The sequence below is a fragment of the Mytilus californianus genome, unplaced genomic scaffold, assembly GCF_021869535.1.
Source record: "Mytilus californianus isolate M0D057914Y unplaced genomic scaffold, xbMytCali1.0.p SCAF_7, whole genome shotgun sequence".
Taxonomy (NCBI): Eukaryota; Metazoa; Mollusca; class Bivalvia; order Mytilida; family Mytilidae; genus Mytilus; species Mytilus californianus.
In genome coordinates, this window is record NW_026262723.1 from 8,154,945 (window position 1) to 8,207,546 (window position 52,602).

The 52,602-nt window shown below is 33.2% G+C and overlaps 2 protein-coding genes and 1 long non-coding RNA gene across 3 annotated transcripts; 1 reads left to right on the forward strand and 2 right to left on the reverse strand.

The window, feature by feature from the left end:
• Positions 1 to 26,142: 26,142 nt before the first annotated feature.
• LOC127710150 (DCN1-like protein 3) lies at positions 26,143 to 32,065 on the forward strand. Its single transcript, XM_052215886.1, has 2 exons — positions 26,143 to 26,303; positions 30,235 to 32,065. Exon 2 carries the CDS (start codon positions 30,267 to 30,269, stop codon positions 31,143 to 31,145), a length of 879 nt encoding a protein of 292 aa, XP_052071846.1. The 5' UTR covers positions 26,143 to 26,303; positions 30,235 to 30,266; the 3' UTR covers positions 31,146 to 32,065.
• Positions 32,066 to 40,918: 8,853 nt separating this feature from the next.
• Positions 40,919 to 41,960, reverse strand: LOC127707504 (uncharacterized). Its single transcript, XR_007984943.1, has 2 exons — positions 41,695 to 41,960; positions 40,919 to 41,369 (listed from the first exon to the last, which is right to left on the reverse strand). It is a non-coding gene; the product is annotated as an uncharacterized LOC127707504 (long non-coding RNA).
• A 431-nt stretch (positions 41,961 to 42,391) lies between these two features.
• Positions 42,392 to 44,653, reverse strand: LOC127708187 (salivary glue protein Sgs-3-like). Its single transcript, XM_052213036.1, has 2 exons — positions 44,647 to 44,653; positions 42,392 to 43,209 (listed from the first exon to the last, which is right to left on the reverse strand). The coding sequence occupies exons 1-2, from the start codon at positions 44,651 to 44,653 to the stop codon at positions 42,392 to 42,394; spliced, it is 825 nt and encodes a 274-aa protein (XP_052068996.1).
• Positions 44,654 to 52,602: the final 7,949 nt, after the last annotated feature.

A 52,602-nucleotide genomic window follows, 5' to 3' on the forward strand; every position in this document is an offset into this window, starting at 1 on the left:
AATAACATAAAATCCGTATTTTCATGCCAGTACCAAAGTACTGGCTACTGGGCTGGTGATACCCTCGGGGACTATCAGTCCACCAGCAGAGGCATCTACCCAGTGGTAGTAATAACATAAACGGTACCAATTTTTCTGCACCAGATGCCCATTTCGACAATCAATGTCTCTTCAGTGATGCTCGAGGCCAAAATATTTGAAAATCCAAAGCTTATTAAAAATATGAAGAGATATAAACAAAAAAGGACCAAAAAGAATAGCCAAAGCCGGGCAAGGAATCAGAGCTTTGCATGAGGGAGATACATGAGGTTAATATAAGGTAATCTATTATGTTACACAACTGTAGCGACGGGATGTTTCTCAGACTAAAACTGTCACTTTAAATTTCCATAGCATTATTTGTCTGAAGCATTTCCAGAAATCGAAATAATTAATAATTAAAAATAAGAAGAAGTGGCATAATTGCCAATGACACAACTCTCCACAAGAGACCAAATGACACAGAATTTAGCAACTATAGGTCACCGTACGGCCTTCAACAATGAGTTAAACCTATACCGAATATTCAGCTATAAAAGGCCCCGAAATGACAAATGTAAAACAATTCAAACGAGAAAACTAACGGCATGATTTATGTACAAAATAATGAACGAAAAACAAATAATGCATACAGACATGTTTGGAGTTACATGATTAATACTTGAATAAAAGTCTTAATATCGATTTACTACAAGATGATGTTTACATTTCAAAGTTAATTCCTTTCTCAATCTATATTTGTTTTATGCCAGCATGTTTGATTTCTGATCGGCATTACACATAACAAAATACTAACGAATATTAAGAAAAAGGAGTTATATAATCAGAACAAAATAGATTCAATTTATTCTGTGAATGGTTTCCAAAACGAGTTTCCAAGAAGAAACGTGTATTTTCAATAGGGTCAACATATCTTGTAAAATTGTGGAGGCGACTTTGAAGGAATTAGATTTGAACCGGTGACGAGTTGTACCAAGTGACTGACAACCAAAACATCAACAACCGTTGAATTGAAATCGAAATGTATGTTTTTTTAATTGAAATATAGTAATGAATAAATGTTTGCTAGGCAAAACTACAAAATTAACCTGAAGTAAATATGTAAAAAGTTATTTAAATATAAAAAACTAATACAACCTTCCTCAGAGTTAGATCCATGACCCTAAATATTTGTTTGTATGGTAAGTATAACGAGTAGAATAATGTTCCGTAGAATTCAGATTTTCCATTTATATATATTAATAACCAATGATATTTACATTGATTTAATCACTTAAAAGAGTAAATTTTAAAATTAAAAAGATCTGTTATATAAACGAAATCCGGGATGTAAGAATATTTATATATGTTAGATGAAAAGTTATTTACATACAATTGTTTTCATTTTACGGATTTTATTAATCGTAACTACATCTAAGAAGATTAATTGAATGACATCACTAACAGGACTTGTTAAATTGTGAAATAGTGTTTACATCTTTGTATAGGTAATTCTATTGTCTAAGGTGATTTCCCTTTAGGAATCCTTTGCCAGTGGTATATAATTGATTTGTTTTAATAGTTGCATATCGGTGACGCTATCAACTTCAGTTTCCCGGATATTCCTTACAACCCCACTGAGTTTATGTATGAGATATACTGTAGGCCATTTTAGACAAATTAGAACTGATATCTTAAATTCTGCATTTGACAGAGTGGAGAACGGCATGATTTCATATCAGCAGGTTAAGTATCTTGAGATTGTGTTTGTAACAGCGAGCATTGATGCATTATAATTATGGTTTTACCGTAGTTGTATTTCCTATCTGTTTTCCGCCATTATAGACTGCTTTACACTGTTAAGTGTTTTCCTTTGCACGGATTTTCATTCAACGTTTTTTTAATTTTTTATATATTTTATGTCCCCCTCCGCTGATCGTGATTAAAAAGGATGCGGTTTAGACCTTAAAAAATAAGCATCCTCAAGATGTGCATGTGCTTGTCTTAAGACTGTTATCTTGTCAGTGATTATTCTTTGTGCAGGTCTATATTATGTGTTTTCATTGCTGTATTATTTAGTTTTATGCGATATTTATCTATTTATAATATTTATTGGCAAATTATTTTTTATTCCTCATATTTTAAAACTATATGATCATGATGATTATCTATTTTTTGGCCATTATTCTCTATTTTCTAAAAACTTCCACACTCTCTTTTGTTATATCTTATAATTTTTGTCCATTTGATGACGATGGCAGATTTATTTTATAGTCTGTGTTAATTTTAATCATTACTGTATTAGAATCCGGTGATTTGAAGGTTGACATGTCTGTCTAGTGTTATGAATGCATGTTGATCCCTTAGACAAGACGGCCTTTGTGTTTTTGTATCGTTGTGTTGCTGTATCATTGGCATACAGCCATCATCTATTATTCATATTTCAGATGATGTTTTTATTCTTGATATGTATACCATGTGATATTCGAGTACTGGTTCCTACTAACTGAAAATCTCGAGTGTATTAAACATAATGAATATATTTATTTAAAATAATGTTTAAACATAACTGCATTAGAACAAAATGACAAATTCTAAAATATACAACAAAGGAGATGATTTCAACTTTGATTTTGCAAACGTTAAAACAAAGGGTTCTTTAACAGAGTAACATGTTGTATAGAATGTAACGTGTTGAATACTTTCTAAATAATGGCACTGTCGCTGCCAACATCTTATCTGCAAATATATTCTGTTTCTCGTTAAAATAAATAGTTTTAGACGCAATTTCTCGTCACTCTTTTTTTAATGTCGTAAATAGTATTACAATCTCGCAAAATATATATATTTCAACTGGGGAAAGTTCATTCATCTTTCAATAGTAAGATTTACAGGCGTGGAATTCTAATTCAGTTAAAAAGATTATTTCATCAGGTTGTCTGGCGATTTTGAATACTTGCTGACCTCACATGAATCGCCTGCCGATTTAACTTGAGTTATACTGGAAATCTTCATAATACTTGCTGGGAATAGTGTTTTCTCATTTTTTATGGAACAGTTTACCCAAAAGCTGTGGCATTTTTACCTTGTTTATTTAATTGTGTGCCGTCTTTAATTTCCTTGTTTACGTTATTGGGCTGTGCAATGTTTTATTCGTTGTTGTTTGTCTTTGTTTGGACGTCTATTTTCTAAATGTTATCGGTTGTCAGTAGTTGGTATGGTCTGTTGTATTGTCCTATATTTGTGATAATTCATGATATCCTTTTCACGTATTATCAAGGATTCTATTTAAAGCATTCTCAATATAATCAATAGATACCGAACTTTATATCAATTCATCTGCTAGCTAAGAGTAAATTCAGTTGAAAATGAATGTCTGTATTTCTAATGTTATCAATCTGCAACCGATTATTAGACTTTACCTTTTGAAGATTACTTAGAATTTGAAGTTCAAACATTCATTTCTAGGTTAAAACGCGCCTCTGGCGTACAGAATTTTAATCCTTGGATCTATGATGAGTTTATTTCCCCGAAATAAACGGTGAACAATACTACCAACAATCATCATTTTCATATTCAGTATATATATTAGTCACTCAGGAAAAGTTCAAAAAGGAATAACAACCTTGCAAACAAGTACCTGTAACTCATGCTCACATTTTTAGAAACGTTTTCTTGCAAGATACTGTTATATTCACTTTTTTTACGGGTCCTTTGTCATATATTGTCTTTGGTTTCGACCATGTGGGATTTAATATCATTTTACACATAACAAAAGACTCACAGATATTAAAAATATATATAATCATACAGATATAGTAACTGTTTTATCTGTGAAAGGTTTTTTACACAGGGAAGGGCAAGTTCCAGATGCATAGGAACCAAACCTTTCAACAAATGTTGAAATATATATGTATCAACTTTTAAATAAAGAAATTATATTAAAAAAATATTTGTCTTACATGTAAATAATACTAAATGTACCTGTAGTACATATCGGATTAGTCACAAGAAAAAAAAAGTACAAACTTCCACAGAGTAAGACCCCTGCCCTAACTGGTGTTCAGTGTAAATATAATGCATGCGAGTAGAATATTGTCCTGGAGATATTCAGATTTCCTATTTGTATATCTAACTGATGAATAAAAAATTAATTGCCATTAATAAATATTCCGTATCAACTTCACAATTTTTATTTATTAATATTACTTTTACTGTTAAGTCTGTTTTTTGTTATATACATTTGACGTGACTCTGTACTTATGTATCCGTCATACTTTGAACCACAAAATTATTTTATTTATTAATATTACTTTTACTGTTAAGTCTGTTTTTTGTGATATTCATTTTACGTGACTCTGTACTTATGTATCCCGTCATACTTTGAACGACAAAATTATTTTATGTCTACCTGTGCGAATTTCAAACGCGCGATTTTACGCCAGTACTTAAAACCTTCCATCCTTTATGGGTGGATTTTACATAGATAAAAAAAATCGTATAATAAAAAAGCAAAATTATATATATAATGAGGATGTTAAATTTGATGTATGCCTTTTTGTGCTTCTTCGTTACATTTGTTTGTTTTTAAGATGTGATTAAGATGATAACACAATGTTGACTGCTGTACCCCTATTTTTGACATTTTTACCTATTGTGTCTGTTTGTTTTGTCCACACATCGTTGTCAATATAATGGAATTTGATGCGACTGTCATACAAGTGAGAGGTTTAGCTAGCTATAAAACCAGGTTCAATCCACCATTTCTACATAAGGAAATGCCTGTACCAAGTCAGGAATATGACGGTTGTTATCCATTCGTTTGATGTGTTTGAGCTTTTGATTTTGCCATTTGATTAGGGACTTTCCTTTTTGAATTTTCCTCGGAGCTCAGTATTTTTGTGATTTTACTTTTTATTATCCCTTTGGTATTTTCGCCTCTCTTTCACTGTTTTGTTGAGTTGATAAATGTTTAAACAGTTCGGTGCATTAAATCAAAAATAGTCCCTAGTCAAAAGTACCGAAACTGTGAAGGGAAAGATTTGGTTATATGCTTAACTCCCATCCCCAACCCCCTCGATTTACTGAACATAACCCCTTTATTGTTAATTTGTCAAAGCATTATGACCAAGGCAGTATGATACTTATTCCATTATCTTCTCCGGTGGTGGTATTTACAAACTTTCTAATACAATTCATTCGATCTTTAATGAAAATAACTTAATAATTTTCAAACATAATGGTCACCAATGAAAACAAACTACTAAGTCATTTATCACAAGAGGAGGTACAACCTATAAACAAGTGTTCTCGCTTCTACAGTTCACTTACTGTTGTGACAGACTCCTCGGCGCTGTCCTCGTAGTCCGCCAAAGATTCACAATGTTTTCCTTTCGGGGATTAACAATCTGCTCTATCAACCCCAAGCTTTATTTAATTTATTATTCTGAATGTTATTATTGACTATAACTATGACGTCATATGTACATAGCAACCATCTGTATTTATTAAAGCGCGCAATCGATAAAACATCTCCGAGAAGGGTAACACAATATAAGCTTTGGGGGTAGACAAATTATCGCGTATGATAAATACAAAAACCATTTCCGGTGTGCTATAGTATACATGGTATAATAATAACCGCATTTCAAGTTATATTGATAAATACTTTATTATATTGACAACATGTATGCAACGTGTTTGAGAAACATACAAAAAAACACAAAACCAACAAAAACAAAATCAGACACATAACCAAAAACTTACAAATACATATACGCGAACGATAAAAAGGTACCTCGTGTACATGACTGCACACTTTTAAATAATTTTCAGTATAAAACTTCTTGACAGATGTTGTTCTGAATTTACTATAGTTTATTCATTTTATTAGAATACTGGAGATCATTAAGCAGTAATAAGATACACGTATTATTTGTTGCTTTCTGCGTATTTTCAGATCCGATGCAAAGTAAACATAAAATATAATCAAAGCATTATGACCAAGGCAGTATGATACTTATTCCATTATCTTCTCCGGTGGTGGTATTTCTTGATGTCTTATTCGTGATGTTAAGTTAAGGAAATAATGCGATTGTTATGACAATATTTTTTTTCTCTCAACCAACTGCCAAATAAACTATAATAAGATCTTACTCATGTGTTGAAGGTTAATGGATAATATGATAATCATTTATGGCGATTTGCGAATTTCATTATGACTCAGATGTTCATATTGACTTACAGTTCATGCTATTGTATAGGATAAATTCCATGTCGTTGTATTGTTTAAATTTCATGCCATTGTATAGACTAAATTTAATGCCATTGTTTGGACTAAATTTCATGCCATTGTATGGACTAAATTTCATGCCATTTTGTATTCGATGTAAATGCTTTAAAAGAAATTCAGTTTCTGATGTGATGTGCTCAACATGGACCAAAGTTCTTAAAATGTGTAAACTGATGAAAACAAAAACGTTTAGGACACTTTTCAACAAAACAACGGTGTTTATGAGAAATAAATGTTCTTTCCCTTTCGTTTCTTGTTTATTTTAATTAAAATAAACTGACAACGCCATGGCTGAAAAAGAAAAAGAACCAACTGACAAACAGTACACATAAAATAAAAAAATAAAGACTGACAATACGAACCCCACCAAAAACTGGGAGTTGGGCCTCAGGTGCTCCGGAAGATTAATCTGTATAACCAGAACTGCCAGTCAATGCACAACTTCAAAATATGGAATGTGATATCCACCACTTCACGCGAATACAAATCATATAAATGTTTTTTTTTCACACTATTAAAAGTTATTTTCACACTACTAAAAGTTCTATCCACCACAATATCGTATGAGAATTAATTTTCAACCATTGATATGCATTCAGACTAAAAATATTTTCAGAATTGTTTAAAGATTTTTTTCGACAACGCATGTTAACAGTCATTGCTATTATCATTGCGAAACGTGTTTAAATAAAGCACAACAATGCACGCCTGCAAGTATGATCGACTGGTTTAAAGGGTACTTACAAAACTGGTCATATTAAGTGTTCCTTTAACATAAAATGGTACGATGAATATCAATTAGACTTCAAAAATTATGTATGGACGCATTCCCATTCCATGGTGTAAATTTAGAAAAAAACGAAATTGGAGGAAATTAGTGTACCTAAGCCTAACTCCTTATTTCGTTGTCATTGTGGTCTGAAGTGGATATATATGTTATATTAAACTTTGGCAATTCATAATTCTACTTTGTTAAAATAATTTTGAGCTTTTGATTTTGCCATTTGATTAGGGACTTTCTTTTTTGAATTTTCCTCGGAGTTCAGTATTTTTGTGATTTTACTTTTTTAAGAATTGCCAAAAACAAAATTTTAATATAACACATATAAAAGTTTGATTAAGCCATTCATCGTAAATATAAAGGAAACAGCCTTAATTAAGAATATGTCCATGTCAGATAATAGGATTTTAGGCTATTATTACAGAAACCTATTTTCCAAACCTCATAGGAGATCCTTATCATGTTCACGATTTAATTGTTTCCACTTTAAATGAATGATTTTTAAGTCTTAAATTTGAAGGGTTTCTTTTTGATTTAAAGCTTAAATCCAGATGCTTGTTTGTCTTGTTGTTGTTTATGATAGTATTTTCTTTTGCTGTAAGCAGTTATTGGTTCTCTCTCAACTACAACACGAAATGCAGTATGTATATTTTTATTAGATACATAATTAGTTTCTGTTTAACCAAGATTGCACTTTTTTCCTATCGTTAAGATTTGTTTCCAAGCTTCTAATGTTAGAGGATCTGAGGAACTGTAAACTTTACGCAAAGCCGACAAGTTGGATAAATAGACATCACAGGATGCACAATCCCGGTAGCATTTAACTTGTGTGTCAAACGCATACGTCTTCAACTCATTACATTTCTGTCCTGGCCCCAAAGATTCTTCATATTTTCCTATAAGAGCTTTTCTTAAACAAGTCTTAATACAGTCAATCGATCTTTTTCCAGCTTTTGTAAAACTAGAGGAGAATAGTTTTATTCTGTTACAGTACTTGTAGCCATATGCAATAAGATACTCAGATGAACCGCATTGTCGTTGTTGTTCAAAGCATCTGTAAAATTGGCAATCGCCACTTTTCGCTTTAGCGACACATTCAGGATCAACCGATGCTATAATAATAAGGGAATACAATATTTAGCATTGGTAAAACTAATGTGTAAGTTTGCATGCGTTTGTTTTATATGTTACAGCAGAATAGTTAAAAATCATTTATATATTCAAGACTGTCTTTCTTGATGAACTTCATGCTACTTACATGTATCTACTAAGTACAGTTCAGGGCGTTGTGATTTTTACAGTCATAAAGGAGGTTTGCCATGTCCCATTTTTGAATTACTTTTGTTATCACTTTTATCTTCTGCTTATAGTAAATATTAATAAAGTCATCATAGATACCAGGAACAAAATTGTGTACGCCAGACACGTGTTTTGTCTATATACAAAAGACTCATCAGTGACACTCGAATCAAAAAAGTTTAAAAGGCCAAATAAGGTACGAAGTTGAACAATGAGGACCTTAAATTACAAACAGTTTTGCAAATACAGCTAAGGTTATCTATTCTATTAAACAACTGTAGCGACGTGATGTTTCTCAGACAAAAACTGTCACTTTAAATTTCAATACCATTATTTGTCTGAAGCATTTCCAGAAATCAAAATAATTAATCTTGCATTTGCGTCCATTGTTTAACATTAGAAATACTTAATGCATGAAAACATGTCTGAAGTTACATGATTCATGCTTGAATAAAAGTCTTAGTATCGATTTACGACAAGATGATGTTTACATGTCAGAGTTAATTCCCTTAAAGATCCCTTCTCAATCTATATTTGTTTTATGCCAGCATGTTTGATTTCTGATCGGCATTACACATAACAAAATACTCAGGAATATTAAGAAAAAAGTGTTATATAATCAGAACCAAATAGGTTCAATTTATTCTGTGAACAGTTTCCAAAAAGAGTTTCCGGAAGTAAAATTTGTAAAAAGTTGAAATATAAAAATTAGAACAAACTTTCACAGAGTAAAATTCATTTCCCTAACGATTTGTTTGTATAGTAAATATAATGCAGTAAAAGCAGAGCTATATTTCGGAGAATTCAGATTGATAATATTTACATTAATTTAATCACTTTAAAGAGTAAATAAAAATTTAAAAGATGTTACAAAAACCAAATCCAGAATGAAAGAATATTTATACAAGTTATATGAAAGATTAATTATATGCAATTGCTTTCACTTTAAGTAAATATCATCACTACAACTGAGATGATTAATTGATAGAAAGCACTAATAGGACATGTTAAATTGTACAATAATGTTTACATAATCAATTAGGTAATTCAACAGTCTAAGGTGATTTCCCTTAAAGAATTCTATCTAGTTGTTATCAGCATCTTATCTGCAAATATATTCTGAATCCCGTTAACAAAAACAATTTGAGACGCAATTTCTCATCCCTCATTTCTAAATGTCGGATATAGAATTTACTTACTGGCCTCACTTGAATCGTCTCTCCATTTGATCTGAATTGTATTAGAAACCTCAATGAAACTTGTTGGGAATTTTTTTTTCTCATTTTGTTCGAACAATCGGTTTTCAACCAAAAGCTATGGGTCGCTTCCTGTAGTAGCACATTTTGATTGTCCTTATTTAATTGTGTGCAGTCTTTAATTTCCTTGTTTTTGTACTTGGGCTATATATATAAGAAGATGTGGTATGAGTGCCAATGAGACAACTCTCCATCCAAGTCAAAGATATAATAGACTTGGAAGGGTTTTAAGGTGGTACATAACACTACAGGGAGATAACTCTGTGAAAATCAGCTGAACGTTTTAATCACGTTCTTATGTTAAGGAAATATTAAGCTTCTCAATGATTAGTGTTTGTCAAACTGCTATATATCCAATGAAAATTTTCCGATAAAGTGTGTGGTTCAAGTTTTTTGAAATTTTTATATTTTTGTCAAAGGGTCAAAGTTAATATTTTGTCAAAATTTTATGAAAATTAAACGAGCCAAATTAATTTTAGTCAAGGTGTTTGGTACCACCTTAATTGTGTGTTTAACTTGTTCGACATATGGTAAAGTTGGTATCGATGATGAGTTTATTGGAGGTACGTACACATGTTGTTTACTTTTTCGACATATGGTAAAGTTGGTATCGATGATGAGTTTATTGGAGGTACGTACACACGTTAAAGTGTTTTACCACATTGTATGCCTGTACCAAGTCAGATCATCTGTGCAATGCTTTATTCGTTGTTGTCTGTCTTCGTTTGGACGTCCATTTTCTAAAAGGTATTGGTTGTCAGTAGTTGGTATGGTCTGTTGTATTGTCCAATATTTATGGTCATTTATGTTATCCTTTTTAAGTATTAAGGATTCTATTTAAAGCATACTCAGTTTAATTAATAGATACCGAACTTAATATCAACTCATCTGCTAGATAAGAATAAATTCAGTTGTAAATGAACTAGTCATTCTTTCTGTATTTCTAATGTTATCAACCTCCAAACGATTAATAGGATTGATTATAATGTCAAGTTCAAAAATTCATTTTCAAGTAGAAGCGCACGTCTGGTGTACAACATTTTAATCCAGTAATCTGGTATCTATGATGAGTTCATTTCCCCCCCCTCCCCCCCCCCCCCCCGAAATAAATATTAAACAATGTCAACAGTAATCATCATTGTTTATATTCAGTATGAATTTTAATTAATTCGAACACTGCTTTATCTTAGTGAAATTGTACAGCAATCTTATATTTTAATAAATACATAATAGAAAAACAAAGGATATGGGGTATCCTTCCATGACACAAAATCAGTACATGCACAGCAAAAAACACACAAAAAGCAAAGGAACAGCGCTTTTATTACTGTTCTTCATCACAAAGTCACAGTGAGCCCTTCAACACAGAGCAAAAAAACAAAACCGTGTTTTTTTAATAGTGTCAACAGCTTATATACAACTGTCACAAGTGGTGGTCATCTTGTTAAAATAGAATATACACACGGGACGGCAAGTTCCAAGTGCATAAGAACCAAACCTTACAACAAACATTGAAATAGATATCTATCAACTTTTGAATGAAGGAATTATATTAAAACAATATTGTTCTTACATGTACAGAAAACAAAATTTACCTGTAACAAAGTCAAAAGTCACAAGAAAAACAAGTACAAACTTCCACAGAGTAAGATCCATGCCCTCACTTGTGTGCAGTGTGCGTAGAATGATTCAGATTAGAATATTGTCCTGGAGAATTCAGATTTCCTCTTTATATATCTTACTGATGAATTAAAAAATATTTGCCATTAATTTTGATAAATTTAAGTTGTAAATATCAACATAAATCAGATGCGAAAAACACAATTAAAAAAAAACAAATCCGGTATGTTTTAAGACTATTCAAATAAAATTTTATTTATTACACACTTAAATATATTGTATTCACAATTATGTAATTCTGACAACAACAACAAAAAAACAGTAAACAAATCCGGTATTTTGTAAGAATATTCAAATAGAATACCATTTATTACGCATACATGATTTTCGAAAGTATTTTTGGACTAAAAGAGAGAGGCTTAAGATACCAACAGGAACATTCAAACTCATAAGTCAAAAATAAACTGACAACGCCATGGCAAAAAAATAAAAAGACCAAAATACAAACAACAGTATGCAAAACACAACATAGAAAAATAAAGACTGAGAAATCTAAGATGGTCTTAGGACATATTTTAGTCCTATGTGATATTTTTGAAAATACCTCAAGTTAAGAAAAATCCTAAAGTTATGACATCAAAATGCATGTCTTAAGTTGGTATCAGGATGGTCAGAAATATTTTTCTCTAATATTATCCTGTAATGTGTACATGTTTTCCATGAATTCATCTAACGGTTCAAATGAAATGTTTAGTACACGTACATGTCATAAAGAGCTGTTCATACTGATCATGAAAGGAGCATATGGAAAAATTGGTCGTTCATGGAATATGTTCGTCGTTGATCTGCGGTTTGCATGTTGTGTCGACTATTATATTATTTGTTTGTGCGTTTCTCTGTGATGAATGTTCTTGCGTGTGTTTGTGCTGTATTTCTGTCACGTAGTGTTGTCATTTTAGCGATATTTTTTTAAATTGTCATAAAGCGGGAGGTTTTACTAGCCATTAAACCAGGTTCAACCCACTTTTTTTTCTTAAAATGTCCTGTACCAAGCCAGGAATATGGCAGTTGTTATCAAATAGTTCGTTTATATGTATGTTGGCGTTTGGTTTTGTTGCACTTCAATGTTCATGTTATTCCCTTGTTTTCCTCTTATAGTTGATGTGTTTCCCTCGGTTTTAGTTTTTAACCCGGATTTGGTTTCCCTCAATCGATGTACGACTTTTGTTCACCGGTATACTACTGTTGCCTTTATTTATGCTGCACATGTGCATAGGCACGACGTGCAAAAATTGTACCCTGATTTTCAAAGTCCCTGGATCCTCGATATCTTTTTAAATATAACTTTTCCAAAAAATGAAAGACTTCAAATATAATTTTATATTATATTACTAATATCCAACCACAAAAACGTCAATTAAACAGCAAATTGATGGCTATAATGACTTTTATTTATTTATTTATTTATTCTGCTTTTATATTAATTTTATTATCGACTAAATCATCATATGAATTGTTATTATTATATAATAACCATAGTGTTATTATTAAAGTAAATTAGATATAGTGTTTCAGTGTAGAAGAAGAAAGAATGCCTTCAAATAGATAATATAAATTAGAATTGTCCATCCTTATTAGAACAGCTTTGATTTACAGTCTAAGACGTATTCTAGGATGGTCTTATGATATTTCTAAAATCAGTCATAATAAGTGTCTTAGGACATGTCTTACGATACTTTCGAAAAAGAAGTCCCCTGCTGGTTAAATAAGGTTAATGGTTTTCAATGTCATTTATAAGGGAATTTAGAAAATTGTTACTAATTTAACAATAAATGGCAACAACACGTTATAAATTTAATGCGTCCGAGGCGCTTTTCTGGATTTATCTTCATAAGGAACGCCCAGAGTCGAATATTTGAAAGCCAAGGATGTATAATGAAACAGTTGAGGGTCCAAATAACCAAAATGGACCTTAAAATAGCCAAATCCATCTAAGGTCAACTTTGCCTGAGGGAGTTGAAACCGTAATTTCTATATATTTTCAAAATGTACAAACGGAAAATTTTAGAAAGGTTTGTTATAAATCACGCCAGTACCGAAGTAATCAGTCTAACTATTGAGCTGATGATACCCACGGGAACTGATAGTCCACCAGCAGAGGTATCGACCCTGTGCTGTGAAAAAAAAGAAGAAAACAACACGTTATAAATTTCATGCGTACGACGCACTTTTCTGGATTTACCTTCTTCTTGAACCCCCAGAGCAGAATATTTGAAAGTCAAGGATGTATAAGAACCGAAACAGTTGAAGAGATATAGGTGCTCCTCGTCATCTAATATTTTAACAACTTTTCAAATACTGTGTACTCTTGGAATTTTCTTGTATCAACATATTTCGATTTCCAAGTTGTAGTCACTTATACGGGACTTAGTTTAAACTTGACAACTATTCTTAAGTAGTCTTCCAACGTACTTTAATTTGTAAGTTTCCTACAAAGATGAAGTTTTGAAAGTTTTTCAAAAGTGATTTTATCATATTTTTCTTTAACAATATATTTAATTGTTTTGTCCCCCCCCCCCCCTATTTTTTTTGTAAGGTTTATCAAATTCAACATGTTCTTCTTCATCAATATTTAACTCTGTTTTGTGGAGGTATACATGTACTATGTATGTATTTCGACTTCAAGCATCGACTATTTTTTTTCTGAAATAAAAGCATCTTTAACAAGAGAATGTAAGTATATTATTATTGTTTTGATTATGCAGGCTTTTTTTTATCTATTTTCCTGGTTTTATGTAGTAAAATAATTTTCGTTGTATTGTTTTTCCTGAAACTTTTCTTTACACACATGTACGTAAACCGGTTGTACGTAACTGTTGGTATTCAACTGATCGAAAGAGTGGAGATTTGAGATAAAAAAAAACAACCGCTACCACATGTTGATGTGCCGGACTCATAAATTGATATGAATCATTTGTTTTGCTACTTATAAACAAGTCACAGGATATAGTTTGTCCTATAGATGTGTCCATTACAATATTGCCTCATTTGTTTTCAAAACTAGGGGTACAATAGTTACTTAAAAATCTACGATAACACTACATTAATCAAAGTACTGAAGTACTGAAAATCGGATGACCGCAAGTTCTTGAGGATGGTCAAAAGCACTTGTCTCAGAAAAAAAACAACATATCTCTTTACCTGAAACTGAGGTTAATGTACAGAGATATATTTTTTTCTGAGACAAGTTCGTGCGTGGATGATGAATAAATGACAGGAAATTCAACTTCACCGTAATAACTATTATATTGTAGTGATACAAATCAGTATACAGTATACACTGATTTGTTGTTATACATTATATTAAAATAACAGTTACATATATATATGATTTGCATCCATTTGTATATCATTCTATTCTACTTTTCTAATAATAGTGCAATGCAAGTGCATAGTGGACACTGTTCTGTAAAAATTCGATTTTTCTAAGATTGGATACTAATAGGCATTCATATTTTCCCGCAAAAACAATTACAGAGTTACCGGTCCTTGCCGGTATTGTCGCAAAACGTTCTTTGAGATATTCTTCCGCATGCTTTAACACAATTTTTCGGTACGTGTGCATTGATATTATCAATGATTTTTTACTTATATATATATATATCTAACTACAAAACATTTTCATAGTATTAATTTATGTTGTAAACAAAAATATTTTTATCAGTATGCATTGAAGAGATGTATTTATATCAAACAATAAGGAATGTTATTTTGCACTCGTTTATGTGCGCATATTTATCATGTTTATAGATCGGTTACAAACCCAAAACTAATTTACATAATGGAAATCTAGGCGATAGCAATACATCGGAATTACCTCAAGGTCATCGCGATGTAAAAATGACAGACTGGGCAATATAATATCATTCTCTTTGGAAGGATAATCAACTCTAGCTCTACTTTCTGTGGGTGGTCTGGTAAGAAGTATCAAAATGGAAAGTAGCACAGATTAAGTCTACGACAAACGTAACATATTATAGATGCATTAAAGCCGTTCGCCTAATTCCGTAAACAATGGAAATAACAATGCGAATACTAGTATTGAACGTCGATATAATAACCGTTGTATTTTTCCAGTGAATATGTTTTAAAGACAATTTTATGAATGAATTTGTATCTGATTATACGATTAAAAGCAATTTTGCGGTAATTTAAGTTCGGACCGATTGTGTGCTGTGTGTATAGTTGATCCATTGCCATTTATTCATTTATTTATGTGTTTCATGTTATTTATTTTTCTATTTGTAATATATATAAATTTCTATGTTTTGATCATAGAATTAAAACAAAATAGATATTAAATTACATTCATTGACACTGAGAGCTTTTCTTGCTAACTCTTGCAAGAAAAGTGCATTCGGATTTTTTTAAGTTCGTACACTCCACCATTGTCCACTAGTTCGAAGAAAAACACCCCAAAAAATGGAAAAAAAATATTTTTAAAAATAAGAAGATTTGGTATGGATTTGGTATGATTGTCAATGAGACAACTCTCCACAGAGACCAAATCACATAGAAGTTTACAACTATACATTACCGTATGGCCTTCAACAATGAACAAAACCCATAGCACATAGTCCGCTATAAACCCCTCCCCCCCCCCCCCCCCCCATAAAAATAAAATGGTAGATCCCTTACCAAAATTTTGGTAAATTTACAAACAAATCTATGGATATAGTAAAGTTTCCCACTGAAAAAAATAGCTTTTTTGTGCACAAATCGCAATGTGACGTCGTCGATTTATTGTGGTTGTGGTTTATTGAGTATTTTATTATGGTTCTATTCATAATTCAAATCTTATTTGCAAATATCACATAATAATCTGATTTCATTAGTGGAATCCTTTTCGAGTGTACGAAATTGAAAAGGTTAACATATCGATTATTCTGTCTTCTGCACAACGAAAAAAAAGCAACTCGCCTCCTAAACATAGTGCGTTCATGTTACTACAAATAGTTGACCTTTGCGTTGACATTCTTTAGATTTACATCCAATATTTGATGAAAAAATTCAAAATGTTATATTGAAATCAATTCATGTTTAAGATACTTTTGATACCTTTCCTGAAATTCTCCAGTTGTAAATTATTTTACAAAAATTCATCCTAAAACAGTTTAGATACTTTCTACAACCCTCTAAATGCCCGTGATTTCGCAGGTGTGTTCTAGTATAGTATGATATTAAAGGCCCCGGGATGACAAAATTGTGAAACAATTCAACTGAGTAAATGGTCGGATTTATACTAAAACAAACAAACAAAAACAACTATGACAGAGGCTGCACCATTGCAAATTATCTAGATTGGGGAGAGCATATTAACAACATCACAGGAAAAGCCAGCCGAAACCAGGGTTTCTTCCTTCGAAACCTCCACATTAGTTTAAGATAAAATTGAGAATGGAAATGGGGAATGTGTCAAAGAGACAACAACCCGACCATAGAACAGACAACAGCAGAAGGTCACCAACAGGTCTTCAATGCAGCGAGAAATTCCCGCACCCGGAGGCGTCCTTCAGCTGGCCCCTAAACAAATATATATACTAGTTATAGCATGCCTTATAAAATATTAGTAAAACCACAAATTGAATACGCCACGACAGTATGGAACCCGTACCAGCAAAACCACATTGATAAAATTAAAAAAAGCTACAAAGACGAGCTGCACGATTTGTAACCAGCAGACATAGAAACAGATCAAGTGACAGCAATATGCTGTGAATTCATTTATTTTCGTGGGTACCAATTTTCGTGGATTGAGATAAACTTGTATTTTCATGGATATTAGATTTCGTGGTTTTGCAAAAGTCTGCATACATTCCTTTAGAAAATGTGTAATTCGTTGAACATTTATAAATTCATGGTTCCTCTGTGCCAACGAAATCCACAAAAATTGGTATCCAACGAATATTAATTAATCCACAGTGATTACGAAATTTGGATGGAAAAGACTGCAAACAAGAAGAAAAGAAGCTAGACTCATCATGTTTTACAAAATAACAAACGACCTTGTAGCACAGACACTTGTCACAGAAGTGTTTTCATATATACCTTTATATACATGTAACACTGTGTTATATCAAGGTACATAGGGGGGATCTGAGACAAATGCCTGTGCGGGCTGTGCCTTGTAGGCATAGACAAGAGTAAATACCTACAAAAACCAACAACATGCTCTTGCGGGACAGGACATCAGGATGAAATTTGTTAAAGATAGACAGGACGGGGGTTTGGAGTTAAAAAACTAGAAGCTCCAAGGAGCCTGTGTCGCTCACATGATATTTTTATTTACAATTGATGTATGAAACAATGCAACCGTTTTACTTTTGCTCTAGTTTCAGCCATACAAGTCAAAAACTGCATTTTCCCCCTATGTTCTATTTTTTACCATGTCTGCCATGTTGGTTTACAGGCAGGATCATCGGACACCTTTTTAAAAATTAAATAGATATAGGAAGATGTGGTATGAGTGTCAATGAGACAATACCCTAATATAAAAAAAGAAGATGTGGTATGATTGCTAATTAATGAGACAACTCTCCACAAAAGACCAAAATGACACAGTAATTAACAACTATAGGTCACCGTACGGCCTTCAACAATGAGCAAAGCCCATACCGCATAGGCAGCTATAAAAGGCCCCGAAATGACAATGTAAAACAATTTAAACGAGAAAACTAACGGCCTTATTTATGTACAAAAAATGTACGAAAAAACAAATGTGTAACACATAAACAAACGACAACCACTGAATAAAAGGCTCCTGACTTGGGACAGCCACATACATACAGAATGTGGCGGGGTTAAACGTGTTAGTGGGATCCCAACCCTCCCCCTAACCTGGGAAAGATGGACAAAAATAAAGTGGAAGTGGCCGGGTACTTGTACAACCCAACAACAAAAAGACACTAGGTACAGATCTGAGAGTACTTGCAATTAACTCACAGCTAGTTCAAAGCTACTAACAACTAATAAAACATCATGCATCTAAGACTAAATTATCAATCCGTACACATCCAACATCCAATGGATTTAGTGTAAAGACGTCATAAACAGTCGGAGAAAAACATGACCTTGTGCAATGCCAAAATACAGGTATCGACAGATTGTAGATCCATGAATGTGTATATGTATATAACATACTATTAATATTTAGTTTGCTTTTAATTTACTGATAACTGATAACAAAATCAATATCTATACCAATAAAAACAATATTCAATGATCTTATTACAGTGTTGAATTGGTAACCTTTTAGAATAAGTTTATTTAAAGGATCGATAAGTTTACCAGGATCGTTTCTAAATTTCCGGGGCACGGTTAACAACATTTCCGTAAAAATGAGGATGTGCTATCCCGTTTGAAATAAGTTTTCTACAGGTACAACCAAACTTCAAAACCAAATCTTTATATCTATGGAAAAATTTAGTAAAGGTTTTAAGTAATTTATGGTAACGAAATCTCTCTGTGGCCAAGCTTGGTTAAATTTGTCTCATTTTTTTTTAGAAGACTTTTGTAAAAGATTACAAAAACTTACGATAAATAGTAAAATTTGACTTTAAAGGGCAATAACTCCTTATGGGGTCAATTGACATTTTTGGTCTTGTTGACTTATTTGTAGATCTTACTTTGCTGAACATTATTGCTGTTTACAAATTATATCTATCTATAATTATATTCAAAATAATAACCAAAATACAACAAAACTTCCTTAAAATTACTAATTCAGGGGCAGCAAGCTAACAACAGAAAACATTTACATATTCAGATTCTCAAATAAGGAACAGTTTACCAAATGAAACAAAAGTGAGTAATACACTTGTATCTTTTAAAACAAAATGTTACAAATTTTTCATCAATTGTGCAAATTAATATGCTTTTTCATTATTATCTAGATACAATTGTATATTGTGTATAATATATCATTTTAATACTGTATGTACTTATAAATAATGTTATTATTATTTTGAGGACTCTCAGGAAGATTAGTTTTAACTAATTGGATCGTCCTCTTGAAATAAAGATTATTTATTTATTAATTTACAAGTATTATCGTTTATATAAATATACAATGTTGATTTCCATTGCTTTATGGATCTTATATATTTTTCATCTTATAGCTTTAGTTAATTAAGTATACATTTGCTGTTTCCTTAAACAAAGTAGAGCTAAACTATGATAAAAGCTCATAATTATCAGGTTAAAATCTTTTTATAGATATATATTTTTTTATTTTAACTGATTTCATTTTTTGTTCAAGATTTACGAAAGTCAACAATTTTAAGGTGATCTCCAACTTATATTATAGTTTATCAGATATTATTCCTTGAATAACCAGGTCCAATTTAAATGGTTCATCCAAAAAGCGTAATAAACAGATTTTTACTCTAATATGGGCCATCATTTTACTATGCTTAATATATTTAGAAAGAAAAATACTAAAAATCTGCAAGTTTGTCGGTATTGTCTAGGATGAATAATTTAATGATTTTATATTTAAAAAAGAGAGTAAACGAAGAACAGATTCTGTCTTTTTCAACCTTAAATGTTTATTCGTCCAGGGAAATTTGAGCAACTGTTAATCCTAATGTTAAAGATTTGGAGAAGTTACATTTTTTTGTATTTGTATGGAATTCAAAAATGACTGCATTGTTAAAAACAAAAAAACTCATCAGGTACCATGTTTATAATTTTGCGCGTCATACCCGCTTTTCGTCTGGAAATAAGACAAATCAAACTGGTGATATGCCAAATAAATTATCAAGCTGAAGAGCATGGCGGACCCATAATACGGAAAGGTTTTGTCAAATACAGCCAAGGTGAACTGCTATTCCTCTCTAGTGACAATGTTTCTTTCCGGACACACATCAGAACACACCAGAACACTCTAGGGGCATAATTTGGATTTTATTGTGCGATATAGTTTTAGGTAGCATTGGAGTATTTGCATTCCAGAATTTAGGTTGCTCTTTTGTGTACCCTACTTAAGTCAATGTATCTGAACATTATGATTGGACTAAAAATACAGCATCAACTGAACATACTTTCCCAAACTGAGGGATGAATCAGGTGTAGAAAAATATGAAATAATTTTACATACAGATGAAAATGAATTTTTGAGAATTTTTTTTAATTTTGTATTCAAAAGGCTATCATTATCCCTTATGGGCCAGGAAATACTACCGTGCCCCCTTTAGAGAAGCTGTATGTTTATAGTATGGCTTCATTAAGTTCCAATGTTGTAGTCATATCTTATTTCAGTGTGGCATTCAAAATCGAAAACACTAATGTAGGATCATCCCAGTTGTGTTTAAATATGCGCGATATCTTATGAGGAAAGGCTTTCTTTATGTATTTTTCATAGTTTTGTGTTAAACAGTGTCTAGTGGTGTTGGCTATCTTGAATTTGGATTGGCTACAAACTCAACATGTGTAAACGCTATTTTAAGGGCAAGGTGAACTTATACATTGTAGGAGCATAAACTAAAATGTTATTGTGTTTCTAGAAACTATTCACATAAGCCTAGACTCCCATGGTTTGGTTGAAATTATATGAAAGATTTTTTTTCAAATATAACTTTTACTTTTAAATTCAATTGATTGTTCCATGATTATAGATTTCTACGAGAGAGAGAAAAGGAAATATGAAAATACAAATTTAACACCATGACCATAGTACTTGTTGCATAATCAATTATTTTTAAACATATTTTTTATGAAGAAAGTTATAAATGATGAATCCTAGTGAAGGAAAGTGCCGAAGAAAAAAGGAGCATGTAGTTTTTGTAGGGAATGCTGGGATTGATTTTTGGGGAAATTGCCTCAAAATTTTAGGAATTAAGGGCCAAAAAAGGAAAAAAACAAGCATTTTTCTAGTTTCATGACAATAACTTGTGTGTAAGTGTATGGATCTTTCTGAAATTGTACTACAAGGTTCCATATCACAAAGGGAAATCTGGAATTGAGTTTGGGGGTAATTGCCAAAAACGTTTAGGAATGAGGGGCCAAAAAAAGCATTTTTCTAGTTTCCAGACAATAACTTGTGTTCAAGTGTATGGATCTCTCTGAAATTGTACTGCAAGGTACCATAACACAAAGGGAAGGGTGGGATTGAATTTGGGGGTGATGAATCATAAGAGGGTTCAGAAAATTGGGGGAGGGGTTCTTTTTTTTTTTTCCTTTTTTTCCTTTTTTTTTCTTTAAAATTTTCCATTTTAAGTTGGTTATTTTTTATTTATATATAAAAGCAAATAATAATGATATGGTTTGATTTCATCAAAAATTGAAATATTGGGGCTCTTTGATATGCTGAATCTAACCGTGTTTTTAGATTCTTAATTTTTGGTCCAGTTTTCAAATTGGTCTACATTAAGGTCCAACAGGGTCCAAAATTAGACTTAGTTTGATTTTAACAAAAAATGAATTCTTGGGGTTCTTTGATATGCTGAATCTAACCGTGTATGTATTTAGATTTTGGATATTGGACCATAACAGGTAAATTAGAAATTTTTCAGTTCTTAGACCACATTCATTCTGTGTCAGAAACCTGTGCTGTGTCAAATATTTAATCACAATTCAAATTCAGAGCTGTATCAAGCTTGAATGTTGTGTCCATATTTGCCCCAACTGTTCAGGGTTTGACCTCTGCGGTCGTATCAAGCTGCGCCCAGCGGAGCATTTTATTACATTCATAGAATAAGAAAAGAGCAGGATTGTCATTATCGCAAATTTGGACGTAGTAAATAAGTAAATAACGTAATTCAATACCAGAAGTCAGTAAGGCCTTGTGAGTTTCGTCCTTTTACATAAATATTATCCATAAATGAATGACAATTTGTACTTGGTACTCTTTACAGTAGGCAGTACAGATGGTTAAAAAAACTGACATCATACGTGTATTGCAATAAACATTCTGTGTGTGTTTAATTATGCATTCCTTTGTTTAACTGTTTGCCAGACAAAGACAGGTGATGTTCTTCTCATATATTTTATGATGGTATGATACTAAATCCTGAATGGGAGGGATTGTGTTTGATTTTCGGCATATGATGAAGACATAATCTTTCAGTCAGTTTCATTGAGGTCTAGAGCTGGCATGTCAGTAACTGCTTGTAGTCCGGGCCCTTGTTAATTTATGTCTCATTGTCATTTTGCTTAGTTTCTTTTGTTTCCTATTCTGACATCGGACCTGGACTTCTTTTAAACTGAGATTTACTGTGCGTATTGCTGTGTGTTTTTTTCTTCTACATTGGCCGTAGAGGTATAAGGGAGGGTTAAGATATTTTAAGGCTCCGTGCTGAGGGCCGAACTTTGAACTATAATGGTTTACTCTTTACAAACTATGACTTGGATGGAGAGTTGTCTCATTGGCACTCATACCACATCTTCTTATATAATTATTATATACAATGTATATAGTAACTCATGAACAGTAAATAAAATAAAGTCAGTGAGCGTCAACCCAACAAGCCTGAGATGGACTTTGTTCCAGCCAAACAACAAATATAGGTTGTAAAGATGGCATTTTTATGTTTTTCTTTGTACATTTACATACTCAGCTATTTGTTTTATAGTTGCTTAATAATAAGTATATTGACACTTGTTAATATTTTTTTCTAGACATAGTAAATTGCATTTGAAATGAAATAACAATTTTCTTCTCAATTTGTATTTCTTTTCAGGCGTACAGGTAGTAAAATGTATCACAGTATAGTTATGTGATTGTTGTTTTAAGCTTCAGGGTGAAATATTAGTTACTGTGTCATTGAGATGAAGAACTAATAAAAGTACTACTTGTTTTCCTAAGGTTGTGTAAGATGTGTCATGATGCAGTACATCACATCCCTTAATTTTATTTTTCATATCTCCTATATTTGTATGTGAGCAGTTTTTATCACTTGATTTCTGTTAAGCAATTGGATAAAAAGTTGGTCTCGGTTCTCTTTAAGCCCTGTCACTTAAGGTCATCTATGGTAAACTGAATCTGCCTACAAAACTAGTTGGGGTCAGATTCCTATCAGCGTAACTTTATAATTTCCCTCAAAAATGAATTTGTTGTTTTCTTTCCTTTCGGCCAATAGTTCGAGGACTTTAATACATCCATTGCTTACAAATTTTTAGGTTTAAAATGTCCTTCAAAAAATGGAGATTATTTGGCCCTACTCCCTCAGTCATGGTCTATTTACTTAGAAACTTATGCTTATTTTACATGTATTAGCTTGTGATTAGTTTAGTTTAGGGGGAACCCAGATATAATAAATATAAAATAAACAAGTCAAAACTTTTTGATGATGAAGATTTTAATTTTTAATATTAAAAACTGATTTTTTAATATTAGAAAATGATTTCTTAATATTAAAAAATGAATTTCTAATATTAAAAAAATCATTTATTAATATTAGAAAATGAATTTCTAATATAAGAAAATACTTTCGAATTTGTAATATCAAAAAAGGAATTTCTAATATTAAAAAAGGAATTTCTAATATTAATAAATGATTTTTTAATATTAGAAATTCATTTTCTTATATTAGAAATTCATTTTATAATATTAGAAATACATTTTCTAATATTTGAAATTCATTTTCTAATATTATAAATTAATTTTCTAATATTAAGAAATCATTTTCTAATATTAGAAATTCATTTTCTAATATTAGAAATTCATTTTCTAATATTAAGAAATAGTGTTTTTCTTTTTTGATATTAGAAAATGATTTTTTAATATTAAAAAATGTGATTTTTTAATATTGAAAAATGATTTTTTAATATTGAAAAATGATTTTCTAATATAAGAAAATGATTTTCTAATATTAGAAAATAGCTCTTTTTGTCCACTTTGGCTTGCCATACTTACGAGGGTCGTAATGGGGATACCTTCATGACGAATAACGGTAAAAAAATCTTGCCAAATGACGTTAACGGTAATTTTTGGTGCATGACGATAAAATGTACTTTCTTTAAGACGATAAAAATTCGACTGATTTTGATGAATCACGTTAAATTTTTTCCAAAAATAACGGTAAGGGGACGACCATTTGATATTCTGGGGGGGGGGGGGGGGGGGGGGGCAGGAGGATTTTGAAAATAAATAACTCAGCCTTGATAATCACAAAAATAAATGGTTTGTTCAGTGGTAGTTTGAAAATAAATTACCTGACTTGCAATGTATTGAAAATAAATAACTAAGCAGGTCTAATCAAAAGTATGAGATGGCACCAGATTCTTCATAAATTCATCTTTTTTCCAAAAAAAAAATCGGGAAACACTTCCCATATCTTTTAATAATAAAAATATAAATATTATTTAAATATACTTGAAATGTCAGAAAATTGGTTTCATTTAACTTGAGGTTAATTGTCTCAGGAACACTTACTTCACTTTTATTAAATCAGGGCCGTAACTTCATTGAGACAAATGCCTCATGTAGGAAATTTCAAAACCAAACGCTTGTCTCCATATCAAATTGTGTTCACCGTGAGTGCCTTGCAAGAAGCAAGTTCTGTTCTCCCTCAGATGTAGCCCCTGATTTTTCGGGATCAATGTTTCTTATTTATTTGTCTTTTGTTCATTGATTGCCCTTCTGTATTCTGTTAGTGTTGCATTCATTTTGTAATTTAGTAATTTTATTATTAACTTGATCATGAGTTTAAAAAAACACAGCAGCCACAGACTTAACTATGTGAATTACATTTTTGCTTTATCATGCATATTTGTCTTTTGATGTTGTTCCTAGAAACTTAAGTCTTACACTGAATCTATAACGTGATTTTGCTTTGAGACCAAAATATTGTCATAAAATTATTAAAACAGAACTTGCATTTTCAGTTGAAGAAAGGTTCTGGGGAACACCCAGAAGGCATGATTTTGCATCATTTGTTCTATAGCTTCTTGGGCCTTCAGCGGTTCAAAAACCCTTTAAAAAAAATTAAGCCTCGCTCCGCTCGGCAAAACATGTTTGCAAATACTTTTAAAAGAGCTTTAGTTACAACCAAACTTTAATACTGTGTATGTATGCAATACATGTATATGCATTGGGGAATATAGAAGATTCATTTCTGCAGAGGTTAATAATTAATTCTGATTAAATGGTACATAATGACTTGACTATACATGAATTATTTATAATAAACAAATTATTTAAAAATTGTATGTTTTCGAATATTATAAATATAGTTGTGAAAATAAATAATCAGTCCCTTGCTTTAATGAAAATGAAAAATCTTGCTTCAATAGTGCAGAAAATAGATAATCTGTCCTCTTAGTTTACAAAAATAAATAACCGATCCAAAACAAATCCTCCTGCCCCCCCCCCCCCCCCCCCCCCCCCCCCCCACCCCAGAATATCAAATGGTCGTCCCCTAACGATAATTAATTGAGACCTCTGACGAATCACGATAAGGATATTTTTGACGAGTCACGGTAAAATTTTAACCAATTTGACGCTAACGGTAGCCGAAAATTACCGTTTGACGCCTGACGGAAAATGGCATTCCTACCCTCTACTTACCACTGGGACTACTATACAAACCACAAACAAGACTAGTGTAATAGATCATAATAGTCCCAGCTTACCAGTAGATATTGGAATGCTGATTTCTACTGGATTTGTATTAGTTTTAAATTAGAATACAATTTCTACTGGTAGATAGGAATTTCGATTTGAACTAGGATTCTGGATCCTACTGGATTCTACTGTATAGAATAGAATAGAATAGAATAGAATAGAATATATCAATCTAGAATTGGTCACAAAAATTAAATTTCCCGCGGTTAAATCCAAGAAGTTATGCACATATTCTGATGACGTACATCACACATCGACAGGAAGTCCACCATTTGTTATTCTTTCTCTCTGACAATCAGCATGAAATCGACAGATTCTGGCGAAAGAAACACGGATAGATATATTTGTTGTATGCAGGGATAAAGAAAATACCCGAGTGATGTCTTTCAAGACGACAAACTGCCAGAAATTTCGGTGATTCACCAAATTTTATAATTTTATAGCACAAATGCATTACCTTGTTTTTGTTTTATCGACCTATTCACTGTGCATGTTATCGATCGCACAGTTCCTATTCAGTTGTCATAATCACGCTTCTAACTATATTAATAATTGATGACATAAAAACTTTATCCTTCCAACCTCGGCGTCATTTAAAAAAAGAATCGACAGAGAAGATTGGATGACCCTACACAAAGAAAGTCTGTATTTAGACAAAGAACATCTCATTGGTGACTGTTGATCTTTGCTTGAACTATCATAATAAAAATCGCCTTAGGGTTGGAAAAAGGGGGGGGGGCACAGGCACTTTGCTTCTATCTTTGGGAAGGAAGACTATCAATATGTAATTACCTGTGGTGAGGGGGTAAACAAAAATTACAGAGAAAAATTATTCTTGAATTCAATATCGCCTATTATGTTTCAACTTACTAAAAACAGTGTGATTTAGTGTATTTTGACGGTTATGAAGTATTGCATGCCCCCCTTTTGTTAATTTTCCGCTATGGAAAATTGAGCCCCACCCCCCATTGTATGGTTAACATTCTACAATACATTCATTGTGACATTGTATCAAAAGATATAGGGTTCAAATTACAATGGGATAAAATTGACACCTGGGTAAGTTTTCCCCGCCCTCAATTTAGTCTACTGAAATGGTCGCCTGGGCGACTTTAAAGGCTAATTGGCGACCAAAAATTCATAACTGGTCGCCATTTGGGCTATTAGAATATTGAAAATCTGGCGACCGTAAATTTTCAGAAATTTTGCTCTGATCAGAGTCGGGTTTTAAAACATCCTCTGAGTGCTTGACAATAACACAAATTTATACTGTATTTCAAGCGCCTTTTAGATTTAAGTCCGATGAGATTTTTTCTAGACTGAGGCTTCGGACTACTGCTAAACGTTGCAGATTGTTATAAAACATGTACAATGAAATAAAATTAAATAAATCATGTGGTTATTTTAGTTGATTTATACAAACTATTTTCTACACTCGATAGCATAAAAACACAGAACAAAAACTTAATACTTTAATTTCACAAGGGTTGTTTAGCTAGAAAAAAAATGTAGGCAACTCGAAATTATTTCCTGGCCACTAAATTTTCATGTCTGGTGGCCAGTTGGCAACTTCATTTCAGATGCTACTTTGAGGGCTGTTTCCAAATGGTAGTATTAATTTGTTACCTTTTTGGTCTATTTTCCATATGGTATTTTGATCTTTGGACACTTCCCAGGGTGTCAAAGTACCATACATGTATGACTCCCATCAAAATAGTTCAGCTAACTCCAATATATGTCAGTTCCATGGCATAGTGGGTGAATGCCGCCCCTTTCAATGAAAAAATATATAATTCTTTGGCACGAACTCCCCCACCCCCCCTCCAAAAAAAAAGAAAAATTAGCGCGATTGGCTACACTTTGAGGGCACTCTTTACATGGATATAAAAGCACTGTTATGGATAGGGATTTAATCGAAATATACCATTGTTTCATATTTTTTGGTAATAAATAACTATATATATATATATATAAGTCATGTAAGTGAATTAATTTAATTCTGTTTCTAATAAAAGTATGACTTCTAGACTCAGCTAATAGAATCTTGTTAGTGCAACTGCCTCATTTCAATCAATAACTCCAGTTATAAACTTTAATACTTAATCACTGAGGCTGATTGTCTAAGGATATGTTGTGAAAGTGGACTCCTATAATGGTTTACTTTTACAAATTGTGACTTGGATGGAGAGTGGTCTCATTGGCACTCATACATGTACCACATCTTCTTATATCTATTTGCATGACCAAGATCATTTGCATTGCTTTTTAGCTGCACATAAGAATTAGTGCCAAATACCTTTTCGGATCTCACATGTTTATACCAATCAAAGGTACATGTACCTTGGCTTATAACAGTACAGTAATGTTCTTCCCGTGCATCATAAAATTATAACTCGAACATTCTCCTGGTTCCCTTTTGAATTGTCTACATTTTAAATTCGTAGAGGTACAAATCGATGTATATAAAAATAAGGAGATGTGGTATGGTTGCCAATGAGACAACTATCCACCAAAGTTCAAATGAAGTGGATGTAAAAATATGAAACAATTCAATTGAGAAAACTATTGGCCTAATTTATAACAAAACAATTTACAAAAATACAAATTTGACTGTTGACAGACATGAACCAAAGACAACCACTGAACTACAGGCTCCTGACTTTGGACAGGCACATAAAGAATTTGGAGGGGTTAATCATGTTTGTGAGCGCTCAACCCTCCCCTAACCTGGTACAGTGGTGTTACAGCACAACATAAGAACAAAATATTAAATTCAGTTGAAAAGGGCTTACATCAAATATTAGATTAATACAAAGCAGAAAAACATCAAACAAAAAAACACCGGACGTGGCAGGGTACATGTATTTATACATTCCTAACAACAAAAAAGACACAGTACAGATCTGAGAGTACATTTGTACTTGCAGTTACTGACAGCTAGTTCAAAGCCAATAACAACTAATAAAAAAAATTATGTATCTAAGACTAAAATATCAATCAGTACACATCCAACATCCAATGATTTAGTGTAAAGATGTCATTAACAGTCCAATTTTGAACGAGTTACCCTAATCATTTATGTTAACTGTACTCTACACTATAAATGATATTTAACAACAATTTTCATAACAATATCAGGAAAATAAATATACATGTATATACGAAGAAATTTTAAAGATTGATCACTGAGAAGAAGAAAAAATCTTTCATTGCAAATTTTGTCACTTTCACAGTTTGAGCTGGTAAATCTTCTAGTCAGATGATATCTTGTCAACTTCATGCCTGTACCTAACCATGCTAACTTTGAAGTACATTTGTACGACTAGTCAGATGGTCCCCTGTCATGCCTGTACCAAAGTTTGAATTACCACTAGTTAGATGGCCGCCTGTCATGCCTGTACCAAACATTGAAGTCCCACTAGTCAGATGGTCCCCTGTCAAGCCTGTACCAAACATTGAAGTCCCACTAGTCAGATGGTCCCCTGTCATGCCTGTACCAAACTTTGAAGTCCCACTAGCTATCGTCAGGTCCCCTGTCATGCCTGTACCAAACATTGAAGTCCCACTAGTCAGATGGTCCCCTGTTATGCCTGTACCAGACTTTGAAGTCCCACTAGGTATCGTCAGATGGTCCCCTGTCATGCCTGTACCAAACATTGAAGTCCCACTAGTCAGATCATCCCCTGTCATGCCTGTACCAAACATTGAAGTCCCACTAGTCGGATGGTCCCCTGTCATGCCTGTACCAGACTTTGAAATCCCACTAGCTATCATCAGATGGTCCCCTGTCATGCCTGTACCAAACATTGAAGTCCTACTAGTCAGATGGTCCCATGTCATGCCTGTATCAAACTTTGAAGTCTCACTAGTCAGATCGTCCCCTGTCATGCCTGTACAAAACATTGAAGTCCCACTAGTCAGATCGTCCCGTGTCATGCCTGTACCAAACTTTGAAGTCCCAACAGTCAGATGGTCCCCTGTCATGCCTGTACCAAACTTTGAAGTCCCAACAGTCAGATAGTCCCATGTCATGTCTGTCATGTCTGTACTTAACTATTATATATGAAGTTGACATTCTAGTTCATATTTTTTGTCATTAGCCCTACACACACATGTTGTTTAAATGATTGATATAGCATATTTATATATATATACCTAATTAAGCATTGTTAAGTATGCAATATGCAATTATCCCATATATCATGTATATAGAACAAAATTAGTCATTTTTCATGTTAATAGTTATTTAACCTGGGAATAGTATATTATCAATCTGAGGTAATTAGGCCTGAGCTAAACATGCGTTACAAAACATTGTTTGATTTGTTCTTTTTTGTTATTGTAGGTATTTAGTTTGTTTTGGAGATATCTTTTCCAATGGGCAAGTGTCAATCATGTTGTGAACCACCAGGGTCATCAACTGAGACCAGATTTACAAGTACACAAAGGTCAGATTACAGACCAGCTCAGCATATTATTTCAAAAGATCTTGAAAGAGGTACGGGTGATCAAGGTTTTACATCCATGTCAACAGGAAAATCAGCCATTGCGTCGGACAAAAAAATGTTCACGCCATACCCAAAACTGCCACCTATTAAAAAGCATAGCAATGGGGAGGGTAAGAGACTGTCATTTATTTCGCGTGATGTGTCAGAGAGTAAAATTTTGGCTATGTTTGAACAATACAGAGATGTGGGGGAAGAAGCAATTTTAGCTGAAGGAATTGAAAAGTTTTGCTCAGATCTACAAGTAAATCCAGATGAATTTATTGTACTAGTTTTAGCATGGAAATTTAACGCAGAAACAATGTGCAAATTTACAAAAGAAGAATTCGTTACGGGGTGTAAAGTATTGAAAGTGGATTCAATTAAAGGAATTCAGTCAAAATTTACAGATCTCTTGAATGAAGTGAAAAACAAACAAAGTTTCAAAGAGTTTTACAAATGGACTTATAAATTTGGTCTTGAAATTGAAACGGGACAAAGAACACTCCCAAGTGATATGGCCATGGGCCTTTGGAAACTAATCTTTTCTCAGAACCAACCACCAGTTATAGAACAATGGATAGAGTTTTTAGAAGAACACCCTAGTATAAGAGGAATTCCCCGTGACACTTGGGATATGTTCCTGAATTTTGTTGAGCAAGTTGGAGACGATTTAAGTACTTACGATGATACGGAGGCTTGGCCTTCTTTATTTGATGATTTTGTTGAGTATCAGAATGACAAACAGAATCAAAATGTCAAATCATTTTAGTGCCATTATTTAGGCCAAAAGAAATATATATGTTATATATCTGTTTAGATTTACAATTTTTTTTTAAGTATTTATAGATTATCGTTGATCATCTCAACGAGATTGATTTTCTCGCTTGAGCCGGTACAGCGAAAGCGAGAAAACCAATCGAGTTGAGATGACCAATGATAATCTGTTTATCGCTATTTTACCTATGACGACGTTGTCAATTTCATTAGCAACAGCACGTGCCCCCTTAGTTTCTAGCGATAATTTTCATATCACTCGACTCCACTGAGAAAGAAAATTATCAGTCAGTAAGATCAAAGGAAATTTTCGTAAAATAGCGATAAGAGAAGATATCTGGTAAAATGATTTGTTTAAAATAATTTCTATCTTTATTAAATGATGAAAATTTCACCATCAGATCTGGACCACCATTTGATTTTTGTGAATAGGATTATATTAGGATGTATACAATGGTACATGTATATGAACATTTTACAGCCAAATTGTGTTTTTTATGCCTTTGGTGTTTAACAAGTTGTTCAGTATGAAGACGTCTACTGAATATATATATATATATATACATTGTAAATTGATTATCTAGAAACAAATTCTGTAAACAACTAAAATTTAACAATACAATACATGTATACTGTACTTAAATTAAGAAAAAACCTATAAAATTTGAAAGATTAATAACTAAATCCAGGTTTACCATGTTTACCTGGAGTAAATCTAAACAGATATATATGTATATTATTCTTGGCCTTTTGCATTTTCTAAGAAGCAGATATTGTGGTATTCAGATGCATTGTTAGAAATATATTGAAAAAGGCTGAGAATCTAGAAGTACATTTATAAAAGGTTACATAGAAAAGGAATGGTAGGTCTTTTCAAAAAGGGGGAGTGGTTTACTGAAAACTATCCCCTAAAAGGGTGGGTCGGTGGGATGTAGTCCAAAATCAGATAGATGTACTAAAACACCACAAATTTACGGCTATAAAAAGGGGGGCTAGTCCCTTTCACTGTGCCTTTGGCCTCATTTTAAGAATGGCAGACAGTTAATGGCTGTGTGGCATTTAACCTGTTTTACATGTTTTATGGACCCAAACTACTAACTTGACAACACTACACACAACATGCAGGCATGATCTAAATCGTTCTTAGTCATGTCATTAGTGTTGATATTTCACTATGAATGCTGATGAGCATGCTAATTGATTTCCTCTAAAATACCTCTCTGTTCATTCAATAGATTTACAACAAAGTCTAAAGTCAGACCAGCAATTACCTTGTCTCACTGTGATCAACTCAACATCAGTAAGGGTCTAAAGTTAGACCAGCAATTACCTTGTCTCACTGTGATCAACTCAACATCAGTAAGGGTCTAAAGTTAGACCAGCAATTACCTTGTCTCACTGTGATTAACTCAACATCAGTAAGGGTGATTTTAATATAAATAACTTTTAAAAATGAGTATTTATCTTGTTTAGAATTAGACTGTGATCGCTGTCCAGTGTTGTGAAAGTTATTCCCTTTTCAAAAACCTAAATATTTTTTTGTTATGAAGGACATTTTCTCCTGCACAGAATGTATGCCTCTAGCATGTCTAGTGGTCTCACAAGAAGGGTTCTATTGTAATTTTGTCTTTTATGATAGGAACTATTTTAACAATGCATAGAGTACTCACAATGTATATTTCTTAGAAGTTTGCATCACTGTTTTCTTAGAAAACCTTTAATGTGTGTGTATTCTAGTCAGAGTTCAGAAAGTGATAAATGTAAGATTGTTGTCTGTTATGATTGAACTTTAATAATTTGGTTGTTGGTCATACCTTTTTAAACCTAAAAACCTTATATGTAATACATGTGTACCTTGTTTAACAGGAAAGCAATTGGAAAACATGGTCAATGAGCTGAAGTGTACATGTATATGGAATCAGTTTTTTAATTCAAAATTATAAAAACAATATTTTAATGGAAAAAAATAAAAATTTAACCTGATATGGTCCCATTAATGTGCTGAAAAAGTCTATTTTATATACATGTTCATCATTATACTAACATGAACTAAGGATATAAAATTGAAAAATGTAGATTAAAAAAGGATAAAATTAGTCAATCACTCTCCCTCATACATTGTGTCATATCAAAGTTTTTTTTTTTTCAAGAAATGTTCTTTCCTAGTTGTAATTAAATTTATTGAATAACATTATAAATGTAAAGGGCAAGACAATAGAATTAAGGGTAAGTGAAAATATTATTATAAGCTTAAATGCCAAGAAATGGCCAATCTGTCTGTTATTGTAAACTTAAATGCCAAGAAATGGCCAATCTGTCTATTATTGTAAACTTAAACCAAGAAATGGCCAATCTGTCTGTTATTGTAAGCTTAAATGCCAAGACATGGCCAATCTGCCTGTTATTTAAACAATTCCTTCCTTACACAGGATGTATATAGAATTCAAGTATTTGCTGCTTACACATGTATGACACAGACATGACATTCAATCAGACAAAATGTACAATAGTTTTTCTGGAGTTATCTTTCTTTAACCATGTATTTTCTTTCAAAATGTAACACCTTGTGGGAACTAAGTTCTATGGACCCAGTTCAATTAATCTATGTCATGATGAATTTTATGTTTAAAATTATAATAACATCTTTGAATTATAAACCTCCGCTGAATAAAACTAATCAGTTTGTTTGAAGAATGTAAAACATGTCAAATACGCAAACAGAGCTCTAACAGTTTTTGTCTCATCCTGTTACGATTGCCAGGGAATCAAAAAGGCATGCTGTTTCGGTGGCATTGTTGTCAATAATTGTTAAAATTTGTGATTAGGTTACCATGGTTACATTCATGCCAGACATATATCTGTGTAAACAGTTAATGATTTTAATTTATGGATCAGAACTTTTAAGAAATTCTGATACCTTGTACTGGAAGTATGTTGGTTGTTTTTTATCCATTTTAGAATTTTAAGAACTAAGATCTAGAGATTTGACAGTGAAATGATTTTTTGTTATATATGTATTGTCATAAATCTAATTGTTAAATGTATTTTAAATACATTACATGCATCATTAAGACATCTACACAAATACATTGTAAGCATGTGTCATTTGTCAGTCTACATATGCATGGTCATGTCATAATTCCATTGTAGATATTACACAATTAGTTTTTCTCAACACTTTAATTTTTCTCAACATTTGCTTTTTACAAAATTTCTTATAAACATGATAAACAGTTTAAACAAAACATTGAAAGTACACCATCTGACAAATGTCTGATTAAAGATCACTGCAGGGTATACACTATATAGACAGGGATACAGTCTGGGCCAAAAATAAAATTACAATTGTTTGATGTTGCCTACAGACCCACCTAAAAAATAAGCGAGACATAGGTATGCTGTTTTCCGGCGGCGACAGCGGCGTCAACAATAAATTAGTTTGTGATTAGGTCTAGTTCATGGTGAACCACTAGACTAGTGGTAGGTCAATGATATTTGGTATGCAGTTGTATAAGCATCAGCACATCTCATTTCCATGGAGAATATTTGGCCCGGCCCCCTCAGTCATGGTCTATTTACTTTGAAACTTTTGCTTAGTTTACATGTATTAGTTTGTGATGAGATCAGTTTAAGATGAACTGCTAATATTAAGTCAATGATATTTGGTGTGCAGATTTATTGGCATTTGCAAGTATCGTTTCCATGGAGATTATATAGCCCCACCCCTGATCATGGTTCATTGACTTTGAAACTTTTACATAGTTTACAAGTTACTGTTTGTGTTTATAAGGTTTGTTTAAAGGGAACAACTTATAATAAGTCAATGGTATTTGGTATGCAGTTGTATTAGCATTGGCACATCTCATTCCATGGAGATTGTTTAGCCATGTACCTTCAGTCATGGTTCATCAACTTTGAATATTTGCATAACTTGCACGTTAAAGTATTGCTGTTTTAATTTCAACATTTGCATTATCAAAATAACAAAAAGGCGAGACATATGTCTGTGATAACAGTTTATTTAAAAAATATTTTTGTGCTGGAACATCGTTTTCTTGTCTAAAACATGTAACTTGTGTTGTTGACCAAAAAAAAATAAAATACATTTGTACCTACTGTACATGTATCTTCTTAGATATAAGAAGATGTGATATAAGTGCCAATGAGACAACTCTCCATCCAAGTGACAATTTGTAAAAGTAAACCATTATAGGTCAAAGTACGGTTTTCAACACGGAGCCTTGGCTCACACCGAACATCAAGCTATAAAGGGCCCCAAAAATGAATAGTGTAAAACCATTCAAACAGGAAAACCAACAATATCTAATCTATATAAAAAAAGTGAAACACTTATGAACCACATCAACAAACGACAACCACTGAACGTCAGGTTCCCCAACACTTCCTGTATAAGGCACTGGTAGGCAACATCAAACAAAGAATTTGTTAAGTGTGGCCCTGTACTACCTACATGTGTAGGTGATTTTTTATATTTTTCAAAAAATTCTAAATTCGAAACAGAGTATGTAATTGGAAAATGCTTTATTTTTAAGGACTCTCTAGAAACTACTTTCCAAAAGCCCAAACCTTTTAAAAAAATTAATACAATTGAATACCAATTATCTCCCTTGTTGGGAAGTATACTGGTAACAATATTTATACTGGTTTGCTGCAGTGGAGAGCAGTGGTGAGAAGCAAATAGAAAACAATGTGTTACTATAATTTACAAACCTTACTAGCTTTATGATCGAGTTTAATTACAAGAAGGTTAAAATCAACAGGGATTAAAATTCACTAATTCTTGACTCTTCATTGAGCTTCTTCTGGGGAAGTTCTGCCCCAGATTAGATCTACTTTCAGACAAGGGAAATAACCTGCTTCAAATTATAATTTCAGAGAAATAGTAATGAATCCTGAAATGAGTTTCTGGAAAGGGCTACAGACAGTAGGAAACTTGTGGTCAAAAAGTTTGCTTTAAAGATGAACTTTCACTGGTGTTTTCATCCCAAAAGCTGTTAAAAATCTAAAATTTATTTGAAATACATAAATATATGAATGTCACACACTTACAATGTACTACATTTGTACTACAGTTTCTTGAAATAATAATTTTTTTTTTTGATTTGTAAAGAATTTGATTATTTTATTTCATTTAAAATAGTTACAAGGTAACAATCAAAAGGATGATCATGACAAAATTGATCTAATTTGAGAAAAATGAAGTGTTGCTGTGGCCATGACAAATAATTTTTGAGATTTTCATAGATTTTTTTTAGTTTTAAATGTTTGCTGGTGAAGAAATGGAAATCTAGAAATTTATTTTACCTGGCCCTAAATTTGAAAATGTGATTTTATGTAAATTTTAATGTGTTTACAATTAACATATAATTGTATAATGTTATTGACTGTTTTGTTGTCCATTTGTCATGTTATACATGATTGTTTATTTGTTCTCATTTTAATTCATTGAATTGTTAATTCACATTATTAACCAGTATCCCCTTATAGAAACTTAGACTGCACTGGTCAATTTAGTTTGTTGGTCTTCTGAATGTGTAACACAAAAAAAATTATTGTAGGTGTTAGTGGATACATGTAGCATAACTTTTTTTCATAGAAAAAGAAAGAAATCAAAAGAAAAGAATGTGGTATTGATATTTTTCACAAAGAAACATAACATGAAACTACAAACATGACAAATGTATTAGGTACATAAAAAAAAAAACTATTTCACCTAATTCTAGCAGCAAATTTTAGCTATGAAAAGTTTATAAAAACTTCAAATATTTGTTGTATGTTTTGAATATTTTAACTATCTGGAATATATAATTATTATGATAAACAGATTTTTATGGGTAGAATTTATACATAATCTATTCAGGTTGTCCAACATTAAAAGTGAAAGATGTTTTTCATGGATGTAGTTTAGTCCACTTTCACATGTTACTTGTATGTATATGCCATGGACTTAAACTGTGGAAAAAACTTTCTTAATGGGTACTTATTTTCTTGCTTCATGAAGACACTGTTTTGTTGTTAGGCTCATGGTTAAAGGCTGTACAGTGACCTATAGTTGTTAACTTCTATGTCATTTGGTCTCAGGTCGAGAGTTGTCTTATTGGCAATCATACCACATCTTCTCTAATTTTTGTACAGCTAACCAAAATTGGTAAAAAAAGTTGAATGAGAATATAGGAATCTATTGATGGCCTTAGAATATTTTGTGCTGATATTTAACCTTTATTCAGCATCAGTTGTGAAAGGGTGTTGAATATGTTATTGACATAAACATTTCATATTTTGCTGTCATCCAGTTCATTGATCATGGGTTGTTGATTGTATATTACAAGAAAGTGACTTAAATTAATCATGTTAGATATAGTAAGTACTATGCTTTTTTCATATTTTATTTCATGCAAGCAATTTGTGATATTTCATTTGAGTCATTAAACAGTCATTCATTGTGATTCACTGCATACATGTAAAATTTGTTGCCATGATTACCTACATGTACAATTGCACTTACATTAGGGAACTGTTGTATTATTAAAGAAAACATAAATTTGGAAACATAACCAAACAAGAATCTGTGTCTATCTGTTTCCACAGCCACTATATATATTTCTATTTTTCGTGAACCAATAAATCAATCGAGGTCAAAACCCTTATTTGGCATATATTTTTTTTTTAAATATGTAATGTCATCATGATCATGTACATAGATATTTTCATCTTTTCTTTAAAACCAGTCTATTGCTGGAAAAAACAAATATAAAAGGGTGTGTATGGGGATGTCTTCATATCTGTATTCTTTAATTTTTTCAGCCATTTTTCACTTTTCAATATTTTTTGGTCTCTTTTTCTCTATTTTCTGTACTTCAGCACCCCATTTTTCTCTTTTTTAACTCATTTCTCTATTCCTTTGTAGTCCCTATTCTCTCCTCTTGTCTGTAAACTCCATCCAGAACCTCATATTTACCAAATTGATACAAACTATCTTTGGAGAAATGCAAGAAAAACAACTCTAGTAATTTTTTTCAAATAGGCTTTAAGATGGCACGGTAGTATTTCCTGGCACATATGGATAATGATAGCCTTTTTAGAATTTTCACCACTTTCCAACACTGCCCCATATTATACATACGCAGTTAACTGAAGTACTTTCATTATAATATTCAAAAATTAATTTGAATATGTATGATGACCGTTTACTTTTTTTGTTATCTTTATAAACCTAAAGCAACTAGGTGTTTTCGGTCTTTTATCATGCAGTGAATATAAAATTAAAAAAAAAATGTATTTTTTGTCCAATCATACTGTTCAGATACATTGACTTAAGTAGGGTTCACAAAAGAGCAACCTTAATTCCGGAATGTTAATACTACAGTGCCACCTTTAACTGTTATGTTAATGTAGTCTATAGTAAATTTTAATGTTCAGTATAAAACTTTGCATAATAAAATAAGTTGCAATGATCATTACTCTAGACATATGTCAATCTTCATACTAGGATTATACATGCTACTAATATTGTGCAATTGATTTTTGTTCTTTAAAGAGCAAAATCTATTTGTTAATTGTTTATTTGTATTTAAACATGTGAAACATTTAGATTTTTGTCAGTGTTTGATGTTCTTGTTTTGTTTTTGAAGTAAAAAGTTGTGTATTGTTTTAACTCTATAAAATGGGCAAAAATACAGAAACTATTTTTTTTAAAAGTGAGTGTGCTTTTAACATTGACACATGTGGTACAAGTAGTAGATCAGTTTTCAGATAAAAAAATTAAAACTGTCATTTCTAAACCTCAATTTGTTTCATTTCTTGACTAAAGAGTAAACAGCAGAATTGTTTATGTCGGAAACACCATTGGGTCTCTCCTAATGAGTAAGTTTTATATTTGTTAAATACAGTCATGATAATATTAATTTTATCAAACATAAACTACCCCTGGTGGTTTATATCAGGAAATTTTGTGTGTGTCTACTTTTCTCTATCACCACCATGATAAAATCAATATTGCTAAAATTGACATTAAATACCAACAATCAATCAAATCAATCAATCCATACATTTCCTTTTACTAAACAGTCACAATATTTAATGCTCTAGGAAGTTTATCTACAATGATGGTTGAACTGTCAACTGTGTGGTTCTGAAACCACCCGTGTGCTGAGATGTGTATGATTGTCTGAAACCAACTGTGTGTCGAGATGTGTATGACTGTCTGAAACCACCAGTGTGTCGAGATGTGTATGACTGTCTGAAACCACCCGTGTGTCGAGATGTGTATGACTGTCTGAAACCACCCGTGTGTCGAGATGTGTATGACTGAAACCACCTGTGTGTCGAGATGAGTATGACTGTCTGAAACCACCCGTGTGTCAAGATGAGTATGACTGTCTGAAACCACCCGTGTGTCGAGATGTGTATAGATATAAGAAGATGTGGTATGAGTGCCAATGAGACAACTCTCCATCCAAGTCAAAATTTATAAAAGTAAACCATTATAGGTCACAGTACGGTCTTCAACACGGAGCTTTGGCTCACACCGAACAGTAAGCTATAAAGGGCCCCAAAAAAATAACGTGTAAAACCATTCAAACGGGAAAACCAACGGTCTAATCTATATAAAAAACGAGAAACGAGAAACACTTTTGAACCACATCAACAAACGACAACTACTGAACATCAGATTCCTGACTTAGGACAGGTGCAAACAAATGCAGCGGGTTTAAACGTTTTAATGGTACCAAACCTTCACCCTTTTTCTGAAACAATAGTGTAACATCACAACATAGAAAGACACACTATTAAATATCAACTGAAATAGCTTAACTCAATCAAAGGACATATTAACACCAATGAACATACACTGAACAAATAAATTTGACCTATGACACAATGTTAATACAAAATAAATAAACTAAGGGAAGAATAATAAAAGTAACATGTTATATCGGTAAGAAATGTAAAACAATTAAAGAAAAACAATATGCTCGAACAAAAATACCATCCATATGCAATAACTTTAAACACAGGTAAATGAAAATAATTTTGTTGTTAGGTATACGTGTACAGTACCAATAGAGAAAGGAAATATTTTTACAAAATAAATAATTTTGATGTTCATAGTACGAAGTGAAAATTTAGAGTTATACCAAACACTTATCAAAGCTGGTATATAGACCAGATATAACCCTGAATAACATTAAATAACAAAAAAGCAATACAATTAGTATCAGCAGGTCAAATAAACAAGAAAGTACGATTTGAGAGTACTCGTAGTTACTGACAGCTAGTTAAAAGCCAAAACAATAATAAAAAATCATGCATCAGAGACTGTCTGAAACCACCTGTGTGTCGAGATGTGTATGACTGTCTGAAACCACCCGTGTGTCGAGATGTGTATGACTGTCTGAAACCACCCGTGTGTCGAGATGTTTATGATTGTCTGAAACCACCCATGTGTCGAGATATGTATGATTGTCTGAAACCACATGTGTGTCGAGATGTGTATGATTATCTGAAACCACCCGTGTGTCGAGATGTGTATGATTGAGAAGGATTGCCAGTTTTCCTGCCTAATGTTGGTGGTTCTCCCTGGGTACTCCCATACTTGCCAACCTCTGACAATGAGAAATCATGTCATGACATGACATGACATGTCAAAAAGCGTGTGAAAACGCGTGACGTAGATGCGGACTTTTTAATATGAACAATGTTCATAATTTCACATTATATGCAAATTTGTTAATATAAAAAACAATATTCAACTGTAAACTTTTATTGTTTTCAACAGTGGTCTGTTTTGCTGCTTTTAAAGCAACACCACTAGGCACATAGTCTAAACACCTGCTGGTTTGGATACATTTACTTGATAAAAAGGCACTCAGTATATCATTGTCGAGTTCTGATCAGAATTCAGTGTAAATTTCTTTATAATTGAAAAATGATCTCTCACAGTCAGAATTGATATTTGGCTGAACTAAAATTGCTTCATGAAGCTTTGAAAGAGTGTCATAATGTTTTTTTTGCCATCTAAAATGTCATCTATGATCTCTACCATTGCTCCCGACAAACTATACAATATATGTTGCTATTGCCTGGTCAAAACTGGGTAGTTCATCAGAAGACAGCTAATACTATGAGAACTGATCCAACAGTTCCGTGATATTTCCATCCCCTATGGCCTGTGGAAATCTGTTGGCTACATTTGAAACTGAAAAAGAAAAATATTTTGTAATTGTTAAATGCTTAATCAAATAGCTATGTATTTTAGTTCTCCTCTCATATGTATTGTTATGATTGCAACATAGAGTGCACAATGCGTTACTTATCCCTCGATGATATAAACTCGAACTCCCAAATATAATTTATAAATCTTGAAATTATCTTGGTACGTACACATCGTTTTCGCTTAGAAATCGGCTCTTTAGACGACGGTACAGGTCCTGAAAGCGACCTCTTTCTGAGGACATTTCCCCTAAGTGAATTTGAAAGAAAGATAGTCCCGAAATCGTAAATACTAATCACAAACTACTTACCTTAAGAGCTTTTGCTGTTCGTCCATATAGAAAAATAAACAATATGGCCACCAAACAATTACTTCGAAATTTCGGTATTTATCGTGTTATAATGAAAAAACCCGAGAATCGCGATATCACTAACAACCAAAAAATCAAAACAACGAAAAAGCGTGTAATTGCGTGTAAAGTGGTGAAAAGCGTGTACACGCCATGTGATAAAATCCTCGCGTGTAAACCGTTGAAAAAGCGTGTATTACACGCGAATATCATGTCAGTTGGCAACTATGGGTACTCCTGGCTTATGCCGGTGGTGCTCTCCAGATACCCCTGCCTATTGTTGGTGGTTCTCTCCTGGTACTCCTACCTAATATTGGTGGTTCTCTCCGGGTACTCCTGCCTAATGTTGGTGATGCTCTCCGGATACTCCTGCCTAATATTGGTGGTGCTCTCCAGGTACTCCTGCCTAATATTGGTGATGCTCTCCGGATACTTCTAATATTGGTGGTTCTCTCCGGGTACTCCTGCCTAATGTTGGTGGTGCTCTCTGGATACTCCTGCCTAATGTTGGTGGTGCTCTCCAGGTACTCCAGCCTAATATTGGTGATGCTCTCCGGATACTTCTAATATTGGTGGTTCTCTCCGGGTACTCATGCATAATGTTGGTGGTGCTCTCCAGATACTTCTAATATTGGTGGTGCTCTCCGGGTACTCCTGCCTAATATTGGTGATGCTCTCCGGATACTTCTAATATTGGTGGTTCTCTCCGGGTACTCCTGTCTAATGTTGGTTGTTCTCTCCACGTACTCCTGCCTAATAATGATGGTGCTCTCCGGGTACTCCTTGCTAATTTTGGTGGTGCTCTCCGGGTACTCCTGCCTAATGTTGGTGATGGTCTCCGGATACTCCTGCCTAATGTTGGTGGTGCTCTCCAGGTACTCCTGCCTAATGTTGGTGGTTCTCTCCACGTACTCCTGCCTAATGTTGGTGGTGCTCTCCGGGTACTCTTTGCTAATTTTGGTGGTGCTCTCCGGGTACTCCTTGCTAATTTTTGTGGTGCTCTCCGGGTACTCCTTGCTAATTTTGGTGGTGCTCTCCGGGTACTCCTGCCTAATGTTGGTGATGCTCTCCGGATACTTCTAATATTGGTGGTTCTCTCCACGTGCTCCTGCCTAATAATGGTGGTTCTCTCCACGTACTCCTGCCTAATAATGGTGGTTCTCTCCGGGTACTCCTTGTCTAATGTTGGTGGTGCTCTCCGGGTACTCCTTACTAATGTTGGTGGTGCTCTCCGGGTACTCCTGGCTAATGTTGGTGCTGCTCTCCGGGTACTTCTGCCTAAAGTTGGTGCTGCTCTCCGGGTACTCCTGCCTAATGTTGGTGCTGCTCTCCGGGTACTCCTGCCTAATGTTGGTGCTGGTCTCCGGGTACTTCTGCCTAATGTTGGTGCAGCTCTCCGGGTACTCCTGCTTAATGTTGGTGGTGCTCTCCGGGTACTCCTGTCTAATGTTAGTGGTTCTCTCCGGATACTCCTGCCTAATGTTGGTGGTGCTCTCCGCGTACTCCTGCATTATGTTGGTGGTGCTCTCCGCATACTCCTGCCTTATGCCGGTGGTGCTCTCCGGGTACTCCTGCTTCCTTCACTTATAAAACTAACCATCATGATATGATCAATGGCGATGAATATGGCAATATAAGCAATAACATAGGATTTTAGTCTTTATCTGTGTTTAGAATTTTGGTACTGCTTCTAATTAAATTGGTGAAGTTCGGCGGGTGACTGCTAACAGTTTCGGTGCAATAACTTATGAGCTGTTCAATCAATGCGTTTCAAATTTAATATATAGTAGATATAAGAAGATGTGGTATTGTGGTATGAGTGCCAATGAGACAACTCTCCATCCAAGTCAAAATTTATAAAAGTAAACCATTATAGATCAAAGTACGGTCTTCAACACGGAGCCTTGGCTCACACCGAACAGCAAGCTATAAAGGACCCCCAAAATTACTAGTGTAAAACCATTCAAACGGGAAAACCAACGGTCTAATCTATATAAAAAACGAGAAACGAGAAACACTTATGAACCACATCAACAAACGACAACTACTGAACAACAGATTCCTGACTTAGGACAGGTGCAAACAATTGCAGCGGGTTTACAAAATGGGGGTCAAGTTCGATATTGGCGATTTTCCAACAAAATGTACCATTCAGGAGTTATGGTCTTTAATATTTTGAAAATGGAACTTTATGATGTTTCCATGCTATTATTTCCCTGTAATGACGAAGTTTACCATTTTTTTTCATTTTTATACGACCGCAAAATGATAATGACGTCGTCCGAAGACATTTGGTTTCCAGACAATAACTTGAGTATTTAAGTAGTGTATAGATATCTATGAAATTGTACCACAAGGTTTCATATCAAAAAAGGAAGGTTAGGATTACTGTGGCGTAGATTGCATTCTGTTATTACCAAGGCAGGGGTCTGGGGTTGCAGCCCCCCCCCCCCCCCCCCAGAAGCTGTTGAGGTTTTGCAATTTGAACAAGAATACTCTATTAAAAATTATAACAGTTCTTTTATTTAATTTCATCATAATAATGTTAATATGCCTTACACTAAGTTATACTATAGATTTATTAGTTGATTACTGGTACCTACATCATTTTCCATCAACTCTCAAATACATTTACCACTATTTCAAAATGAATCCTTTCAGTGAACTCAGATTTTAAATTCGTTGAGAATAAAAGGAGATGGATATGGGGTATACTTAAATGACACAGCATGTCAAACAATACAGCTAAGAAACCATGTCAACTTACGTACAGAATTTAAAAAAAAAAATAGATTTTAGCTAGCGCTTCACAAGTGGACGCAACAGCAAGATTCAAAACGTGCACTCTGCAATGATGATAATATGCTCTTGGTTGGATTTGCTGTATGCAGGTTTTAATACCAGAAACATTACCAGACATTACGCTAGCATCATTTCTTGATAAACTAAGAAATAGACACATGCTACATGTAAAACGCACCACGGCACTTTTATGGGTTGTGTTTCGCCCTAATATTTCTAGGAATGTCTTCAAATTCTTACATGGTTTTCCCATTGTGAAAGTGACAACCGTTGAAGTACTAACGGAAACATTTTCGTTTTTCTGAAGTCTTCATAATAAATGAAAACAGTATTAGGTTGAAGTTTTTATATAGAAACAGACATTTACTATATATGTCGCTGGAATAAACGACTCCTTCAAGTATTTCAAATTCCCTGCTATTGAAAAACTATAAAGTTTTAAAAAGCGAGAATAACACTTTAGAACAACATACAAATCATTATTCTGTGCATATTGATTAATGTATATTTTATTCTAATTGATATCAAAGTCAACGAAACTCTGTACTAATTGGAGTACTACACGTATTAGGAAAATGTCAACACACAACGATGTTTCAATTTTAGACGTAACCGGTTAGATATGAGGATTTGAATGGGGGACTTCAAATATTTATTTTAATCCTTTTTGTTCATAATTTGATTTCCTTTCTTTTATATTTAAGCACCATTTTAAATCTCTATTCTTTTAAGTTTAAAATAATTTCAGGGCATGTTTCTGTATTCTGTAAACCTCACTCAGACCCTCATATTCTAGGAATTATTCTCACACAAAATCAATAATTTACAGGCTCGTGAAATGGATCATCATCTATTCTACTGATTTTGCTTGGGGTAGGATTAAAAGTTTTCAGCTTCAATTGTGTCGATTTCTTTTGACTCTGACATATTTAGAAAACTACCGCAAAGGGGTCGGGATTTCCAGAGGGAAATGTTTCCACAAGTCTTGCATAACTCCCAAACGGTATGAATCAATAACGGCAACAAGACGATATACAAGTTGGTTTAGTAGCGAGTCTGCTGCATTTTGTTAAAAAAAAAAAAAAAAAGGTTTTTTTTAAATTATTTTTTACCGAGGCAACTGCCTCGGTTGCCTCAACGTAAGCTACGCCAATGGATTGATGTTTGGGTTATTGTCCTAACTGTTTAGGAATTGTGGGCCAAAAATAAACATTTTTCTTGTTCCAGGACAATATCTTGTGTATAAGTGTAAAGATCTCTATGAAATTGTACCACAAGGCTCCATACCTCAAAAGGAATGTTGGGATTGATTTTGGGGTTTGTGGCCCAAACCGTTTAGGACTGAGGGGCCAACAAGGATTTTATGGTTTCCGGACAATAACTTGAGTATAATTTCATGGATCTCTTTGAAATTGTACCACAAGGTTTCATATAAAAAAAAGGAAGGTTGGGATTGATTTTGGAGATTATGTTCTTAACTGTTTAGGAATTAGGTACCAAAACAATACTTTTCTAATACTTTGTATAAATTGCTTATTTTTTTACCAATTTCAATGGGATTTAATTCAAAAGTCTTGAATTCTTGGGGTTCTTTGATCTGCCGTATCTAACCGTGTATTTAGATTTTGGATTTTAAACAACGTTTTTAAATTTGTCCAAATTGAGGTCCAAAATTAAACATTTTTTGATTTCATCAACACTTTAATCATTTGGGTTCTTTGATATGCTGAATCTAATCGTGTATTTAGATTTTTTATTTTGGGCTCCGTTTTCAAATTGGTCCACATTTAGGTCCAAAGGGTCCAAAATTAAACTTTGTTTGATTTCAACAAAAATAAAATTCTTGGGGTTCTTTGATAGGATGAATCTAACTGTGTGTTTAGATTATTGATTTTGGGCTCGGTTTTCAAATTGGTCCACATTAAGGTCCAAAGGGTCCAAAATTAAACTTAGTTTGAATTTATCAACAATTTGATGCTTGTGGTTCTTTGACACATCATATAAGTATATATGCACATCATATAAGTATATTTGCACATCATATAAGTATATTTGCACATCATATAATTATATTTGAACATCAGATACTGATTTAGTGCATTCATCAAATTAGCTATTATATTTGCATGTTTGAAATACAGAATTGCTTAAATTTTGTAAACAAATTTGATCCCCCCCTGGAAGTATTAATAAAATGCCCCACAGGCACAGCTTGATACAAATGCAGAGGTCGAACCCTGAACAGTTGGGGCAAGTATGCACACAACATTCAAGCTTGATACAGCTTTGAATTTGGATTGTGATTCACTATTTGACACAGCGTATGTTTTGACACAGAAAGTGGTCTAAGATATTAAAAATTTGAAATTGGACGTTTACCTATTATGGTCTAATATCTATAATCTAAATATGTGGACCAATTTAAAAACGGTGTTCAAAATCCAAAATCTAAATACACGGTTAGATTCAGCATATCAAAGAATCCAAAGATTTCAAGACTTTGAATTAAACCCTATTGAAATTGGTCAAGAAATAAGCAATTTATACAAAGTATTAGTAAAGTATTGTTTTTGACCCCTTTTTGGCCCCAAATTCCTAAACGATAGGCCCCATAACCCCAAAAATCAATCCACACCTTCCTTTTTAGCTCACCTGACCCAAAGGGCCAAGTGAGTTTTTCTCATCACTTCGCGTCCGTCGTCCGTCGTTAACTTTTACAAAAACCTTCTGCTCTGAAACTACTGGGCCAAAGTTAACCAAACTTGGCCACAACCATCATTGGGGTATATTGTTTTGAAAATGTGTCCGACGACGCCGCCTGCCAACCAAGATGGCCGACATGGCTAAAAATAGAACACATGCAGTTTTTTGGCTTATATCTCTGAAACTAAAGCATTTAGAGCAAATCTGACAGTGGTAAAAATGTTCTATAGGTTAAGATCTATCTGCCCTGAAATTGTCAGACGAATCAGACAACCCGTTGTTGGGTTGCTGCCCCTGAATTGGTAATTTTAAGGAAATTTTGCAGTTTTTGGTAATTATCTTGAATATTATTATAGATAGAGATAAACTGTAAACAGCAATAATGTTCAGCAAAATAAGATCTACAAAAACGTTAACATGACCAAAATTGTCAATTGACCCCTGAAGGAGTTATTGTCCTTTATAGTCAATTTTTAACAATTTTTCGTAAATTTTTGTAATCTTTTACCAAAATTTTATCCTCTGAAACTACTAGGCAAAATAGAATCAAACTTGGCCACAATCATCATTAGGGTATTTAGTTTAAAAAATGTGTCCGATGACCCCGCCTGCCAAAAAAGATGGCCGACTTCGCTAAAAATAAAACATATGGGGTAAAATGCAAGTTTTGTCTCTTATTCTGATAACCGTTATAAATAGAGAAAATCTGAAAAGGGTAAAATTTTTCAGAATGTTGAACTCTACTAATTGTCCATATAAGTCAAAACTGTCAGACGATTTCCTGTAGGAGTTATTGCCCTTAAATGACAAAATTTGCCACTTTTTAGCTCACCAGGCCCGAAGGGCCCCATGTGAGCTTATGCCATCACTTGGCGTCCGTCGTCGTCCGTCGTCTGTCGTCGTCGTAAACTATTTCACGAATCTTCTCCTCTGAAACTACTACGCCAAATACCTTCTAACTTTAAATGAATGTTCCTTAGGGTATCTAGTTTATAAAGTGTATCCGAATTTTGATCCATTAACAAACATGGCCGCCATGGCTAAAAATAGAACATAGGGGTCAAATGCAGTTTTTGGCTTTTATCTCAAAAACTATAGCAGTTAGAGCATAAGTGACAGGAGTTAAAGTGATGAATTATAGGTCAAGATCTATCTGCTATGAAATTTTCAAACCAATTGGACCACCTATTGAAAGGTTACTGTCCGAAATAGTTTACTTTTATGAAATTTTACTGTTTTTGGTTATTTCTTTTAATATTATAATAGATTGAGAGAAAGTGTAAATAGCAAAAATGTTAAGCTAAGTAGGATCTACAAATAAGTCAAATGATCAAAATAGTCAATTGACTCCTTAAGGAGTTATTGCCCTTGAAACGTTTATTTTTTACATTTTTTCGTGCAAGTCTTACTTTTTCAAAAATCTTCTTCTCTGAAACTACTAGGCCAAATACTTCCAACTTTAACTGAATGTTCCTTAGGGTATCTAGTTTATAAATTGTATCCGAAGTTTTAATCCATCAAAAAACATGGCCGCCATGGCTAAACATAGAACATAGGGGACAAAAGCAGTTTTTGGCTTATATCTAAAAAAAACTACAGCAGTTAGAGCAAAAGTGAAAGGAGTTAAAGTGATAAATGGGTCATGATCTATCTGTTTTAGAATTTTCAGACCAGTTTGACAACCCATTTTGGGGTTACTTTTGGAAATAGTTTATTTATATTAAATTTTACTGTTTTTGGTTAATTTCTTAAGCATTATAATAGATAGAGAGAAAGTATAAATGGCATTGAATGTTCAGCTAAGTAAGATCTACAAATAAGTCAACATGATCAAAATAGTCAATTGACCACTTGAGGAGTTATTGCCCTTAACACGTTTTTTTTTTACATTTTTGTGAAAGTCTAATTACTTTTTCAAAAATCTTCTTCTCTGAAACTACTTGGCCAAATACTTAAAAACTCTAATTGAATGTTCCTTAGGGTATCTAGTTTATAGATTGTTTTCGGGGATTTGATTCATTCAAAAACATGGCGGCAGTTTCTAAAAATAGAACATAGGGGTCAAATGAAGTTTTTGGCTTTCTTCTCAAAAACTAAAACAGTAAGAGCAAAACTAACATAGGTGAAAGTGTTAAACAGGTTTAGATCTACCTGTCAAGCAACACAGAAAGAAACACTATAAAATATCAATTGAAATGGCTTAATTCTCAATCAAAAGACATATTAACAAAAATTAACAAATGAAGTAGACCCAAACCAACCCAGCCTGCTATGGTCCATTGTTGCTTTCGACGTATTTCATCTCCTAAAAATAATATACTTTTCTATTGTTACTCACCAAAACAGTTAAAACTAAACATAAAAATCTTCTTATATTGTTGATTCAAATTAAATTTTCTATAATTCCATACATTACTTCTCAGCATGGTCAACTTGAGGGAAGCAATTTATACCAGGAATTAGTTGATAGGTTTCTGTCGAAGGTGGTTATTCTGTCGAAGGTGGTTATTCCGGCTTCCTTTGTCAATAAAAACTGACCACCATGATTTTAGTACAATGTGCTTCAAATGAGGCTTAACACCAACATCAATCAATCAATCATGAATTGATATAGTTTTTGACAGTTACTTGTTTTTTTGTTGTTTTTCACCCATTATAAACATATATTAAAAAGTGCTAAATATATCCAATGTAGATTTTGAAAGTTGGTAGGTATTAACACTCAAGTCTTTTCGGAAACTTAAATTTGAGCAACACTTACCCAACAATCAATCATGAACTGTTATAGTTGTTATCTGTTATCATATTTTAAAGCGGTTCAAAATCCTTCATTAACTGATTTTTTGGTTTGTTCTTATGTTTTCTGCCTCTCACAATTGTCACTGATCAAGGGTTGGGGTTTGAGCACTTTTTAACATTTCAATCTCAGTCATTTTCTGTAAATTTGTTACACTATTGTTTCAGGTAGGGTGAAGGTTGTCGCCTATTTAAACGTTTAAACCCGCTGTATTTGTTTGCACCTGTCCTAAGTCAGGAACCTGATGTTCAGTGGTTGTCGTTTGTTGATGTGGTTCATAAGTGTTTCTCGTTTTTTATATAGATTAGACCGTGGGTTTTCCTCTTTGAATGGTTTTACACTAGTAATTTTTGGGGCCCTTTAAAGCTTGCTGTTCGGTGTGAGCCAAGGCTCCGTGTTGAAGGCCGTACTTTGACCTATAATGGTTTACTTTTACAAATTGTGACTTGGACGGAGAGTTGTCTCATTGGCACTCATACCACATCTTCTTGTATCTATTCATTGTAATTCAAGTTATCCTCACATGTACCTTCTTCTATCTCAGCGCTATCAGCTCTTTGATTGATTACAATTAAAGTGAATAGACCACTTTATAGTTCGTTGCTTTTCCGTCAAAACTTTGGTGAACATCATTCGTGCGTTTAGGCGCATCGTTTCTTCCTTTCTATGTTGAGCGAGCGGTTGAAAAAATATGACGCTATATTGCAAGAATAATTCGGCAAATTAAATTCTTATAATTGATAATCAGCACTGATATGTGATTAAATACCTTCGGAACAATAATTATTTCTAATTTATCCTGCATAATGACGATCACGAAGACGCTTGATGAACTTTAATAGTGCAGGGATACAGGCTGTCCCCTTCCTCTATCTGGTAAATGACGTCACAAAGGCGCGCATGATTGACGAACTTTTCCGGTAAAGGACATATAACTCGATAGTGGTCTATTGGTTTGTTTTCATATTATATATTAGCTGATTTACAATAGTTGCTCAGAAAACTACATGTATAATTGTCATGATTTAAAGATTTGTAAGAATCTTATATATATTTTGCTTTGTCGAAAATATGTTTGACTGACTGAAGAAGTATTACAAAAATACCGAAACTCGAAAAAATGTAAACCTTTATATAGTTTACTTTCACAAAATATAAGTCCTGGCTTTTTAAATAAAAATAATTGTGAAAATAATCACGTAGTACGAACAAAATTTATGAATTTGGACTTTTACAAATGTGCACGTGCATAACGGAGTAAATATAATGAAATATACAAATTTTGACATGCAGAATTCAAAATTCAATATCATTTTCTCATATATTATAGAACCAAATCAAATGCTGTAATTATCGCAAAAACTCATATCTACAAAAAGATTAAGTATTATGAAACTTCGTTTAGATGAAATATTAACTCCTATATGAAAGAAAATATTAATCAGAAAAAATAATTAATCAATGCGTTAAATAGAAAAATACACATTTTCACTTGCATAGATATAATGTACGTGATAAATCTCCGATTTTCATATTCATATTGATACATATTATATATGATATATTTTCGTTCGTCCCACGGCAAGGCATAAAAAGGTTATATATCAGAGCTATGCCAAAATGTCTCTTTAAAAGTCTTTTCTTTAATATATTTTTTTTGTTTTAGGGGCATCGTCCGAACCCCTAAAATCCCATGGTTACTGATGTGATGAAAGAACGATACAACATTCAGTGCCCACATCAAATATTTCTGGCATATCCTTTCATTTTACGTACACTCGAGGCCTCGAGTTTGCCGGAAAAAAATCAAATACTTAAAATCTTTATAAGCATCCAAACCAAATAAAAATAATGAGCATACTAGTCAAAATTGTCCTATGGATGAATTGATTGATTGTTGCTTGCTTTAGGTCAAATTGCAAATATTTCATGCATATTCAAGACGAGAACAAATGGACAAAAAATACAATAGGTAGTTTCTACAATGTAAGTCAACCGAGATAAAGGACGAAAAATCTGGACTAACGGTTGTTGGATAGGGGCAGAAATTTGACCATGCAACTGGTCACCTCCCGATCCTTATATAGAGTTGTTCTATGGGTTCTTTAACTCCAGAGAGCTTGCCATTCCCTCCCGACCATAACAGAGTTGTTCCAGGAGTTGTTTAACTCCAGTCAGCGTGACATTCTACCCTTACGGAGTATTGGATTTAACGTCTCCATTCCGACCTGAAGCCTTTAACGTCTCCATTCTGACCGGAATGCTTTAACGTCTCCATTCCGACCGGAAGTCGTTCACGTTTCCATTCCGACCGGAAGTCTTTAACGTCTCAATTCCGACCGGAAGTCATTAACGTCTCCATTTCGACCAGAAGTCTCTAACGTCTCCATTCCGACCGGAAGTCTTGCCTAAGGAAGATGTAACCTTTTACATTCATATTATTGATTCAAAAATATATCATTTAAGTCACACCAGTACCGAAGAGCTTATAAATTAGTACTTGACAAGATGGTACCATCAGGTAATATGAGGCAGGCGTTACCTGTGAAAGGGGACGAAGTCTGTAT

Bases quoted from the DNA above. Each gene is read 5' to 3' on its own strand.
- LOC127710150 (XM_052215886.1), top strand. From the start codon at position 30,267: ATGGGCAAGTGTCAATCATGTTGTGAACCACCAGGGTCATCAACTGAG.